This window comes from Bufo bufo, chromosome 9 (assembly GCF_905171765.1).
Source record: "Bufo bufo chromosome 9, aBufBuf1.1, whole genome shotgun sequence".
NCBI classification, from domain to species: Eukaryota; Metazoa; Chordata; class Amphibia; order Anura; family Bufonidae; genus Bufo; species Bufo bufo.
Genome location: NC_053397.1, coordinates 44639053 through 44700000, shown reverse-complemented (window position 1 = coordinate 44700000; position 60948 = coordinate 44639053). Strand labels below are relative to the sequence as shown.

Genomic DNA, 60948 nt, shown 5'->3' with positions numbered 1-60948 from the left:
TCTGGCAAGGTATAGAAATCTGGCAGAACACCGGCTTCTCTTCTTTCTTCTTCTTTGAGGAAAAGGACCTGTGGTGACATCACTGCGCTCATCACATAGTCCATCACAAGGTCTATCACCATGGTGATGGATCATGTGATGAGAGCAGTGACGTCACCAAAGGTCCTTTTCCTCAAAGAAGAAGAAAGAAGAGAAGTCGGGCTGCGCAAACAAGTGGATTAAGGTGAGTTTAATTTTTTTTAACCCCTCCATCCCTATTTTACTAAGCGTTCTGTATTAAGAATGCTATTATTTTCCCTTATAACATGAAAATAATAAAATCTACACAACACCTAACCCAAACCCGAACTTCTGTGAAGAAGTCCAGGTTCGGGTCTGGGTACCAAACATGCCTATTTTTCTCACACGCGTGCAAAACGCATTAAAACGCTTTGCATTTACGGGGAAAAATCACGCATTTTCCCCGCAACGCCCGTGTGAACCCAGCCTTACTCTCTGGCTCTGCTGTGCTGACAGGCTGGCTATAGAACTCAGCTTTAGCTCTAGGCGGCAACTTCCTTCTGTAGTCTGTCTCTAAACTGGTCCAGGGAACTTTACTCCTGGCTTCAGAGGCTCGAAGCTTTGGAGCTGAAGATGCTCCAGCTGGTCTAGACAGGGCTCGTCGCCTGTGCCTTCCCCTAGCAGGGGGTAAAACGAGACTCACTCTAACTAAACTCCACCCTCCCTGCAGCAAATAGGACACGTCCACCACAGAGGGGGGTGTTAGAATGGAAAAGAAGGTTCCACTCTATGTAACTGTAGCTCTGCCGTGTTTGCTGCCACCTGCTGGTGAACCAGGCATATTACAATTGAACAGTTACATAATAAGATGATGAATGCACATGGTACAGGACCGGGAAATAAATGCACAGGGTGACATGTGGTTAACCATAGAAGATAGTGGTGGGGTGCAACGGTGGTAATGCACCTCTGGGGCGTTACAGATTCACTTCAATGGGGAGAAGAAAATCTGCATGCAAATCTGCACCAATTGATGCGGAATGTCCGAGTGGATTTCCCTGCGGATTTCAATCCTGAACATGTGCGTTTGCCCCTATATTATGTGCCTCTGCTTGACCTTACATCTACACGATCACACTGACATGAAGCTGTCACTATGATTCTGTAGAAGGTCATGCAGAGACACACAGCATTATAAGTCAGTATAATGCCGTGCGCTCCTGCAGGTCCAGAACGGGGGATCATGCTCACACACGGAGCGCGATTCCCACAATGGACTTGTTTGTGTGAAACGGCCCTAAAGGGGTTATCCTGGAATTTATATTGATGGCTAGTCCATCCATATCAGATCTGTGGAACACCTGGGACCCCCGTCGATCGGCTGTGCGAGTGCCGCGGCCAGTGACGTCACCGTTCGTCAGTCTCATGGCCTAGTTGCAGCTCAGCCCCAAAGAATTGAATGCGGCTCAGCGCAGTAGCTCCCTGAAACAGCTGATCAGCAGGGTACCGAGACCCCAGCCGTGTGATAATGGTGACTTATCCTGAGGATAGCTCATCATTATCAATTCCTGGACAACCCCATTAATTAAACCACTCCTAGTCTTGCCTCACAATCACTGATCAAACACTGATCAAACACTGACTGTGTGAAAGCTGCCTTAGGCTCGGGCTGGTTTCACGTTTCTGAAATTGAGGCAAAAGCAGCAACTTGTGAACCCGGTGTCATCCTCTCTCCTCCTCTCCAGCATAACTGGAGATGACTGGGCTGTAACTGGGATCTTTTCATATCTTGGGACCCAGGCCCTTGGTGGAGCCCTCATGGCACCATGTGTAATGATGCCAGGCTGTGGAGCCATACAGGTACAGCGCTTCCTATAGTCACCTGTCGTCTGCCAGTGTGACCCATTAGCAGCCCCCTCTGCTGGCAGGACGTAAGCACTGATGTACCCTTCCGTCCACATGTAGGACCACTGCCTGATGGCTTCCCAATACTAATACACAGCTGATCGATGCCGCGCGCGCACAAGACACGTGCAGCTACAAATAGGCGCGTGTACGCCTTTAACACGGGGCGGTGCGTTAGCGTGACGTCATGGGCTACCAGCCAATCAGTACGGCCAAGCGTCTCCATGGCAGGACGCTAATCTCCTGACGTCAGCAATGCGGAAGGGCTGTGCGTTCCAGGGCGGCCTGGTTGTCACAGGGCGCTGGGGCTGATGGAGTGGCTGCTGCCGGCGGGGATCGGCTGTCTGCTCACTGTCCTGGTGCTGCGGGTAGCGCTGGTGCTGCGGGGGTCGGGGGAGCACAAACCCGGCAAGAAAGGCCATGTCAGCCTGCTGGTGGTGGCCGGCTCTGGTGAGTGCCCAGACGGAGGAAGGCCCAGCACAGCAGCGAGGGGACTGGTGGCGTCACATTACTCATATCTATATGTCCAGGTGGGGGCTCCTCAAGGGCCAGGACAGAGAGCCACCTTGTAAGTGTGGGGGCCCCGACCCATCTAGGTAATCAGCTGAAGGGCCCCCATTAAAGGGGATTTGTCCCTATGACACTGGCTGACCTGTTACATGTGCGCTTGGCAGCTGAAGGCATCTGTGTTGGTCCCGCATTGCTGAGAAAAATGAAGTTTTAATATATGCAAATGAGCCTCTAGGAGCGATGGGGGCGTTACCATTACACCTAGAGGCTGTGCAATATCCCATCTGACGCCATGTGCACCACTGCAGCCATTCACTGGCCTCAGCAGTGACCTGTCCCCAGGGAGATTGACTGCTGAGGCCAGTGAATGGCTGCATTGGGTCGTGTGAGGACAAATGGCATATCGCAATTCCAGGCCGCGAGGGACCAGAAGCAGCGCGGTCGGAGCGCTTGGCTTCTTCTTTTTTTTATGCTAAGCTCTTTTGAGAGGCCCAAGTAAAGTTGCTTCGAGGGTTGAAACAATCCCATTAATTTATGAGGCTTCACCAAGCTGCCTTAAAGGGTATATCTCCTCAAGACCCCCCCATATACTGTATCATACAGGGGGGGCTCTCTATGGTCAATGCTGAATCACCGTGTAGCATAGACAATAGTCATGTGCCACTTCGCTGGGTGATATCTGGGGTTCGAGAGTTGGCTACGATAGCGTACGGTCTAGGCCACAGATTCTCTTACCCCAAGGGGTACACGCCGCCGTGTGAGGGGGTGCGCGGGAATGGCCAAGCATTTGGCGATACGTTAAAATGCTGTGGAGGAGTAATATCTGATGGAGCCTGTGATCCTCATCTCTCTGGACGCAGAGGACGTCCCCTTCTCACGGTCATATGCGCATCTTTTACACCAGGCATGCTCCAGCTGTTGTAAAACTACAACTCCCACGATGCCCTTCTGTAGGCTGTCAGGGAATGATGGGAGTTGTAGTTTTGCAACAGCTGGAGGGCCGCAGGTTGATAAACCCGTCGTCGTACTGAAAGCTCTTCAGTAATCTCCTGTTTTCGCTGCTTCTCAGGGGGACACACCACTGAAGTCCTGCGGCTGCTCAGCGGCCTGTCCAAGTCCTACTACCCGACTCACTATGTCTTGGCCGAGACGGATAAGATGAGTGAAGAGAAAATTCATTCATTTGAAACCTCTAAGAATGAGACCTCAGAAGATCCACTGGTAAGTCGTGTGCTCCAGATGATAAGCTGGCCCTTTACATAGGGGTATTCTGGTTGTAAACAGTTAGCCCCCGTCCACAGGATAGGTCAGTGGGGGACTGACTAGTGGGAACCTGACCGATCACAAGAACGGAGGCCCATACTCGCACCTCGGCGCTCCACATGACTGCCGAAGATGGCCAAGTACAGAGCTCGGCGACAGTATTTCCGGCACCTACAGGTGAAGGCGAGCACAATGAGTGCGAAAACCGGAGAAGAGTCCAGCATTCATGAGCCGTAATATTAAAGGGGTCGTCTCATCGCAGACAATGGAGTCATATCGCTAGGAAATGCCCCCATTGTCTCATAGGTGCAGGTAAGGTGGTGGCTGGAGGGCCACTATTTCGGCGACCCCATAGAAAATGAATGAATGGAGGGCGGCTGCGCGCATGCTCAGTGAGCCTTCCAACACTTTCAGGGCTCCGTTCTCGATATAGGTCCCGGTGGTGGGACCCGCACTTATAAGACAGTGGAGGCATATCTTAGCGATATATGACCCCATTGTCTGTGATGAGACGACCCCTTTAAATATATATATATATATATATACACACAATATTACATGCCAAGAAAATCCAACGTGGCACAGGACAGCTGAAGCCTATACGTTGCAGGCTGGCCCTTAGTCCAGGGGCGACCCGGCCTTGGAATACGTAAACATCAGTTGTCGTGTGTCATAATGGATTTAATGGGAGCATAAATAAAGTTGTCGTTTTGCTGTTCACTATTAGGGCTCATACACACGAGCAGTATACAGGCACCGGCCGCTGGCACTCTGGACCCGTTGATTTGAATCTGCCCGATACGGAGTGGTGCGGAATCTGATTTTGGTCCGTTCCTCCGCACTGCAGTAAAATAGAGCAAGTTCTATATATATATATATATATTTTTGCTGTGTGGAACGTATCTTGCAGATCGTGGACCCATTCAAGTCAATGGGTCCGAATCTGCAAATGGCGTGCACGTGGATGGTGCCCGTGCATTGCCAACCGCTATTTGCAGGGCACACACCCTGGTGTGCATGAGCCCTTAGGTGCGGATCTTTACATTCTTATTGTTTCCCAGGGGTCTTCAGAGATTCTGATATTGATGACCTATCGGAATCCGACTCCTGCAACGGAGCACTGAGGCCTCTTCTTAAGCCAGTGACGTCACATTCGTGGGTCATGTGGCCCTAGGCGCAGCTCAGTCCCTTTCAAGTGAATAAGGGTGAGCTGCAATTCCAAGCGCAGCCACTGTCCAATGGATGTCGCTATGCTTGGCGAGCTACGAGGAGGCCATGATGCTCCACGGATCGGAGGGGTCCCAGGTTCTGGGAAGTGAATGTGCAGCGAAATATGCATTTGGCCTCATCTGCAGCTACCCTAAGGCTATGTTCACATGGCAAAATCTGACGCCGATTCAGCCGCGGAAAGTGGGTGTTTTTTCAATATAACAATTGGGGACATCAATGTGACAATATTGACCATGTGATGATGTGACAATAGATTATATATTTTTTTTTCCGGCAGTAGATTTGCAAAACGCTTATGTGGCACGTTACTCGTATCTGGAGTGTTTTTGCGGCGCTGTTTCCACCACCAAACGATCCTGTTTATTGCTGATGTTTCCGCTATTCAACTGCCATTGATTTTTCGGCACCAGATTTCACGTGTGAACCCAGCCTCACGGTCTCGCAGATGTCATTGTAGCTGGGTGACGAGGAGAGTATATAGGAAAGTTGCATGTTTACATGGACTAAAGCCTGTATTACGCAGCCTGATGTGGCAGACGATTTCCGTTCCCTCCTGACAATCGCCTGCTCGCTGGTGGAGGAGACCGCTGCTATTACATGCAGCGATCACTATGCCATTGCTCGTCCCCATGCCGTCTAGGGGTCTGCCGGCGGCAGGTCGTTATTAGACACCCTGATCTGCTGCCTGCAAAAGATCTTTTTTTTTTTTTTATATGTCAAAATATTTGGATCGCCCGATGATTCATCAGGCAGTCGGCGGCAGTATTACACCGCCAGATGAAAAATCGTCAGGTGTAATACAGGCTTTAGGGAGAATCTACACTAAAGACCAATTTGCAGAGTGATTAATATTGCTTGGCCCTGGGGATGCGCTTCTTGTGCTGCAAGAGATTTTTCCACTTGCAGTCTAATTGCAACCTATGATGTAGATTTCTCTTTTCTTAGAGGTGATGCTATGATTGATGTAAATCGGACATCATACAGTACATGGGGTCTCTTTCTAACAAAGCTAAAACCGGCCCTGGACCTCACATGGATCTGCTCATTCATTGCTACAATTGCTAGATTCTCTTCAGGCTGGCAGCTTAAGGGATGTGTCCTTTCTCAAGGGGTCTGTCCTTTCTGCTGCAGCTCTCTCCCTGTAACATCTCAGGGGGCATGTCCTTTCTGCAGAAGCTCCTTCCCTGTAACAGCTCAGGGGGCATGTCCTTTCTGCAGAAGCTCCTTCCCTGTAACAGCTCAGGGGGCATGTCCTTTCTGCTGCAGCTCTCTCCCTGTAACAGCTCAGGGGGCATGTCCTTTCTGCTGCAGCTCTCTCCCTGTAACAGCTCAGGGGGCATGTCCTTTCTGCTGCAGCTCTCTCCCTGTAACAGCTCAGGGGGCATGTCCTTTCTGCTGCAGCTCTCTCCCTGTAACAGCTCAGGGGGCATGTCCTTTCTGCTGCAGCTCTCTCCCTGTAACAGCTCAGGGGGCATGTCCTTTCTGCTGCAGCTCTCTCCCTGTAACAGCTCAGGGGGCATGTCCTTTCTGCTGCAGCTCTCTCCCTGTAACTGCCACAGCTTCTATGGCTACTTTCACATATGCGCTTTCCTTTCTGGTTTTAATATCCGGCAGAGGATCTCAAAACTGGAGGACAACGATTCAGTTTGATTTAATACAACCAGCTGCATCCGTTCTGTTTGGGTGCGGTTGTATTAAATCGAAAGAACAAACTGGATCTATCACTAACACTATTGTAAGTCAATGGAAAACCGATCCGGCACCATTGACTTACAATAGTGTTAGTGCCGGTGTAACGTTATATATTTCCCTACCTCGTGAGATTACCCTACCCTCGTCACTTCCGGTCGCATTGGACATGACGGGAGGAGGTGTGCCGTGCCGCGCAGGCGCACAACGACGGGGTAGGGAAATTTCATGGCAGAGTGCGCATGCGCCGGGGGCCTCGCCAGCAGTTAGGGTAGGGAAAAATTACGGGCCAGTGCTTTTTGCCTACCCTAACCACTGGTGAGGCTCCCAGCGCATGCGCAGTGTCGGCCGGTGTCCAGCTGAGAACATCCATCCGATCACCGCTCCTGCGCACTGGCCCGTAATTTTTCCCTACCCTAACCGCTGGCGAGGCTCCCGGCTCATGCGCACTCTGCCGTGAAATTTCCCTACCCCGTCGTTGTGCGCCTGCGCGGCACACCACCTCACGTCATGTTCGGTGCGACCGGAAGTGACGAGGGTAGGGACATCTCACGAGGTAGGGAAATATAACGTTACACTGGATCTGGCTTGTTCCGTTTCACAAACCGGACACAAAACTGCAGTTTGCTGTGGTTGTGTCCTGGAGCACTTCGTTCCGAGTTGTTCAGTTTTCTCCCCATTGACAATGAATGGGAACAAAACTGAAGCGTTTTCCTCCGGTTTTGAGATCCTGTGCCGGATCGCAAAACCGGAAAGGACATTGCATATGTAAAAGTAACCTAACAGTAGATGTGGCAGGTGGCAGTTGAAGGCTTAAAGGGGATGTCTCACTTCAGTAAGTAGTATTTATCATGTAGAGAAAGTTAATGCAAGCCACTTACTAATATACTGTTATTATCCATATTGTGTCCTCTGCTGGCTGGATTCATTTTTCCATCACATTATACACTGCTCGTTTCCATGGTTACAGACCACCCTTCAATCCATCATTGGTGGTCGTGCCTACACACTATAGGAAAAAGCGTCAGCCTCTCTGGTGGCCGGGACTGTGGTAGTGCACATAGGTTGGTGCTTTTTCCTATATTGTGCAAGCACGACCACCACTGATGGATTGCAGGGTTGTCTGTAACCATGGAAACGAGCAGTGTATAATGTGATAGAAAAATGAATCCAGCCAGCAAAGGAAGCAATATGGATAATCACAATACACTAGTAAGTGCCTTGTAATAACTTTTTCTCTACATGATAAATGCCCCTTACTGAAGTGAGAGAACCCCTTTAAACTGAACATGTGCGACCACCTCAGTGAGGTGGACAAGAAATAAACAAATAGCAGGTGGTGGCACTGAACCAATACCTTTTATTGAATAGCTCAGTGGCTATAATACATTTTTAATTATAAAAGTATTCAGATCCAGGTGCAGGTTTGAAAAATTTAGAATATGTTTTGTGGTAAAACCCCTTAAAAAATGGCTAATGCTAAATATTTTTATGTCTTGGATCTACGGCAATCTTGTAATTACACTCTTACCATATTCATGTAGGGTGCACAGAATCTTCACAAAAACTTTTGCTTCCCAAACCAATTCCCGCATTACTACTTCAATAGCCGTGATCTGAAATGACTCTGATCTTCAGCATTTAACCCTTTAGAATCTACCATGGCCTGTGGTTAGACGGTGGAATGAGGCTCCCTTGCACGCCTCATCAACGCCCCCTGTGAATGTGAAGGTTCAGATTTAGGCATTTCTGAGAAGTCCAAATGGTAATCGGTGGAGGACTCTCAGCTGCACCATCCCTCCCCCCCCATCACACACTGACTTCTAGGACTGACTATGCCCTTCTGTACTCATAGACGGCATCCAGTGGCATCCTTGGACGTCTTAATGACCCTCACTTCAGCATTCCGACACACAGTGCCCCCCAAATGTTGTACTATTTATTATTCTGATGTCACTGGTTTGCATGGTGCAGTTCATACACTGGGATGTGTCTCCTTTTTATGCCACTAGGTGGCGCAACATTCTAATGTAAACTGCAGAGCTTCTGCCAATCACTGGGTGGGAAAAATCCCTTTTAACTCATTTAAACCCGTTTGCTGTACTTGCTGCAGTCAAAAATATTCTTCAAAGATCTGGTTGATCTGTTACCCACAGTTCTGCCCCCTCTTATATCTCCTCCTGTCTGTTTACAGCCCGTCCGTGCCCTCTGCTTTGCTAATGCCCGACACTTACTGCCATCACTTCTGAAAACTTTCCAGGTTCTCTCCTCTGCAATCTCTGCACACTAGAATGCGGACTACTGCTTTGTCTGTTTTTCTGTCTTTCCCTCTTACTTAAATGATTGATCATCAGATGAGAATATTATTTTAAAATTTTCTTATTTTTGGCTGACGTTACTTATAATTTAAGTGTGGAGGACATCCAGCACAGACTGTCAGCACATTGTCCCTTTCCTCCTTGTTCTTTGCAGTATACCATCCATCGCATCCCCAGGAGCAGAGAAGTCCAACAGTCCTGGAGCTCGTCCTTTCTGACCACCCTCCAGTCCTTGGTTTATTCCTTTCCATTAACTTTTCGCTTGAAGCCTGATGTGGTATGTATCGTGTATTTCTTTGTAATAATAAATACATTTTTTATATATATATATATATATATATATATATATATACACACACATTTTTTGCCCTATAAGACGCACAAAGGTTTGAGGGGGGACAATAAGAGAAAAATAAAATTTCATTAGACCTCAGGTCAGACCCCCCCCAATGTTAATCAGACCTCAGCTGACAGCCCCACCTCTCCTCCTGCTCTTTTTACCGCCGGCTGTACTGTGACCCGACGTGCACAACGTGAGGTCACAGGGCATCCTCCAGTGTTCAGCCACAGCACAGCCGAGGACCAGGAAGCCTTCACCGCTTCCCGGTCCTCCGTTACTAATAAGTGCTCATTAGTATTCACCCCATAAGACGCTGGGGCATTTTTCTCCCACTGGGGGGTAAGTCTTATGGGGCGAAAAATATTGTATATATTGCAGGCAATGTATGAAATCAGGCATTGTTTAAAATTCCAGGATGTTCTATAGAATGCCTAAAGTATTCAGGCAAAGTATGAATTGTACACCTTTGGGGGCATTTTTTTATTATTGCATTGTACTTATTTTGAGCTAGAAATAATTTTTTAATTGGTCTTTATTACAAATATGGAGCACTTTTTTCTGTACAGAGCTGAGATAACAGAGGGATCTGAATTTTTTTTCTCTGCTCCGTCAGGCAGGAATCTGACAGGCTCCTTATCTCTGCTCTCTGACATCATAAACACTCATTATAGCATACACCTTTGTGACCAATTAAAAAATATATTTTTAGCCCAAAATGAGTAAAATGCAGTCATGAGACATATTTGCCTCCAAAGGTTTACATAGCCTTAAAGGGAACCTGTCACCAGTTTTATGGTGTCCTAACTAAGGGCAACATAAATAAGTGACTTCTCTTAGCACAATGCTGGGTCACTTTCTTTGATTGACCCAGTCAATCTGCCTACATCTTGTAATGAAAAGCTCCAGCTGATAATGATGAGTCCTGAATATTCATGAGCTCCTGACTCTCCCCGCCCACCTGCTGCTGAATGACAGTTTGTTTCCATATGAATCAGCAGCAGGTGGGCAGGGGAGTGGCTATAGCTCTGAATTAAAAAAACACTGGACTCACTGACATCACGCTGGACTCAAATCAGCTCATTAGCATGTGGCATCTTTGTGTGTATAGTATGAGATAACCATCTGTCACACCAGTAAGTGAATTCATCTAAGGCACTTTTTAGTAGTTGATGATTGTATATAATTAGTTAGATTATAATCAAATATCCACATGACAGGTTCCATTTAAATATGTCACACATTTCCTAGGCATTCTACATAATGCTAAAGGTAAACCGGCAAAGTATAAAATACTCCTTTCCAGAGGTCGTCGTCGCCATTCTTAGCCTTCCTTGTTGCAATAAGTGAGAACAATACTGGTCTCTTTCTCTTGTTTTTCAGTAAGAAAGTTCTGTTTTTCCGCTATTTTATAAGAATAAGTGTAGTTTATTTTGCATTTTGTTTATTGCAATTCAAAATGCCATATATTGTTGCGACAAGGGAGAACATTTGCAAGAACAAGTGCCAAATTATGAAGTGCTCGTGTGTGAGAAAGACATTTAAGCGCAATTCAGAATGCCATTCTAGCCTTCCTTTGTTGCCACAAGCGAGGACAATACTGGTCTTTTTCTCAGTTCACCATCCTTTTTGCTGACAAAAAAGAAACCAGCTCTCGTAGGTACCACAGAAGACTGAATATGACCCTTCTGTAGACTTTCCTGGATACAATCTCGAATGGCTTGGCGTTCAGGGCCCCAGAGAGTATAAATCCTCCCTTTAGGATACTTGACCTCAGGTAACTAATCAATAGCACAATGTCACAGTGTAGGGGGAGGGGAGGAGCACCAGAAGGAAAATGACCAGGAACTAGGCCTCGAGGCTAGGGAAAGGGAAATGGTGACCACCTAAGGAAACCCTAAACCTAGCCCTGACTCCTGTCAGCATGAATAGCCCCTGAAGATTGGAATATTCATACACCAGAAACCTAGGCCCTAGTAACCCTGGAAATCCCTAGGATTAGTGACAGGGTCTGAGACTACTGGTTCCTTCCCAGATGAACAAACCAGCGTTTCCCTGAGGCCTAGTAAACAACAAGCAACAAAATACCAAGAGAAGTACACTTATCTTCAATAGAAAATGTATGAGCAGGATCTCTGAGGACCACACACCAGCTCTTCAAACACCAGGCAGATAATATCAACCGCATAGTATGAAGTGTGAGTCCAGACTAAATAGAGGAGCAGCAATGACCACAAGCTACACCTGAGACGAGAGGTGTGGTCATTACCTGCAACAAGTGAAAGCAGGCTGTCAGATAACCTAATGTGCAGCCAGTCTCTCAGATCTTCTAACCTCGGTCACTGGAGGGACCATGACACACAATCATATGACCTACACTATATATTCAAAGATACAAGATGAGGCAGCACTCTGTTGATATTGAAAGGATGTGGTGGACCACTTTTAATTCACCCAAATCTGTAGATGGATAGATACAGAGATATGAGACCGATATCTAGATATTCGATATCATCACTATTCCAGCTGCATTTAAATATAATGAGAAGTGCCTCCTCCAGCTGAGTGCTGTCGTCCATCATGTCCACCATCTGCTGGGTACAATGAATGCCAGTCCAGCCTTGAGCGTGCCGTACAGTCATGGTCACATAATGTATTGTCCTGTCACAGGTTGTAAAAGCAAATCATACTCCTGGCATAACGAAGAGTGCAAGGCAGCAAATTAAAGCAAACATGTTCTCTAAAATTGTGACCGTGACCAGTGGGCCTCATCTGTCTATCGCAGAAAAATGTTCCAAATACAGTGTCATAGAAAATACGGTGCATAAAATATACATGAAATATCCGTCAGCAGGCTGTACTAGCTTCCCCCCCCTCTATATACTGACCGCTCCAACAGGTAGTTATTCCTGAATAAAGGGAGTCTGTCATCAAAGTTTCACCTTTTTAACCCTTCCCATAGCTTTCTAGCAGCCTTACAGTTAATAAAAACGTTACCTTTATGAGCAATCCTGGACTTATAAAACCGGCAAAAAACATCTTAGTAGCATATGCAAATGAGGGCTCGCAAGTGCCCAGGGGCGGCGTTACCCTCGTAGGTGCCCAGCTAGCTCAGCCTTATAGTCTCTTCCCCCCACACCCATTCTTTCCCTCTGACCGCCCATCTACTTACTTCTTGTTTCGCCGAGATCCCGCGCCTGCGCACTCAGGCCGGCGCATGCGCACTGCGATGCCCATTCCTTGTACGGCATCACAGTAATTAATGCGCATGCGCTGGCTAACGGCGTGAAAACGCCACAAAGGAGGCGGTCCATCGGCGCATGCGCATTAATTACTGTGATGCCGTACAAGGAATGGGCATCGCAGTGCGCATGTGCCGGCTGACGGACTGAGTGCGCGGGATCTCGGCGAAACAAGAAGTAAGTAGATGGGCGGGCAGAGGGAAAGAATGGGCGGGGGGAAGTGACGATAAGGCTGAGCTAGCTGGGCACCTACGAGGGTAACGCCGCCCCTGGGCACTTGCGAGCCCTCATTTGCATATGCTACTAAGATGTTTTTTGCCGGTTTTATAAGTCCAGGATTGCTCATAAAGGTAACGTTTTTATTAACTGTAAGGCTGCTAGAAAGCTATGGGAAGGGTTAAAAAGGTGAAACTTTGATGACAGACTCCCTTTAAACGCAAACTGCGATCCCCGATGCACAGAACGGCCGCGTGCATGAGCCATAAGACCAACTAACCAACAATTAGGGGAGAAGGGATGTAAATGGGGGAGCTGAATGCAAAGGAAAAGTGAGCCCTCCAGCTGGACAACCTCCATAACTGTTCTGTGAAAGATGGTGGAGGTGCGTGTGTTTTGTGTGTGTTATTCCACCCATTAGCTTTCGATTACGTCACGTAACTGCAGGATGGGGGTTCTGATCACTGCAAGAACGTTATGTACTTCTCTGGAGGACAGCTGTTGTATATTCTACAGCACTCCGTTACCCAGTGGTCACACAAGGACAGTAAAGCGGATGACCATGGTATTAGATGTCTCCATAGTTCTCTCCAGTTTGTGCTCGGACAAGAAGCGTGCATAGTTTATTTTTCTGTGTAGCTTTTTCTATTCCTTTGTTTGATAGTTCACATTGTAAAATCGCCAGTCTCAGGATCTCTGTATCACTTGTAGACCATGTCGGAGCGGTATAAACCAATGGTATTTTCAGTCCGTGTTATTGAGAAGAATTAGAAGAAGACAATGCTGGTCGGAGCGCTGAAATGCTGCCGTTCCTGTTCTTGTACAAGGTATAATGCTTTCGGCAAACACAGAATATATGAATAGATTTAGGTAAGAACATAGTCTGACCTCCTCTCGGTAAGCCTTCTGCAGGTAGTAGATATTGTTAACTCTCTTAAAGGGATTTTCTAAGACTTTCATTTACCCGTATCACGTTCATTGGTCACGTGGCCTAGGTGCAGCTGTGCAGCTCAGTAGTATTCAAGTGAATGGAGCCGAGCTGCGATACCAACCACAGCCGCTATACAATGTACAGCACTGTGATTGCTGGCGCTCACTAGGGATGAGGGATAGTGTCCGGCTGTGTAGGGGGACACCCTCAACTGGTAACGCCCAGTTCAGGATTCATAAATGTGCCTTCAGGACATCCACCATACATGTAAGGTGGATGTCCGGTCTTTAAATATGGCACTCGCTCCAGAGTGCAGTAAGCGCTATAGTGGCTGGGTTTCTGCTGTTTTACACAGCATAAGGCCCGGAGCTAATGTGTGCGAATAACGATAACCATAAAAGTGGCCACGGCATCTGAGCAGTGAAAATTCAGGAGCTCCATGCTCCCGCGCCGGTAACAGCTTTTCCCAGCTGAGATAGGAGAAGCGATTACATTGCAGTGATAGGATGGAGCCTGCTTGAGGCTACGAAGCCTATCACTGGTATATTCCAATACAGGCCTGCAGGTGGCAGCACTGCATTAGAATATACTGAATGCTGGATAAAAATTCATTACAGCATACAAATGGCTTGTTGGCTTGTCATCTAATGTTTGTTATAAACGTTCCAATCGCCCCCTCTCCTTCCTCAAAATTAAAATAAGTAAACAATAAAAAAAACATCATAGGCATTTCCACACCTGAAAACGTATGTACTATTAAAATATAAAAATATTTACCCCCTATGGCAAACATCACAACAGGAAAAAAAAATTAAAAATGGCCAATTTGCCATTTTTTTTTCGTCACTTCACCTCCCCAAAAAAAAATGAATAAAAAGTAATCAAAAAGTTAGACTCCCCAAAATGTTACCACAAAAGTACTGATCACCCTGCAAAAAATGAGCACTAACACAGCTCCATGGACATAAATATAAAAAGGTTACCAGGGTCATAATATAGCAATTAAAAAGTTTTTATAGCAGGCGCAATTTAGCATTTACATTTATTATTATTATTATTATTATTATTAATTATTTTATTTTTTATTATTTTACACACTGTGGGGATGTGCACAGTATAAGTGCTGGAAGGTGCGTATATCCCACCCAGATACCTCGGCTGGGTGAGATAAATAAAATCCAGAAAGCTGCAGGGGTTTCAGCAAAACATAGTTTGCAGAGACAGTTTTGTTTACGTTTTATTCTGGGCTGGATTTTATTGGGACTGGTAAATAGGTTTGGTAGTGGGATCTGCCAGTCCACACCCTTCCAGTACGGGTGTTGTCTTTTGCCGGAGGTGTTCGCAGGTGAGGCCTGCTGAAATCGAGGAGGGATAAATCCAGCCCTCTGTGTGTCAGTCGGTGGAGAGAGAAGTCTTAGAAACAGAGGCCTACAAGGGCTCTGGGTGGTCTCGGCCAGGAGGGCTGAAGGGCTACGAGGCTACGTGTAGCCCGATCTCTTCCCTGTATTGACTTGTGTTCTGTGAGCGAACCTGCTAAGGCCTGGACCTTGAGACCCTGTGTATAAGCTGTGCTTAGAGGTGAGTCAGGGAAAAGTACTGTGTATTAGTTAGAGCCCAGACGGGAAGGTGTTTATTTTGATTACACAATAAAGCACCAGTTTGGACATTAAATCCTGTTGTCTGCAAAGAAGTCTGTGATTGCGACCCCCCCCCCCCCTGAGAGAGCAATCCCTTACAACGCTAATATAGCGCTGACATATTCCGCAGCACTTTACAGACATTAGCATCACACTGTCTCCAATGAGGCTCATAATCCAAGTTCCCTATCAGTATGTGCAGTGTCCCACTATGTGTTATATGTGGGCACTTTAAACTTTTGATATCTTTATTTCATGTATTGTGGTATCAAGCTGTCATTTCTGTTACCAGGCTGTAAGAGTGTCTTCACATCAATTTGCCACTAGGTGGTGCTGGCATCACTTATATGTATATACGGGGGTTTGCTAATAAAGGGAGCTGAGTTGAGTGGTAGTTGTAGTGGAGTTGAGGAAGTTAATGGAGGAGCAGAACAGGCCTAATCCACCATGTAGCTGCTATTTTAACCTCTTGGCCCTGATCAAGCCAAGGGAGCATTCAGAACAGTATTACAGCAGCACAGACCAGTGAGTCTATGTCTGATATAGAGAAAGCCTAGTGAAAATTAGAGCTGAGTCTAGCCAACGGACTTCACAAGCACCAGTGACCAGGAGGAACCTAAAAGTACCTGGACACAGCCGGATGATTAGTGCGCAGAATTATCCTTTACCATATGCCTCTATGGACATAGTGGACCGTAATTCTTCAGTGAGCATCCTTTCCAAAGAATGGAGCAGAAGACTGATGCCCGCTGTTAGGGAGCTGCCCTGTGGATTACTACCGACCAGTAAGAGATATTATATCCAGTACCTGAGTTCTAGAGTGTGGACAAAGTATGGACAGATAGAGAGAGAAGGAAAACTCCTCAAGTTTCAATTGCCAAGCCTATTACAAGGGATTACAACTGAACCCATATTTGGATTATTGCTTTGCCATATACGTGAACTGTACTGACTACCTGAAGACAAGTGATCTAGTAAAAGTTCTGTTTACTACAATTGACTCCATCTTTTCCACCACCAACCTTTGCACCTAACGGTGCTGGCGTCACGAACAACTGGGGTCCCAGGCTCCAAAGCACCCTAAACACCTATACCATCAAGGGCACCTTGACTACCATCTGGCTGGTGATCTGGAGTGCCCCACAGGATTTAGTGCTGTCTTCCCCATCACTGCACGCCGGCCCAGGGAGGCTCTGCTAACCGTGAGTACAAACAACTACTACCCCTATCACGTGTTGCCCCTGCGGTCCAGTTCGCTGCATATGTCTTTGGAGTGTGGGAGGAAACCCACGGGAAGAACATACAAACTCCATGCAGATGTTGTCCTTGGTCAGATTTGAATCTAGAACCCCCTTCGCTAAACACTGAGTCGTGCCATTCAAATAATCGGTTGCCCGTGTAATACGTGGATGTGACAGCCTGTCTCTCACAGCACGTGGTCTTCAGATCTTTGTGTCACTTTTCCTTTCAGGTTTTGGAAACCTCAGTGGGACCACCATATACCCCATTAAGTCATGTTTACTTCCTTTTGCCTGAGCATTTTTTTTTTCTGAGGTGTCTTTCACCTGATGTGACCTTTTATAGAACCACTAATATGTATATGGATCAGGTCCAGAGATCCCTGAACGCACTTGTATTATAGAACCACTAATATGTATATGGATCAGGTCAGGAGATCCCTGGACGCACTTGTATTAAAGCCTTTAGTACGGAGAGAGGTCATTCCTGCATTACACCATCCCTGAAGATATGTTGGGGTGCAGGATCTCTATATAATCTTTGTGGGAAGAGCTCTTCTATGAAGGCAGCCTCTGTGGTAGGTCTGGTTGCCCTTTAAGGGAAGGAAATTGTAAAGCATGACCTGCTGCTGGCATTTCGGTGCTCGGTCTGCGAAACACTGGTCTATTCATGGTGCTTCCTTGTGGCCCTCGCTAATGTTTAGCCGTACGTGCAGAAGCTTCCACTGTAAGGAATAACTGGACGGTGAAAATGTTATTACAGAAATGCCATTCATCAGACGGGTGTACCTGACGTGCCGTTCTGTGTCACGCACCGATATATTGTATTGAACTGCGTGAGTCTGAGGGTGAAATTAGATTGTGGGCCCCACCGAGGACAGGGACTTTATAGAAGCAAGTACAATCTGTGTAGACTGCCATAAAATATGTGATGTACAGTATAGGTAAGTTACAGCTTTCAAAGGCTTTCCAGGAGTAGAATATTTGATGACCGATCCTCAGGATAGGTGATCAGTGGGGGTCTGACACCCGGGGCCCCTGCAGGTCATATGTTTGAAGAGGCCGCTATGTTCCAATGAGCGCTGTAGCCTTCCCACAGCATTCCAAGCATAGTGCAGGAGTAGGCAACCTCCGCTACTCCAGCTGTCGTGAAACTACAACTCCCAGCATGCATACATGCTCTGCTTTTCACAGAACTCCCATAAAAATCAATGGAGCATGCTGGGAGTTGTAGTTTCTAAAGTGCCAAAAGGTTCAATTGAATGACCTGCTCAAACAGGCCTCGTTCCTCTCCGCAAATTAATAACCATAAACCAAGTGAGGGCATAGAGAGCAAGAGGTGGACCTAAAAATCCCAGCACACCACTGTTAGTATACATCTAAAAAATGTCTCTACATTGGTAGTAATGGTCAGCAGTGCAGTCAATGTCAGAACACCTGCAGGCGCAGTCCCCTTAGTGGTCTCCTTGTAGTGTCCTCGTCAACGTTTCCTCCTGTAGACTTGTATGGATCGTCACAAGTTGTTGTTTGTCAGCTGGAGCTACGTGTATTGGATCACGATCCTCCAACAGTCCCAGGAATATGGAGAGACAAAGAGACACAGCCTCGTGCAGGATCATTTAAAGTAAAACAGCCTGCTGTATTTATTCAGCATACCCACTCACAAGATGAATATCCATCTTGTATAAAACATGTAGTAAAATTGTAGGAATCTTCTCGGGATGGAACTTCTAAGCGTGATCCAAGATATACAGCTCCACATGGCAAACGCCAGTTTAAAAGGGGTTGCAGTGTGGCCATCCACAGCAACTTGCGGTGATCCATACAAGTCTACAGGAAGGAACGTTGACGAGGACACTACAAGGAGACCATTAAGGGGACAGTGCCTGCATTGTTGGTGGAGAAGATCACTCCTTCGGAGTAAAGCTGGTGTTCTGACATTGCATGCACTCCTGACCATTACTACCAACATGGAGACCTTTTTAATTTATACTGGCAGTGGTGTGCTGGGATAGTTGGGTTCACCCGTTGCGCTCTCGGTCCTAACGCCTAATTTAGGTTTTGCTGTTTTGTTCGCGGTACTGTGTGATTTGGGACGTTTTCATATCCATTTATTTTGACTTCATGTGCATTTTCTTGACTTATGTCATTTTAGGTTGACCAGCAGTTACCATATACAAAACGTCAGCCAGTCTTTGTGCACTGTCCTCACTGCCCGGGCAGTGTTAGTCTATAGGGTATAACAGATGGACAACGAAACGTAAAATTCTAAAGATGCCCCACAATGGTTATTTCAGGGAGAATACAATTATGTAAGAAATCTGAGATGTCAGGAGAGTCCTGAAAAATGGAATTTCAAGGGTTGCAGCATAAGCATCATTTTAGTGACTTGGATAATGATGATGAATCAAGGCCCGCCTGGCAGATTTGGCGGTCCGGCATATGTGGTCTCTGTGTGTGAGGCCATTGTCTCGCAGAGCGCACTGGAAAACATTGCTGCAACTGAACTGATAAGAACATCTTGTTCTGGGTGCTGACATTTGGAAAATCTTATACCCCGGTGTTGTGGATGATAAGCTTGTACCATATTCTTCCCAGAATAGTGATCTTCTGAGGGGGGTATTGTTACTTCTTTACAGCCTGTTCATTTCGGCAGTTTTTATCTACATAAATTGACCCTTTTTTTTCCCCCCCCAGTGCCTTGTGTCTCCATAGATGTTTTGTCAGAACGTAGAGTTACTTAAAATAAAGTCCGTATGTGAACATTCCCTGGACCGGATGGATTTCCATCAGTTGTCAGATACAAACGTATGATATTCTGCAATGAAGGAAGGGCTGGCCAAGTGTTCTGGAGTTCCTGCTCCTTATCAGTATCAAGCAGAGTTGGTCTGGTGAGATGGTTGACATAGCTTTTCAGGGGTACTGGTTCTTCTTGAAATGATCCAGCTGGTAGACAAGAGTGTTACAAGTAGGGATGAGAGAACTTGTGTTTTTTAAGTTTGGTGTACAAGGTTCAGGTTTATCTAAGAATTCTATTATGGATTCCGCTACCACGGACCATTAGTTATGTTCTGTGGAAGCAGAATCCATAACGGAATTCCTACATAACCAGAACCCTGTACGCTGAACTTGAAAACACAAATTCGCTCAACACTAGTTACAAGCAATGCTTCCTGGGAACAAAGTGTGCAAATTGCTCCTCCAGAAGGAAGAAGGCTGTTTCTCTAGTGCCACCTCTAGGTAGTTTCCCGTTTATATCCAGCCCATTAAAGAACTGGGTCAGCCTTCTCTGAATGAGTGTCTCTTCCTTTTGGTGGAAAAGAGGATTACAGCAGCATGTCCGGGGTGTCTTTTTATTGAAGCCTTGAGTGCGTACAAAAGCAAATCCTCTTCTTTTCTGCTGTTCTGTGGACTGCTATGGATCTGCGGTCTTGTTGCGGCTGATGCATTCTGGAATTGGTCGATGAGGTCCGTTCGTGCTGCTCTACATTTCTTTGTGTACACTCTTCCTTTCGGTGATGACTGTTTTGGCTGATGTCCCTAGTCATGTTTTAAGGTCAGACATTGACTTACAGAGTAGCTGCCTAGAGAGACTGTTTTCTTCCTCACGGAGGAGAGCTAATTTGTCTACTTTTTCCCAGAGGTCATTGCCCACATGATGGATCTCGGCAAATAGAAAGAGTCCCCACCCACCCCCAATGATCTATAGAATCATGAGGAAAATCATAATTTTAGTTCCTTTTGTAAGAAATCACTTAAACAAAGCCCAGGATGCAAATACAAAGAAGATGAAACATGGCCAATAATCCACTGGACAGTAGTTGACATGTTTTGTATATACCGGCATTAAGGCGGTGTATGGGTAATGGCTGAAAACACAAGCCAACAACAGGATGCTGGACCAGCTTGGAAAATAATAGGTAGGTAGTCTTTTGTTGTAGGTCAGAGATAATGCAGACACATAATTAGAGTCTAGAACATTTTGATGGAACAATCTGAAGTTCTTGAACCCAACTTGGGTTGTGATATCACAGTTCAAGGATACATCAACCAAGTCTTGGTTCAAGAAGACCCCAGGCTCAACCTAGACTGTGATCTCACAGTCCAATCACTTCCAATTGTATGACTAGTCTGGAAAACCTGAGAAAATGACTCACGGGTTTTGGCATCTTCAGAAGATATTTTAATGACCAGCTGTTGTGTATGGAGACACAGTTACTCTGCTCCTATGCTCAGCCTGATTGACGTTGACCAGCGTTCCTTAAACCTGTCCGTTACCAGCTGGTTTCTGGAATCTATAAATTTTATGAAGGTTTCTGCTAACCCTGTAATGTCCTGTGCATCAGTCAGAGGAGATCTCTGAGCTGGGTGCAGTACCATAAATTGTAACTGGGGCTTTAATAGCAGCTGCTTGACACCACTTAGTCTTTAGGGGTTACGTTCAAAATTACTACAGGGACAGAAAGCTAAGAGGAGGCTGCCGGTGATGGTTCAGCTGCAGAATTGTTTGGGAGGCTAGGTAATCAATAAGTAAGTTCTTGAAACCCTTTTAAGATGGGGGCTACACAGCGACATTAAATAATTTTCAGTGGTGTTGCAGTGCGACACTCCGCAACGCGACAATATCAGACTGTTGGATTTTTGGGTGCAAGTCACACAAGGCTTTCTGATCATAGACAACAATGCAAGTTGTGCGATTTACCTGTGATCTGGTGGTAAAGTTTCTGTGACTTGCTGGCATGTGACTGTGTAGCCCCAGCCTTAGGCTCCATTCACACGTCCGCATTTTGCGGAACAGAATTGCGGACCCATTCATTTCTATGGGGTGATGTTTTATGCATTTTTTTTTTTTTTTCTTGAAAAAAAAATGCAAGGAAAATCGTGTGTGTGTGTGTGTGTGTGTGTGGTTTTTTTTTTTTTTTTTTCTACAGTTATTTTTTTTTTTTTAGCCACATGTTTTTCTTGACATTCTTTTCAGCAGTCGTCCGTCCCCCCCCCCCCCCCGCTATAAAGGAGTGTATGAGAAAACTCCTGAAAAAAAGCCCAGCCAGAGCACGTTGGGGGAAAAAAAACACAATTACAAAAAAAGCTTACTTGTCCTGAATTTAAATAGCACCTGTCAGTAGGATCCACCTTATTAAAAAAGACACACTGCCTAGCAAGGCTGATAAAGCTGATTAAAATGATACAGGTCATGTGAAAATCAGCTGTGGCATTCTCGAGAAAAGAAAACTTTCATTCTTTGTGCAAATAAAGGCTTCAGTGTACCGAGGGCCGTGGCCAGCACTGGGAAGCTGGCCACGGGTGCACTGAGGGGCTCGGCTCCACCTCCCGGTGCACTCAAGCCCTCATTTGCATAAGAAATAAAAGTCGTTTTTATTTTTAAGTTGTGATATTATCTATTGTGAATGGTGGATCCTGTCTTATCTGTTGTTCTAATTATGCCTGTAATGATATCACCTCTGTGTATAGATAAGCAGATAACTGCAGTAAAGTGATCTGTCCAGACTAAAGCCTATATTACACTGCCCGTTTTTTGTTAGTTTTTTTGGCAGATAATCGCTAACGAGCATTTGCATGAACGCTTGTTAGCGATCATCTGGCAGTGTAATACTGCCGTCGATTGCCTGATAAACGAGCAAATGCTCAATCATCAGGCAATCCAAATGTTTTGATATATTAAAAAATTATCATTTGCAGATGGTGGTGTCTAATAACGACCTGCCGCCGGCAAACCACAATACAGCATAGGGATGAGCGATGGCATTGCGATCACTCCTCCCCATACTGCGGAGGGGATCGCTGCATGTAATAGTAGCGGTCTCCTCCGTTAGTGAGCAGGCGACTGCCTAGAAGGAACGCTTCATCTGGAGGAATACAGCCTTAGGCCTCATGCACACGACCGTGCTGTGTTTTGCGGTCCGCAAACTGCATATCTGCAAAACGCAGATGGCGCCCGTGTGCGTTCTGCAATTTGCAGAACGGAACGGGGGCGCCCATAACAGAAATGCCGATTCTTGTCCGTAAAACAAACAAGAATAGGACATGCTTTATTTCTTTTTTTGAGGGGCCGAGGAACGAAGCCACAGATGTGGACGGCACCGAGTGCTGTCTGCATCTTTGGTGGCCCCATTGAAGCGGATGCGGACCAAAACAACGGTCGTGTGCATGAGGCCTTAAGAAGTGGTGTCAGTGCAAAAAACTGCAGGATTTTATGGTTTTTGTTTAAATATAGATATTGACATGGAAAATTAAAAATAACCATGAAAATTCTTTCAAAATATGTTAAACCTAAAAACATGATTTAAAGAATAGGTCATTTTCTGATGACACATTCCCTTTAAGAAATCTCAGCCATATGCTGTGTAAAAATTCCACAGAGTAAATTGGCCTAGAATTTATGCTTCAGATTTCCAGCGTGGATTTCACCTTTGACCACGGGGAGGGTGAAGTCCACTGCCATCTCCGCAGCAAAAAACCCATGATGTAACCACAGTTTTTGTTGTTGTGGTAACAGTATGTTCAAGCACGTGTGGATGTACCCTAAAGGGGGCAATTAATTTCCAACCAAATCAGTGCTTCTGTAGCATATACAGTAGCCGATACAGATTCGGGTCAGCAATTTCCGACCTTACAGTAAACATTAGACCTCTGTCCACTGCCGAGATGCTTTCAACAGCGAACCCTCTTCCCTTACCTAATGGACATATTTTATTCATTTCTTTTTAGTTCCTTCTCATCAACGAACCTTCTGACTGCTACCATTAGGCAGACGTTTCATTATGTGACAAAGTATTGACTCATGAGTGATAGGATTGCTGTATTCAGCCATTGATTTCACCATTAAGAGCCTGAACGTTCAGTACAGAAGAAATGGTCTTCTCTCTCTATACATTTTACTTTTTGTATATAAAATCTATTTAAAGGGATTCTCCAAGAATTGTTAAAATTGGTCTGGGCAGTGGCATAACTAAAACTGATTGGGCCCCACAGCACAATTTTGAGCGTCCCCCAATAACCATGTCCTCCTGTGCAACCCTCACTACTGCGGCTACCCAAGATGGCTCTCTCAGACCAGGCCCGGCAGCCGCTCCACTCATTTCCTACACTTATATCATGTATGTCATGTCATTGTATAATACTGTTGAGAGGGCCCTGACAATAAAATCTTTCAGTCCTCCTCCCAGGGCCCTTCTGAGCTCAGGCCCGCCGGTAGCAGCTGCTTCCGCTGCTTGCACTATAGCTACGCCCCTGGGGTCTGGGTAATATAAAAAAATAAACATTTTTAAAATGTTCCTGCTGCTGGTCCTGTAGTCATGTTCTTACCATTTGTTCCCATGACTGCTGCAACCAGTCACTGGCCTCAGCATTCAGGTGGCGGTCTTGGTCATAGGAATGATTAACATGACATCATCACTACAGGCCCAGCGAGGATCGGTATAATGGAGACCAGAGTGACTGCAAGGTAGAGGCAGAACCTTTTAAAGGTAATTTTATATATTTTTTTTATTTAAACAGCTTCCTACCAAATATAAAAAAATCCTGGAGAACCCCTTTAATGTGAAACTCGAAGTTCATACTTTCCTAAGGTGTAGAGATCTCGGGTGTTGAGTATGGTTTGGTCAACAGCCATTAGCCCCAGTGGTTGCATCAGCTGGAAGGACGCCTCATGTCAATGGAGAGAGGAGATAACCACCCCCTACTGCTAGGGCAGGTAAAAACCCAACCAGTCAACTGTCCCCTGACAGCCCACTGTGCCGCACTTTAGGATTGTTTGGCGTACTTATGTTGCAGATTCAGTCGCAAAGGGGATTTGCGGGTAATTCTGCGACTTTCCCTCACTCACGCCACTTTCTGAGGTGGCGGTCGGCTGGCCCATCTCATTTATCATCTTCTACGCCTGTTTTTGGCGTACACAATGACTTAAATCTATGCCAGCAAGGGATGTGGCGTAGATTTGAGCAAGTCACATGGCCAGCGCCGCTACATTGCTTAAGCGCATCAAGCGCCAGTGCAGGGTTATTAAGACCGCCGTCTAAAACCTTTGCGTCTCAATCTGCGCCAGAAATACGCGCATTTCTGTTTTAATAACTGACACCCTATATCCTGAAAACCAGCAACCTGTTTTTTTGTTTAAAAAAATAAAAAATAAAGAGTATTCTCTATAGGCTGTTAATATGTGATTTAAAAACTTACCGGCAGTGTGCCTCAGGTTGCTATTAGATTTCTACATTCTCCTGACTTCTATAAGGCAGAGGTTTGCTGAGCTCTGTGACTACACTATATAGCGGTCACACATACCTGAACTCACCAGTATCATCCTCTCTATAGAAAGCGTCGGGGTTCCTGTTCATTCAGACACAGACTCCTTATGTCCTGGCCGACTGTATATAGAACTGACATATGGTCCCGATTACTGAGAAATGCTAAAAATGTACCAATTCTTACCTTCTATTAATATTCTCCACCCAAAGTGTAAATGTCACATTTTTTAAAATAAAAATATATTATTTAGTGGTTACAGTAGCGTGTGTCCTATTCTATGAAACATTCCAGAAATGCCCTTTAGAAATGAGAAATTCCACATAAAATCCTCTTTCCACCATCCAGTTCTTGGGTCTGAAATCTGCCTCTCATTTTCTCTTGACCTACCATCCCATGTGTGTCCAAATTGTGCCTAAAAACTGGTATTTGTGCTGTGCACCAAATTTGATATGTGTTGAGGTATCTTTACACGAGCCGATTATGGTGTAAATTATTGTTAAATTGTGTGAAACTGCATGATTATCGAGCAGTTGAACGGTAGAGCGACAATCGGTAGATTTCTCGTTGGTTCGGTCGTTTGGGCACAAAAATCATCGTTGGATGTTAAGAATTTCATACGTGTAAACAAGAATCGTTCACTGCACGCCACTCAAATTTCACTTTAAAAACAGTCTGCTTTACAAACTATAGAATATGCAGTAGAAATTACAATTTTGTGAACGATAATCGGCAGGCTGATATGGAGGTCTGATAGGGGTCCGACATGGAGGACTCATAGGGGTCTCACATGAAGGTTTGATGGGGGTCTCACATGGAGATCTGATGGGGATCTGATGTAAGGTCCCGATATGGAGGTCTGAACTGAATTCCTGATATGAGGTCTGATGAAGAATATTTATTTTATTTTCCTCCTCTAAAACTTGGGGTGCGTCTTATCAGGTGTGTCTTATAAAGCGAAAAATATGATACATGTATTTAGTCTTGAGAAGAGACATCTAATGAGGGGCATGATTAACCTATACAAATATATAAATGGGCCATACAAAAAATATGGTGAAAAGCTGTTCCATCTAAAATCCCCTCAGAAGACAAGAGGCACTGCCTCCATCTGGAGAAGAAAAAGTTCAGGTATCAACGATTCTTCAGAGATGAGTGAATTTCTAAACAATTCCATTTGATCGGTTCGCCGAATTTTACGAAAAGATTTGATTCAATCCGAATTTATTCGCGGTGAATCGCATTAAAAAAACTATTTCCTGGCTGCAGAGAGACTGTACAGTGGTGTAGAACACTGTGCCTTGCAGAAGCACGCATAGGGAGTGTGCTGTGGTAGTGAAACAATAGTGTGAGTCAGTTTGACACGCAGATGATAGGCGGCACTCTTAGAATTACTGCACACTTCACTTATTTGGGCAGTTATGGGGCCGAAACTGACCAAATAGCTGTGAACTCAGCCTTACAGGTCGATGTTAGCGCCAAGAAGAAGCGCACTCCTTTTACACCGTCGTCAGCTAATTCCACATAGATGTCTACAGAACCTGTTCTATTAAACGGTCAAATAAATTGATGTCAACCAGGCCAAAAAGTCAAAATAGTGGCCCAGTCATGGAGTGGGGAGGGTGGGAACAGCATGTGAAGTCCACAGAGTGGCCCAGTGACATAGTGGTGAGCTGACAGCATCATATGGAGACCACATAGTGGTCGGGTGGCAGCAGCATGAGGAGACCACAGAGTGCTGAGGTGGCAGCAGCATGAGGAGACCACAGAGTGGCCCAGTGACATAGTGGTGAGGTGGCAGCAGCATGAGAAGACCACAGAGTGGTGATGTAGCAGCAGCAGCATGAGGAGACCACAGAGTGGGGATGTAGCAGCAGCAGCATGAGGAGACCACAGAGTGGGAATGTAGCAGCAGCAGCATGAGGAGACCACAGAGTGGGGATGTAGCAGCAGCAGCATGAGGAGACCACAGAGTGGTGATGTAGCAGCAGCATGAGGAGACCACAGAGTGGTGATGTAGCAACAGCAGCATGAGGAGACCACAGAGTGATGATGTAGCAGCAGCATGAGGAGACCACAGAGTGATGATGTAGCAGCAGCAGCATGAGGAGACCACAGAGTGATGATGTAGCAGCAGCAGCATGAGGAGACCACAGAGTGATGATGTAGCAGCAGCAGCATGAAGAGACCACAGAGTGGTGATGTAGCAGCAGCATGAGGAGACTACCGAGTGGTGATGTGGAAGCAGCATGAGGAGACCACAGAGTGGCCCAGTGACATAGTGGGGAGGTGGGGGACAGTACCAGATGAAGTTGGTGGGTGGCTGTAGGAGCACCTGGCAGCATGTGTGGCAATATGTGGGTGGCAGCATCAGAATAGTAGCTGAAGCAGGTAGCCAGAAGAAACTGGTCTCTTTTGTCAAAGTGTAGGTGTGGCACCATGGATGATCTAGTGTGATGCATCAGGCATTGGTGTTTTGGAAATCCTGGCCGATCCACGCCTGATTTATCTTCACAAAGGTCAGTTTCTCCACATTTTCGGTGGACAGGCTAGCTCTCATTGGGGTAATATGGCCCCTGCCACACTAAACACACACTCTGATGCCACACTGCTGGTCGGACAGGAAAGCTTGTCCAGGGCAAACTCGGCCAGTTACAGCCACAAATCGAGTTTGGCTGCCCAGTAGTCCAGGGGATCTTCAATGTGGGGTGGCAAGGTGCACTCCAAGTATGCCAAAACCTGCTGGTTCAGGTTCTTCTCTATGTCTAGCTGCTGCTGCTGGTGAGTAGTTTCTTCATTAGGCGGGTGAAGAAAACTGCTCATCAGCGACTCTAGACTTAAGTTGCTGCTGATGGAGCTGGTACTGCTCCAGCCCCCCCCCCAGCAGCAGTGGAACATGAGCGCAGACCTGCGTGAGGATGGGCGATGGCGCACATAGGCAGCGGCCAACTGACTACATAGGATGTCTCGATAGTAGTTCAGTTTGTCCTCCCTCTCAGCGGGTGTAAAAAAATAAAAAAAATACCATTTTCGACCGGTAGCAAGTGTCTAACATGGTGGAGAGCCAGTAGTTATCCCTCTGTGGAATGGTGGCAATTTGGCTGCCACTACGCAAGAAATTGAGCATGCATCAGGCCATTTGCGCAAGTGACTCAGAGGGACTCCCTGCCTCTATTTCCACTGCATACTTCCACGGTGTGTCTGGGTCCTCTGCCTCATCTTCCTCATCGCCCGGTAGCTCCTCTGGATGGTCCTGGTCCTCCTGCTTTTCCTCTCCTGTCACCTGTCTAAACCACCTATTTCTCTACACATTGCTTGTGTTCAAATGTCCTCCCCCACAAGGGTGCATGTGGCCGTGAGATAGTCGCCACGTCTCCTGTCCCCTGGCCAGCCAGATTTAGCAGCATCTGTTCCAGGACACGAATCAGTGGAATGACGTTGTTCATCCCATAGTCCTGGCGACTGACAAATAAAGTGGCCTCCTCAAAGGGCCCTAGCAAACCTCTGGTGTCACGCAGGAGCTGCCACTGGGTAACATCGAAGTTACCCAGGGGAGTACCTCTGTCTGCCTGTATCGTCAAGAAATCGTTTATGGCCTTTCTCTGTTCATATAATCGGTCCAACATATGGAGACTGGAATTCCAATGGGTAGAAGCGTTGCATATCGGCCTATGTTGGGGGACGCCCTTCTGTCGCTGCAGCTCAAGCAGAATGTGCTTTGCGGTGTACGAGTGGCTGAAGTGCATGCAAAGTTTCCTGGCCATTTTCAGGATGTCTTGCAGATGGGGTGAAGACTTCAGGAACCACTTTACAACTATATTGCACATGTGCGCCATGCAGAGCGCATGGCTCAGCTCTCCTTGACGCAGCGCCGACACCATGTTCTTCCCATTGTCGGACACCATGGCTCCGATTTTGAGCCAGGATTTCTTGATGAAGGACGCGGAGCAGTTCCACTCCTGTATGACTCAGTTCGCCCAGGCAAACTAGGTGCAGAACAGCGTGACACCGCGTGCCCTGCACATGTGGTATGCTGGAGGGGCACTTTGAAATGTCCCTGCAGTGGAGGCTGAGGACACTGTGGAGGATGAGGCAGAGGCAGACATTGTTGCAGGACGAACAGCGTGATAACTTGGAGGTGGAAGCAGGGGCATATAATACTTCTCGCGCTGAGGGAACTGAAAATGACAGAGGAAGGTTCAGAACAGGTGGAGGCACAGGGCCTGCTCCCGGGCCATGCCAACTAAGCGGTGTGTCAGAGGAACCCACCGACTCTTGGCTGGGGGTTTCTGATGTCACTTGCGACGAAGTCTAAGACCGAGTCAACCATTCAAGCACCACTGGGGGTTGCTGGTCAAGACACGACCGCTAGATGATACCGGGAGCTCAGGCCTCTCACTGCGACTCCTGCCACCGCCCCCCCCCCCCCCCCCCCCCCTTTCTTCTGCTGCCTGAGCTGGTAAGCTCAAAAGTCACCTGCAAAGTTTGTGCTGGGAGTGAAACACCCGATGCAGCCTGTAGAGTAAGTAATGACGCTGGTGCTGCCAGGCTTCACCCTCCAGACACAACGTGCGTGGTTGGGGAACCAGAGAAGAAGAGGGTGCGGGATCAGCAGCGGCGCTATCAGGTAAGAGCAGATGCATTGTATCTTTTGAATATATGTTTGTTAAAGTTATTCCTTTACAGGTTGTGTAAAGGTTACAGGTTATTCTGTAAAGAAATAACTTCAATAAAGATATTCAAAAGATACAACGCATCTGTGCTGCTTCTGATCTTGCACCCTCCTCTTCTCTAAAGCGCCCATACATGTTCAGTTACACCAGGCAGGTAACGGCCAATGTAGCGCGGGAAAAGAAGTTAGGACGAATGATCTTTCATGGAATAATTGCTCTTATATCGGCCAAATGCACCAAATCAGGTGGCTGCGACAAAAACATTTTGCCCACTGTCCGTTCCCTTTGAAGGGCCTGTCACCTGTCTGTCTGACATACGGTATAATAAAAGAATTAAATTAAAATAATACCCCCAAAAAAGGCTGTAGTACAATGTTACTTCACCGCTGAACGGCAATTAAGACATATTTTTTTTCTGATTAATAAAGCCCCCTCCCCCCCCAAAAAAATATAACAATTCACCGCAGAAGGTCAATTAAGACGTATTCTTTTCCCTATAACTACACCCCAAAAAAAGAAATATAACAATCACAATTCACTGCAGAATGGCTAATGGGACATAAGTATCTTTCCTATTAATACACCCCGTAAATGGCTGTAGTACAATGTAACTTCACCGCCGAATGGCACTTATGACATGTATATTTTTTTAGATTTTTTATTTTTTTTCCTATTAATACACCCCCCAACAATGTAAAATCAACGGCGAACGGCTAATAGGACGTAAGTATCTTTCCTATTAATACACCCCGTCAATGGCTGTATCACACAGAACTTGCACCCCAATCACAAGCAAGGTTTGCGGGAATTAGTGATATATCATATAGTGCAAACAACCTAAAAGCTATTTGGATCCCCAGTCAGCGCAGCAAGGTGTAATAGAATTGCTCCTATTACCCAGGCTGTACACTCTCTCTCCTATTGCACCCTGTTCTCCTTTTATAGTGTGGAATAATTCCTCCCTATCCTTCCCCTACACCTTGACTAATCTTTCCCTGAACTTTTGTAAATCGTTTTTTCAGCACAATCAAGTCTTTCCTAGCACTGTCCCTAGCGCCTGCTGACGTCTCTCCCTGCACTAAGCACACTTGAAACTGGCAGAATCCAAGATGGCTGAGGCTAATTATAGGGCTGTGACATCACAGGGGCTGATTGGCTGCATGCATGGCATTGTGGGTGATCCCTCATTCCCAGAGTTCTTTTGTTCCGTGTCCTCACATGTGCAGCAGCCATTTTAGGAAAAAATGCGATTTGTTATAACGAAGCATCAGAAAATTCAGATTCGGTGCAAATTGAATTTTTCCTGACGTGGTCACAGCAGGAACAGTGGACAGTTTTAAAAAGGGCTTAGATAAATTCTTAAAAGTAAATGGCATTAATTAAGTCTCACTTCCTTTTGTAAAGTTCATATCCCTTGGTTGCACTTGATGGATTTATGTCTTTTTTCAACCATATTAACTATGTAACACAGCAGGCTGCTAGAAATGACAAGCTGCCTGACCTGTATATTCAAAAAGGCACTTCACGTGACTTTTTTTACCAAAAATTTTAGGATTTTTAGGTTGGGAATGGCCCTTTAAATTGTGGCAATATATAATTGTGGCCCTTTTATATTGTGGCATACTACAGTCCACAGATTGTAGTCACCTTATTCCATGCCCCCAGTGGATACCACAATCTAATCTCCCTATTCCAGACACATATAAGGACCCATTTATGGTGGATCTAGTCTACCAATAATCCTACATAGGACATTAATAAATACGTCTAAAACCTAATCCACTTTCTTCACCGGAAGTCCTTCGTTAGGGGCAGTGCCATGTTGCTTTCCTTATTTCTAACTTAGTATAGTGACTTAGGCCATTCTAAGGATGACGTTTTGTCTGATTTCGAAGACGGGCCGATAACTCTCCCATGCTTTCTGCATTCCTGGAAGTTCTGCATGTAATCACTGGCTCTCGGTGACCTGACATCATTCTGCGTATCTGATCTGGTTTCATAGATCTGGCAGTGCTTCTGAGAAACTGGTCACATATGCCAGATCCTTCACAAAAAGACAATGTAGAAATATCTTTTAGCCCATTTAGCTCTTGTCTCCTGTCCGTGTACTTTTTATGCATTGCAAAATTTGTGAGATATGTTATCTTTTATTTTATTTTTTTAACGAATGTCTAGATGTTTCTGAATAGACCTTTTGTTATCCTTTTGGTTAATATTTGGTTACTGATCATAAGATATAGCAGGTTATATGTGATTATTCATTAACCTAGGGTTAAGATCATTGAGGAGCCGTCCCCTCTCCTGACATGTCTGTGTTAGTAACTACTTGCATTCCCCATGTAATACCAGTTCTGGAGCATCTATTCCTATGACTCTCTCTGTTGTACCATTCCTTTATTATTCCTGCTAGAAGTTATGATTGAAGTCTATCGTTAGGTCCAGCCGGGCGTTACCAGTTGTGGGTGTGTCACTGCACATTCTGGCAGCAAGCACTGATTGTAGTGTCAGACGGTGCAGGGACACCACCCAACTGGTAACACCCAGCTGGACCTTCATCTCAAACTTGCTAGCCATTTATTCATAACTTCTAGCAGGAATAATAAAGGAATGGCACAGTATACAGTCGTGGCCAAAAGTTTTGAGAATTAGATAAATATTGGAAAAGTTGCTGCTTAAGTTTTTATAATGGTAATTTGCATATACTCCAGAATGTTATGAAGAGTGATCAGATGAATTGCATAGTCCTTCTTTGCCATGAAAATTAACTTAATCCCAAAAAAACCTTTCCACTGCATTTCATTGCTGTCATTAAAGGACCTGCTGAGATCATTTCAGTAATCGTCTTGTTAACTCAGGTGAGAATGTTGACGAGCACAAGGCTGGAGATCATTATGTCAGGCTGATTGGGTTAAAATGGCAGAATTCACATGTTAAAAGGAGGGTGATGCTTGAAATCATTGTTCTTCCATTGTTAACTATGGTGACCTGCAAAGAAATGCGTGCAGCCATCATTGCGTGGCATAAAAATGGCTTCACAGCCAAGGATATTGTGGCTACTAAGATTGCACCTCAATCAACAATTTATAGGATCATCAAGAACTTCAAGGAAAGAGGTTCAATTCTTGTTAAGAAGGCTTCAGAGCGTCCAAGAAAGTCCAGCAAGCACCAGGATCGTCTCCTAAAGAGGATTCAGCTGCGGGATCGGAGTGCCACCAGTGCAGAGCTTGCTCAGGAATGGCAGCAGGCAGGTGTGAGCGCATCTGCACGCACAGTGAGGCGAAGACTTTTGGAAGATGGCCTGGTGTCAAGAAGGCCAGCAAAGAAGCCACTTCTCTCCAAAAAAACATCAGGGACAGATTGATCTTCTGCAGAAAGTATGGTGAATGGACTGCTGAGGACTGGGGCAAAGTCATATTCTCCGATGAAGCCTCTTTCAGATTGTTTGGGGCATCTGGAAAAAGGCTTGTCCGGAGAAGAAAAGGTGAGCGCTACCATCAGTCCTGTGTCATGCCAACAGTAAAGCATCCTGTCCTCCAGTAAAGCATTTTTGCCCAAAAACACAGCCATGAATAAAGAATGGTACCAAAACACCCTCCAACAGCAACTTCTTCCAACAATCCAACAACAGTTTGGTGAAGAACAATGCATTTTCCAGCACGATGGAGCACCGTGCCATAAGGCAAAAGTGGTAACTAAGTGACTCGGGGACCAAAACGTTGACATTTTGGGTCCATGGCCTGGAAACTCCCCAGATCTTAATCCCATTGAGAACTTGTGGTCAATCCTCAAGAGGCGGGTGGACAAACAAAAACCCACTAATTCTGACAAACTCCAAGAAGTGATTATGAAAGAATGGGTTGCTATCAGTCAGGAATTGGCCCAGAAGTTGATTGAGAGCATGCCCAGTCGAATTGCAGAGGTCCTGAAAAAGAAGGGCCAACACTGCAAATACTGACTCTTTGCATAAATGTCATGTAATTGTCGATAAAAGCCTTTGAAACGTATGAAGTGCGTGTAATTATATTTCACTACATCACAGAAACAACTGAAACAAAGATCTAAAAGCAGTTTAGCAGCAAACTTTGTGAAAACTAATATTTGTGTCATTCTCAAAACTTTTGGCCACGACTGTAGTCCTAACAATAGATGCTCTAGAATTTGTTTGGAAAGGGAAATGCAAGTAGTTACTAAAACAGACCTGTCAGGAGAGGGGACGGGTCATTTTCAAATAGTAGCTTTACCTGGGTTGATAGTAACAAACCATTATCCTTCTTTTAGCGTTAATTGGGCATTTTTTCCATCAAAAGTGCAATGTATATGGCACCAACTTATTCCACACTGATGTACACCGAATGCATTCCCTTATGCTAGGGTCACATTTGCGTTAAGAAATTCAGTAGCCGATTCCGGTGCAGCTGAAAGCCGGCATTTATGCCCGAGACCGGTTGGATCCCATTATAGTCTTCGAGGATCCAACGGTGCACAGCTGTGTCCGGCAATACCGTATATAAGTAAAGTTTTGTAAAATTCGATTCGACTTTGTCACAACGCGCATTTCTTTGTAAGTAGTGGGTGCAATGACAGGGGGGGGGCGGCGATTGCTCCGCTATCCGTCATTTTACCCCCTCAGATGCCACGTTGATGGCTGATCGCGGCATCTGATAGGAATAATACAGTGTAAAATAAAAACTTACCTGATCCATTTGATCGCGACAGGGCCGGCCGCTGCCATCTTGCTTGCAGGTCTGGCACGAAATCTCGCGCAGGCTGAGATGACATCACGATGGCTGGCACGGTGATGTCATACGTCACCATGCACGGGATTTCGGTCGAGATCTTCAAGCAAGATAGCGGCGGCCGGCCAGTCGAGAGCAAATGGATCAGATAATTTAAAAAAAATGTATTTTTTTTTTTTTTAACACTATTTCAGGTTAAATTGCTTCACTACCGCGAAGCATGAGGAAATTCGGCTTCGTGGCTAAACAAATTCATCCTGAAATTCGGAAGCACTCTGTGGACTTCGATTCGCTCATCAATAAACGTAGCCTTGCGGCCCTGCCTCATATCGGAAGTTCAGAACAGTTTCATAGGAAGAAACAGAAGTTTCCGTTTGTTCTCCTGCTGTGGCTTTCCTACATTCCTTGCAGACATTGCCCTGATTCCTTGACATTCCTTGAATCTGCGAGGCCATTGCTCCCCCCCCCCCCCCCCAAAAAAAAATAAAACGCTGCCCTTCTCCCACTGCTTCTTTTTCTTTAAAGGTTATATAAAAAATAAATGTCTCCTTTCCTCCAGAAACAGCACCATTGCTGACCATGATCTGGTGTCTCAGCTCAGACCTATTCACATGGCTGGTGAGATGTTTTTGTCCCCTGAACTCCCAAAGTGCGGCCCGCACCCCAGAAGTGTCCGTCTGATTTTTATACCATGTCAGCAGTTCTGCTGGCGGAGCTTGTGCGTATGTTAATGGCCGTAAATTACTTCTTGCTGGGGTGTAATTATTTTGTTATGGGACCCATGTCAATCAAGCAGAGGAAGAATGGGGTCAATTATTCTTATAATTACATAGTAACATAGTACATAAGGCCGAAAAAAGACATTTGTCCATCCAGTTCGGCCTGTTATCCTGCAAGTTGATCCAGAGGAAGGCAAAAAAAAAACTGAGGTAGAAGCCAATTTTCCCCACTTAAGGGGGAATAAAAATTCCTTCCCGACTCCAATCAGGCATCAGAATAACTCCCTGGATCAACGACCCCTCTCTAGTAGCTATAGCCTGTAATATTATTACACTCCAGAAATACATCCAGGCCCCTCTTGAATTCCTTTATTGTACTCACCATCACCACCTCCTCAGGCAGAGAGTTCCATAGTCTCACTGCTCTTACCGTAAAGAATCCTCTTCTATGTTTGTGTACAAACCTTCTTTCCTCCAAACGCAGAGGATGTCCCCTCGTCACAGTCACAGTCCTGGCGATAAATAGATGATGGGATAGATCTCTGTACTGCCCCTGATATATTTATACATAGTAATTAGATCTCCCCTCAGTCGTCTTTTTTCTAAAGTGAATAACCCTAATTTTGATAATCTTTCAGGGTACTGTAGTCCCCCCCCATTCCAGTTATTACTTTAGTTGCCCTCCTCTGGACCCTCTCCAGCTCTGCTATGTCTGCCTTGTTTACAGGAGCCCAGAACTGTACACAGTACTCCATGTGTGGTCTGACTAATGATCTGTAAAGTGGTAGGACTATGTTCTCATCACGGGCATCTATGCCTCTTCTGATGCAACCCATTATCTTATTGGCCTTGGCAGCAGCTGCCTGACACTGTTTTTTGCAGCTTAGTTTGCTGTTTATTAAAATTCCTAGATCCTTTTCCATGTCAGTGTTACCGAGTGTTTTACCATTTAGTATGTATGGGTGACTTGCATTATTCCTTCCCATGTGCATAACCTTACATTTGTCAGTGTTAAACCTCATCTGCCACTTATCTGCCCAAGCCTCCAATCTATCCAGATCCCTCTGTAATTATAGATGTAAGAGAGGCTGTGCATGCTGATCAGTTTGTCGGGGAGGTTAATGCACTAATCCAGGGCAGCAGAACGTTCAGCAGTCAGCAATGGTGTTTAAAGGGCTTCTGTCACTCCACTAAACTCATTATTTTTTTTTTGTCTCCTTAAAGTCCTTATGCTGCGATTTCTCAATATATATAGGGCTATTACTCAGTTTGGTTCAATAGTTATATAAAAAAACGGACTTTTATAATATGCAAATTACCTCTCTAGCAGCAGGTAGGGCGGCTACCTGCTGCTAGCAGCCGCATCCTCCATTCTCCTCCATAATGACGCCCCCTCCTCATGTTGATTGACAGGGCCAGTGAACGCGCTCGTCCTCTGACTGGCCCTGTCTGCGTTTTTAAATCTCGCGCCGGTCTTCAGTTGGCGCAGGCGCACTGAGTGGAGGACGCTCGCTCGGCCGCTCCATCCTCAGTGCGCCTGCGCCGATGACGTCACATGTACACCCGGCGCAGGCGCACTGAGGATGGAGCGGCCGAGCGAGCGTCCTCCACTCAGTGCGCCTGCGCCAACTGAAGACCGGCGCAAGATTTAAAACGCAGACAGGGCCAGTCAGAGGACGAGCGCGTTCACTGGCCCTGTCAATCAACATGAGGAGGGGGCGTCATTATTATCAATGGAGGATGCGGCTGCTAGCAGCAGGTAGCCGCCCTACTTGCTGCTAGAGAGGTAATTTGCATATTATAAAAGTCAGTTTTTTAATATAACGACTGAACCAAACTGAGTAATAGCCCTATATATTGAGAAATCGCAGCATAAGGATTTTAAGGAGACAAAAAAAAATGAGTTTAGTGGAGTGACAGAAGCCCTTTAAGCCTATGTACATATAGGTCAAGGTATGACATGGCTGTATGTAAAATAATGCTGCGCAGCAGCTGGAACGAGGCCAGCTATACTAATAAACTATGGGAAATATATTCAGTGCAGAACTCTAAGGCTATGTTCACACAGCGGGTTTTGACACTCAAATTCTGTCTCATATTCCGCGTCGGAGATCGCCGCATTGAGTGGCGCTAAACCAAGAACTGACACCCGCTATGGCTTTCAGCCATCCGGACACCACATCAAGAGAGGATATGGTTGTAGTTGTGTCTTTACATTGCCGGCTGCAGGAATGGCAACATGGCCTTCCTTTAAAAACAATGGGGAACACAGCGCCAGGTCTTTGGCGTGGAATCCGCACAAAATTTCAGCATAAAATAGTGCGACTTGAACATTTATAAGTAACATTATCATGCCGTTTGTTATGTGTGCTTTTCTCAGACTAAGGGCTCATTCACACGACCATGGTTTGGTTCCGCATCCGAGACACACTTTTTGTGGCTCGGGTGCGGACCCATTCACTTCAATGGGGCCACAAAAGATGCGGATAGCATCCGTTGCTCCGTTCCGTGGCCCCGCAAAAATTATAAATCAAGTCTTATTCTTGTCCGTTTTGCGGACGAGAATAGGCATTTCTATAAATTGCCGTCCGTTCCGTTCCACAAATTGCGGAAGGCACACAGGCGGCATCCGTGTTTTGCGGGTCTGCAATTTGCGGACCGCAAAACATGGCACGGTCTTGTCAACAAGCCCTAAGGGTGGGTGGGGATCAGAGTTGATGGTCATACGTAACATGGGGCTCCAAGGTGGCTAGATAGAAGTTGGTTGCCGGTTCATGTGGTGAACGCTCTACCAACGCGGTCATACACCCTTTACTTGATACTGCCTGTTGAACTGCCCAATTGTTCAAAGAGGGATACTAGAAGAGAAGACGAGAGTAGCACTTCATCATCGGATGAACCGTTTAAGAAGCTGGTAAGCTCAAAAGTCACCTGCAAAGTTTGTGCTGGGAGTGAAACACCCGATGCAGCCTGTAGAGTAAGTAATGACGCTGGTGCTGCCAGGCTTCACCCTCCAGACACAACGTGCGCGGTTGGGGAATCCGAGAAGAGGGTGCGGGATCAGCAGCGGCTCAATCAGGTAAGTCCAGATGAATTGTATCTTTTGAATATATGTTTGTTGAAGTTAATTCTTTACAGGTTGTGTAAAGGTTACAGGTTCTTCTGTAAAGAAATAACTTCAATAAAGATATGCGCTGCTGCTGATCCCGCACCCTCCTCTTCTCTAAAGCGCCCATACATGTTCAGTTACACCAAGCAGGTAACCGCCAATGTAGTGCCAGAAATGACGTTAGAAGGACGAATGATCTTTCATGGAACAAGCGTTCTTGTATCAGCCAAATGCACCAAATCAGGTGGCTGGCTTCTTTTGTGTCATTAGTCAGCTGAAATGAATGTTTATTACAGTTATCATCCATTTTCATGGGCACCTTAAAGGGGTTGGTTGTCCAGGATTTTAATATTGATGGCCTATCCTGAACATAGGCCATCAATATCAGATATGCGGGGGTCCAACACTCTAGAACTCCCACCAATCAGCTCTTTCAGAAGTCCTCTTGCGCCAGAACTACCCAGCTCCATCCTCATAGATTGTAAGCCCTCACGGGCAGGGCCCTCTCTCCCTTTGTACCAGTCTGTAACTCGTCTTGTTCATGCTTAGTGCAATTGTCTGTATTATGTATGTGCACCCCTTTTTATACATATAGCGCCATGGAATGAATAGCGCTGGTTACTGCAGCGCTGCTGCCATTCACTTCAGCCACCAGCTCTGCCCACTACACAATGGACTAAGCTGAATAGTTCTGGAGCCGGAGATCCTGCAGAACGGCTGATCCTGAGGATAGGACATCAATATGACTATCTTGGCATCTTTTGTTCAGGATCCTCATCTCTTGGCCTGAGCGGGCAGTGGTTAGAAAGAGCGTTGCTCACTCTGGAGGACCTGTCCTGTCCTACATTTCATAGTTATGTATGTACTGTATTGTAGTACAGGGCAGTTCATCCAGAGTGAGCAACACTTTCTAACCACTTTCCACTCTAGCCAAGAGATTAATTATCCTGGAAAAAAAAGATGCTTGTCTATTAAAGGGGTTGTTCAGGATTCTACAAGCGATGGTCTATCCCTAGGCCAGGCCAACTATCTGATTGATTTGAATGAATGTTGTGTAATACTTAATTTCCCCTGATGTGGCGCTGCAGGGAATATGGACAACAGCCGATCACTGTAGTCCCAGTAGAGGAACTTCTTTGATCTGCTTACTTTCAGTAGACCTTTCTAACAAGTATGGATTGTCCAAAGTGGACAACTGCTTCAAGAGGGATTTTATTTGGTTGGTGGCCCCATGATCATAATTAATTGAGGAGGGTCCTTATTGGGGATGTATGTGCCTAATAGGTGAAATATCAAGTCAAACCCTTCAGATATATTGATGTAAAGGATTTACTGGTGAAGTGCTGGCATCTCCAGAGACGGCAAATTCTCTCTTCCCTCTGTTCATTGTATAAGTTCCTCAACGGGGATCACGCAGATTTGGGTTTGTCTTTCTGCTCTTAATATAATCATAGAGCCACTTAGCATAAGCACGATCACACTGGTATTGACGCTGGACTTGTGCACACCAATGGGTGGCACATTACTAATTATATCAGTGGCATCATGCCAGGAACGTCAATCGGCTAAATGCAATAATTGGTGTGACTGATGGGTAAATGACTTGTTCCTTGTCACTCCTTATCACGTGTTTGATTTCTACTTTTCTTCTAACTTTCTAGATCTTATGCAATGGACCTGGAACATGTATCCCTGTGTGTTTCTCTGCACTTCTCCTTGGAGTTTTGGGCATAAAGAAAATCATTATTGTCTACGTGGAGAGTTTATGTCGAGTAGAAACTCTGTCGCTGTCTGGAAAAATCCTCTACCATGTTGCAGACCATTTCATCATCCAGTGGCCTCTACTCAAGGACAAGTATCCAAACGCCATATACATGGGAAGAATCGTTTGATCGACCTCCCCAAAATACACTGTGTGGAGACCCGACATGTTCACTGCTTGTTACCTTCACTTTATAAGGATGTTCCAGTTTGTATTATATTTTGTAATAAATTGTCTCTTTGTAGACTAGATTTCAGATCTAATATTTGTCTAGCTTTACTTCCAATGATGGTATATACCTTTTCATTTAAAGGGGCTGTATTAGTCTTTTCCAATAAACATAGTGAGACGCCTGCCAAGAATTGGGCTAGTGGTGGTCCCAAGAGTTGTAATCCCGCTATAGCTCTATGGCAAATCTGATTAGAGGTTTTCTGCGATTATTATTTTTTAAAACTAATGACCTATCCTCTGGGTAGTAGACAAAAGTGTTTGTAGAGCAGCACCCATGGACATAAATGGCCACACTGGTAATGCAACAGCCGAGCCACGACCGCAGATCCTCAGCAGTCGACCGTATTGCAAATGAACCTCTCTTCATTTGCTATCCTCTGGTTAGGTCATCAGTATCTGACTGATGGGCGTCCAACACCCGAGAACCCCGCTGATCGGATGTTTGAGAAGGTTCCAGCACTTGCAGTAGCCCCAGGAGTCTTCTCGCGGCTTCGCCTAGGCCATGTGACGTTACGTTCATCGGTCACATGGCCTAGGTGCAGCTCGGCCCCATTGAAGTGAGCTGCGGTACCAAGCACAGCCGCTATACAATGTATGGAGCTGTGCTTGGTGAGCTGAGAGAAGGCCACAGCGCTACTGCGTGTGCCGTGCCTTCTCAAACAACTGCTTGGCGGTCATCCCGGGTGTTGGACCACCACCAATCAGATACTGGTGACCTCTTGAGAGGACAGTTCATCGGTTCAGAAAACTCCTTTAACCATTAGCGCTTTTAAATGGGTTGTCCCATTCCAGCAATGTATCCCCTATCCACATCGTCGTAGTGTCTGATCTGAGAGGGTCTGACCACTGGGCCCCCTGTCGATCACGAGAACAGGGCCAATGTCCCCTTCCCCCCCATTAGAATGAAGAAGCAGACATGCATGCCTGTCCCCCACTCTGTTTAACTAACTATTCAAATGGGGTAACACAGGCCCCTGTTCAAGTGATCATTAGGGGCCCCCGCCAATCAAGCATTTATTCCTTATCCTGTGAATACAAAAGTTTCATTACAACTTCAGTAGACATATTGGACTATATTTCCTGGTTTTCCATGTGTCCACAGTAGATTGTAATGTATTTAAATTGAAGACAATTATACAGTCAGTCATCATGCAAAATAATCCACCGTTTCCCTGTAGGTTATGGATGCAAGGAACCGGTGTGAGAGGTTTTTTTCTTCTTGTCAGACATGCTAGTCTGGTTGACTTCCCTGGTCTTCTCATGGCAATGTATGTACGCCTTGTGCCACCTGGAAAAACACACAGGGAAGCAATTCTCCTTGCATACAGCATTCTCTGATTAACTTGCAATCCTGCCTCATAAATAATAGAAAAAAAAATCCTCCTTCTTCTAAAATTTTTTTTTTTTTTTAGAGTCTGTATTAGAGTTGGGGGTCCGACAGCCCACCGATCAGCTGTTTAAGAAGGCACTAGTATTCCTGTGAGTGCAGCAGCCAGGGGCGGACAGGCCATAGGCTCTACAGGGATTGGGGCGTCCGAGCCCTCCTTAGTGCCGCTGGCCAGGTACATAACGATCTGATGGTCTCCGTATTAATTAATGCTAGCAACATTAGGTACTTATGCACCTGGCCAGCATCTGCAGGTGCCCTCCTGACTTCAACTGTATTGCTATCCTCAGGATGGTGATAAAGTTGAATACTGGTTGAGTACTGTGGCATGGGTGGCAGTATCATGTGCTGCACTCTGATGTTTGATTCTGCTAAGGCGGCATTTTTTTTGCTGAACTGTGGTATTTGGTTCTGCAGGGGTGGTACTTTGTGCCTCACTATGGTACCTTTGCCCCGCCTACTTCTGTTGTGCTTCCTTATGTTGGGCCACCTTCTGTCAATTTGAACCCACCTACCGCATGGGGCCACTTTCAATTAGTTTTTTTTTCCAGGGCCACTTTAAGTTTCCAGTCTGCCTCTGGCAGCAACTAGGCCGCAGCACTCACAGGAGCGCCAGGCCTTCTCTAACTGCTGATTAGCGGGGGTCCAGAATGTTAGATCCCCACCGATCAGATGCTGAAATAGTTGGATAATCCCTTTAAAACGCTGTATATTACAAAATAAGACAGGCATTTTCACATGATATTCCATAAATGTCTGGCTGATGCAGGTCCACCTCTGGGACCCATACCTGTGTCCAGAGTTGGGGATCTCTGACCTTCATCTTGCTAGAGAAGGAAGAGAGAGGTGGCCATTCATATTCAATGAAGTGACTGGAGATAGCAGTGGACATAGGCAGCCAGGTCTCCAATTATTCTCCCCGGTTTAAAGGGGCATTCCAGAATCTTACTATTGATGGCCTATCCTCACAATAGAACATCAATATCTGATCAGTGAGGGGTCCAACATTCTGCACCCTCCACGATCAGCTGTTCTGCAGTAGCTCCGGCTCCCAAAGTCAGCACTGGAACTACATAGCGCCATCCGTTGTGTAGTGGATGGAGCTGGTTACTGCAGCACTGCTCCCATAGAAGTGAATTACAGGCTCTGTCCAACACAAAATGGATGGCGCTGTGTAGTTTCACCTCCAGCTTCCAGTGCCAGAACTACAAGGAAACAGCTGATCTGCAGGGGTGCAGGACGTCGGACCCCCAGCGATCAGATATTGACAACCTATTGTGAGGATAGGCCAATGGTAAAATCCTGGAATACCCCCTTTAAGGTGGGAATACCCTTTTAAACAGCATCCTGCCCCTCATCATGTATAGCAGGGGTGCTCAACCTGTGGCCCTCCAGCTGTTGCAAAACTACAATTCCCAGCATGCCCTAAAAGCTGTAGGCTGTCCAGGCATGCTGGAGTTGTAGTTTTGCAATAGCTGGAGGGCCGCAAGTTGGGCATCCCTGATGTATAGGATATATTGTTTTTTGCAGGAGGACTCTATAGTTAAAAATAATAATAATAATAATAATCTGTATGAAGCTGTAACTGGTCCCATCATTCCCGTTATGGTTTAGACCAGGGATGCTCAACCTGCGGCCCTCCAGCTGTTGCAAAACTACACTGCTCAAAAAAATAAAGGGAACACTTAAACAACACAATGTAACTCCAAGTCAATCCCACTTCTGTGAAATCAAACTGTCCACTTAGGAAGCAACACTGAGTGACAATCAATTTCACATGCTGTTGTGCAAATGGGATAGACAACAGGTGGAAATTATAGGCAATTAGCAAAACACCCCCAATAAAGGAGTGGTTCTGCAGGTGGTGACCTCACCACTTCTCAGTTCCTATGCTTCCTGGCTGATGTTTTGGTCACTTTTGAATGCTGGCGGTGCTTTCACTCTAGTGGTAGCATGAGACGGAGTCTACAACCCACACAAGTGGCTCAGGTAGTGCAGCTTATCCAGGATGGCACATCAATGCGAGCTGTGGCAAGAAGGTTTGCTGTGTCTGTCAGCGTAGTGTCCAGAACATGGAGGCGCTACCAGGAGACAGGCCAGTACATCAGGAGACGTGGAGGAGGCCGTAGGAGGGCAACAACCCAGCAGCAGGACCGCTCTGCAACTGGAGGCAACCAGTCCTGCTCACATTCTAGGACAGGTCGCTGCCGGCTGTTTTAAATCAGACTGAACCTCTTTAAGAGATATGCTGCACCCATCTCAGTGCCAGATACCCCATGGCACCTTCTTGTAGAGGTAATGCCTTGATGGGTCAGAGCTGCATAAGAAGAGCCTACACAGTATGAACCAGGTGGTTTTTATGTTGGGATTGGTGTGCTGTACATGTCCTGCCTAAAAACATTAGACTTTTGAGGAATGCTGCATATTTGTTTTGCTGTAACTGGACCAGCAAGAAGGTAAATAATCTCAGCGGGTCCATATAAACCCCGCCGAAACGGACAAGGATGTTTATTATAATAACGGACTGTGTGCTTTGCTAATCTGTGACGTGGATCTGGTAAGAAATATCCTGGGGTAAGTGCTTAGCCATAGACATCTAGAAAAGTATTAAAGGAACGCACAAAACCAGCATTTCCAATAGCCTTCTATTCTTTGTAATGTAATGACAGAACAGGAGCAATCAAAACTGCGAGAAACATATAAAGAACGCTTCCCTGTGTCTGACGAAATTAAGAGTTTATCACCCGCCTTTTTAGAAAAAAACATGCAGTAGGTCGGCCTCTGTCTGTAAGGCAACGGCGTGCATCAGGAGCTCTTCCCCCCAATATTCTATCTGGAAACTAGGCTGGGAAGTCTTAGGCCTCTTGCACGCGAACGTGTGCGCCCCGTGGTCCATGGGGCAGCCGCAGCGGATCGCGGACCCATTCACTTTAATGGGTCCGCGATCCGGCCGTTCCGCAAAAAGATAGGATCTATTCTATCTTTTTGAGGAACGGAAGTACGGGACAAAACCCCACGGAAGCACTCCGTAGGGTTCCGTTCCGTGCTTCCGTTCCACACCATTCCGCATCTCCGGATTTGTGGACCCATTCAAGTCAGGGGGCCTTAGAAAGGATTTTCCCCCTCAGCATATCTAGAAGAGATCAAGAAGAAATTTAAGGGGTTCTCTAAACCTGGGAACCCCTTTTGATATTGTCAGGCAGGGTGCAGGGATCCACAGGTGCTCCCCTTTTACAGTGCCGGCTCCCTTCTTCTCAGTTTCTGGTCCCTCAAGTTTCATTAATAGAGAGGCAGACAGAAGCATGAACACTTTGTCGCCAATTTCAGTAGGAAAAGTGGGCACTGTGCATTTGCAAAGTGGGATGGGAACCCAATTCTCCCAATAGGGTTCAACCCTTGAGACTTCACCTATCACACAAATACACTGCGTGCAGAATTATTAGGCAAATGAGTATTTTGACCACATCATCCTCTTTATGCATGTTGTCTTACTCCAAGCTGTATAGGCTCGAAAGCCTACTACCAATTAAGCATATTAGATGATGTGCATCTCTGTAATGAGAAGGGGTGTGGTCTAATGACATCAACGCCCTATATTAGGTGTGCATAATTATTAGGCAACTTCCTTTCCTTTGGCAAAATGGGTCAAAAGAAGGACTTGACAGGCTCAGAAAAGTCAAAAATAGTGAGATATCTTGCAGAGGGATGCAGCACTCTTAAAATTGCAAAGCTTCTGAAGCGTGATCATCGAACCATCAAGCGTTTCATTCAAAATAGTCAACAGGGTCGCAAGAAGCGTGTGGAAAAACCAAGGCGCAAAATAACTGCCCATGAACTGAGAAAAGTCAAGCGTGCAGCTGCCAAGATGCCACTTGCCACCAGTTTGGCCATATTTCAGAGCTGCAACATCACTGGAGTGCCCAAAAGCACAAGGTGTGCAATACTCAGAGACATGGCCAAGGTAAGAAAGGCTGAAAGACGACCACCACTGAACAAGACACACAAGCTGAAACGTCAAGACTGGGCCAAGAAATATCTCAAGACTGATTTTTCTAAGGTTTTATGGACTGATGAAATGAGAGTGAGTCTTGATGGGCCAGATGGATGGGCCCGTGGCTGGATTGGTAAAGGGCAGAGAGCTCCAGTCCGACTCAGACGCCAGCAAGGTGGAGGTGGAGTACTGGTTTGGGCTGGTATCATCAAAGATGAGCTTGTGGGGCCTTTTCGGGTTGAGGATGGAGTCAAGCTCAACTCCCAGTCCTACTGCCAGTTTCTGGAAGACACCTTCTTCAAGCAGTGGTACAGGAAGAAGTCTGCATACTTCAAGAAAAACATGATTTTCATGCAGGACAATGCTCCATCACAAGCGTCCAAGTACTCCACAGCGTGGCTGGCAAGAAAGGGTATAAAAGAAGAAAATCTAATGACATGGCCTCCTTGTTCACCTGATCTGAACCCCATTGAGAACCTGTGGTCCATCATCAAATGTGAGATTTACAAGGAGCCTCTGGGAGGCTGTGGTTGCTGCTGCACGCAATGTTGATGGTGAACAGATCAAAACACTGACAGAATCCATGGATAGCAGGCTTTTGAGTGTCCTTGCAAAGAAAGGTGGCTATATTGGTCACTGATTTGTTTTTGTTTTGTTTTTGAATGTCAGAAATGTATATTTGTGAATGTTGAGATGTTATATTGGTTTCACTGGTAAAAATAAATAATTGAAATGGGTATATATTTGTTTTTTGTTAAGTTGCCTAATAATTATGCACAGTAATAGTCACCTGCACACACAGATATCCCCCTAAAATAGCTAAAACTAAAAACAAACTAAAAACTACTTCCAAAAATATTCAGCTTTGATATTAATGAGTTTTTTGGGTTCATTGAGAACATGGTTGTTGTTCAATAATGAAATTAACCCTCAAAAATACAACTTGCCTAATAATTCTGCACTCCCTGTATAGCGTATCCTTCAGCTATGTAATATGGGAATACCCCTTTCTTGTTTCTTGTATATTACTCCGTTTCTATCCCACTGGTACACTATATCAAGTTTCACAATTTAAGGCCTTCTGCAGTCCGCAAAATACGGATACTGGCCATGAGCATCCCGCACTTTTCGCAGCCCCCATTGTAGAAATGCCTATTCTTGTCCACACAATGGACACGTTCTATAATTTTCAGCATGGCCGCACGGATGACATCCGTGTGCTGTTCGCATTTTTTGCAGCCCCTCGGAAATGAATGGGTCCATGTGAGGAAAGACAATACGCTCATGTGCATGAGGCCTAAGGGAACATAATCTATCAGTGTGTTTTTGGAGTGTTGCAGTAAACCAATAACACACGGGGAGACCATAGAATTTCCATCCAGATGTGTTACCCTTGGTCAGATTTGAAACTGGGACCCTATACTTGGCATGTTCGCCCAAGCCTATCCCAGTCATCCTCCTACTATTGTACCAAGGACTACCTTGCAGATAACCCATTTCCCATACAATGTGGTCCTATTGAGAATCTTTAAATCTTGGTGCTACAGAGGGATAACATTTTGTATTTCATTGTAAGGCCTCATGCACACGGACGTATTTTTTTTCCATGTCCATTCCGTTTTTTTTGCGGACAGTATACGGAACCATTCATTTCAATGGGTCCGCAAAAAAACTGAAGGTACTCCGTGTGCATTGCGTTTCCGTATGTCCGTATTTCCGTTCCGCAAAAAAATAGAACATGTCCTATTATTGTCCGCATTACGGACAAGGATAGTAGTGTTCTATTAGGGGCCAGATGTTCCGTTCTTCAATATACGGAATGCACACGGATGTCATCTGTATTTTTTGCGGAACGCAAAATACATATGGTTGTGTGCATGAGGCCTAAATGGCATAGTACTGCCGAGTGAAAAAAGAAAAATAGGCCTCACCCACTGGTCTTAGTGCAAGATGACAAGGGTTGTGTTGGTTTAGATCAAATGAATGCATCAGACGATCCAGAGATGTTTTGGTCTAGTTTGACTTGTTCAGAGCCGGGTGTTTTGTCCTGGATCTCACGTGAAGGCAGAGAAGGGGCCAAGAACAATTCAGAACCTCACTGGTCAGTAATGGAGCAGAAGAATTGGAGTCAGGCCTCCTGCACACGAACATGTGCGCCCCGTGGTCGTGCTGCGGCCCGCAAATTGCAGGCCGCAATGCACGAACACCCACCGTGGGGCAGTCGCGGCGGATCGCAAAAAGATAGGACATGTTCTATCTTTTTGCGGAACGGAAGTACGGGACGAAACCCCACAGAAGCACTCCGTAGTGCTCCCGTAGGGTTCCGTTCCATGCTTCTGTCCCGCACCATTCCGCATCTCCGGATTTGCGGATCCATTGAAGTGAATGGGTCCGCATCCGTGATGCGGAATGCCCACGGAACGGCACTCGTGTATTGCGGATCCGCAAATGCGATTCCGCAATACGGCAACGTATGCAGGAGGCCTCAGGGTAAGTAAGGACATTTAGGATGCTTGACCTCTGCTTGGTCAGGCATGCAACCAGAACCAAGTTTTGCAGCCCCCGTCTTGCTGCCGCACAACGATGGATGACAGCTCCTGCACTGATAGCGCTTCTACCTTCTCCTCAGATAGATGAGCGGCTGGGGCAGAGGAGGGCAGAGCTGCAGGGTCAGGAAACCCCGATCAGCTCTGTCTTCTATAAACTCCCACTATAAATTCCCACTCCTTTGGATGCCCCAGTTACAGTGGAAATAGTACAAAAAAAAAGTCTCTTATTGTCTCCCAAAGGTCTTTCAGTGACCTCTTGGGAACAAATTATGTGGAAAAAAATATATAAAAAAATAAGTTAAAATTTTTTTTCTTTTTTTTTTAAACTAAATAAAAAATATAATAAAATACAAATAAAATAAAAAATAAATAAAATATTATGTGGCAAAAAATAGAATATTAAAAAAATACCATAAAAAAGAAATAGTGCAAAATAAAAGGGTGTTCACTGTTCCCCAACAGTCTTTTTATGACCATTTGGGGAACATATTATGTGGCAAAAATATATATAAAAAAAATAAAATAAAAAATGTAAAGGAATTAAAAAAAAAAAAAAAATTTTAAAAAATAAAAAAAAAAAAGGAAAAAGTGCTAAATAATAGAGTGTTCATTGTCCCCCAACAGACTTTTTGTGACCTCTTGGGGGACATGTTATGTGGCAAAAATATATTTAAAAAAATAAGTAGTAAACCAATTATTAAAAAGAAAATACTATAAAATATTAATAAAATACTAATAAAATTAAAAGAGAAAAGGTGCAAATAAAAAATAAATAAGGGTCAGTGTCCCCCAAAGGTCTTTTTATGACCTTTTGGGGGACATATCATGTAGCAGAAATATATTAAAAATGAAGTTAAAAAAAATTCATAAAAGAAAAAACACCCAAACCAACTAAAACCGTCAGCATTACCACCTCATTTACGTGAAACTATACATATTATATAACAAAACGGCCTGCACAAAATAGGGAACTAATTATAATAATTTATTTTGGTGTCAGTTTGCATATTTACAGAATAAGGAGCTATAGTTTGAAAAAAAATACTTTAAAAAAATGTTTTGTACAGTTTCCCCCAAATAAAACTACTAAAAAATAAATTATAAAGCCCTATGTGTCATGTAAAAAATTGTTGCAAAAATTATTTTGGTAGTTCAACAAATAAGATAGTTACAGCCGTTTGAACCACTTGTGCTAAACCACAAAAAAAGTGTCTGGTCATTAAGGCCTTTTCAAGCTTTGTCATTAAAGGGTTAACCACTGAGCTCCTTCCCCACTAGTAAGTTTAAGTGCTTACTGGTTATTGCAGGGTCCCTATAACTGGGGGCAGGAGGCGGTAATAACCAGTGAGCGCCAGTCTCCGCAGTGAAAGGAAGTGCTTACTGGTTATTGTAGGACCCCTATAACTGGGGGCAGGAGGAGGTAATAACCAGTGATGGCCAGTTTGCCGTGTTCGCCCGCGAACACATGCGAGCTGCCATCTTAACTCACAAGTCCGGCGATGCACAGGTAAGTCCTTACCTGTGCCTGTGCGCGAGCCGGTCTAAAATGAAATGTGGTCATCGGGAGCAGGCAGTTCCGAGAACAGCCTCCGGGGGCCTTCATCGGGCTGTTCTCGGAACTGCCTGCACCCGGAGACCGCATTTAATTTCAGACCGGCTCGCGCACAGGCACAGGAAAGGACTTACCTGTGCATCGCCGGACTTGTGAGTTAAGATGGCAGCTCGCATGTGTTCGCGGGCGAACACGGCAAACTGGCCATCACTGATAATAACCAGTGAGCGCCAGTCTCCGCAGTGAAGGAAAGTGCTTACTGGTTATTGCAGGGTCCCTATAACTGGGGGCAGGAGGCGGTAATCACCAGTGAGCGCCAGTCACTGAAGCCAGTGATTGGCTGGAGAGGTGCATGTGACCATGGCCATGTACTGACAGGTGTAAACAGCGCGGGGGCCGTAAGATGGGGGCAGTGCAGAGGACCGGAGCGGCAGGGAGCAGGTAAGTACAACTCTTCGGTTTCAGGGGCCATGCTGCAGGACGATATTCAGGACAATTACTGGGAACAAGTGCTCATAGAGGCGCTCATATCTGATATCTGGCCGGTATAATCGCGCCGCTGATCAGTCGATAAACAAGGAATCGCTCGTTTGTCGGCTGATTTGCATATTTTATCAGGATGAAAGGCTTACAATTATCAGGAATGTGCTACCGATAACCAATAGAACTAAATGAAGGCAGAATGACCGTGATGGCGATCATTCCTCCCCAATCACTTTGCATTGGTCTGTGTAATAGGCTAATGCAAATGAGCGCCGATCGACATCGAAATAGAGCGATGTGACAATGCGGCCCTCAGACCAAAAAAAGATGTGCACCCCTGCCTTATCTAGTCCTCTCACCATATATGTAGACCCCTATAAACTACCTGATGGGGGACATTTATCAAAAGTTGGTGTAAAGGAAAATTGGCTTGGTCTCTATGGGCAAGCAATCAGATTCCACATTTCATTTCAGTTTTCACTCTTCCTTTAGAAAATGAAAGGTGGAATCTGATTGGTTGCTTTGGGCATCTGAGCTCTTTACACCAGTTTTGATAAATCCCCCAATGAGCTCGGCCATCATCAGTGTCTATTTCTACTATGGACCGTGTTTGAATCTATAGATTCCCATATTCTGCAGGATGAAATATGTCTGCCGACGGTTTGCCTGTATAGGGGGAGTGAGACATTCTCTGCAGCCTTTTATCTGTACATTGGGAACTTTCCAGGAGTTCGAGAAAATTATTCCAATAATTACAACTCGATTTTAGCAACTCCCTAGTACAGTAGTAAAGTACCCAGAGCATAAATTCAGGGCCTGACAGATGTCTGCAGTATACATTTGATTACTGTCCATCCCATGCCATTCCCCGTTCCACCATTTCTCTCCTTACTGCCATGTATGATGCTGACCTGCCCATACTACCAATCAACCATCATGTGAAAACCCCTTTAAGGAGGAGCCGTCCCCTCTCCCGACATGTCTGTTGTAGTAACTATTTGCATCACCCATGTAATAACATCTATTCTTATGACTCTATGTTGTGCCATTCCTTTATTATCCCTGCTAAAAGTTAATGATTTGCTAGAAGGTTGCAGTTCAGGTCCAGCTGGGCATTAGTAGTTGGAGGTGGGTCCCTGCAAAGTCTGACATTGGCAGCACTCAGTTAGACTGTGCAGGGACACGCCCTCAACTGGTAACACCCATCTGGATCTTCACCGCAAACTGCTAGTAATTCATTCATAACTTTTAGCAGGGATAATAAATACATGGCACAACATGGAGTCATAAGAATAGATGTTATTACATGGGTGATGCAAATAGTTACTACAACAGACATGTCGGGAGAGGGGACGGCTCCTCCTTAAAGGGGTTTTCACATCATGGTTGATTGGTAGTATGGGCAGGTCAGCATCATACATGGCAGTAAGGAGAGGACTGGTGGAATGGGGAATGTGTGTCCCTGCTCAGTCTAACACCGTGATGGCTAACCTTGGAACTCCAGCTGTGGTAAAACTACAACTCCCAAGATGCCCCACTTGCTTGGCTGCTCTCAGAACTGTATAGAAATAAATCGAGCATGCTGGGAGTCGTAGTTTCACCACAGCTGGAGTGCCAAGTTTAGCCATCACTGGTCTAACACTATCAAATGAGTGCTGCCAATGTCAGACTGTGCAGGGACCCACCTCCAACTAGTAATGCCCAGCTGGGCCTGAACTGCAACCTTCTAGCAAATCATTAACTTCTAGAAGGAATAATAGAGCAATGGCACATCATAGAGTCATTACAAGGGAAATGCAAGTAGTTACTAAAACCGACATGTCAGGGGAGGGGACAGGTCCTTTTTAAATGGCAAGTAACTGAGGTCCAAAGGACATAAGGAAAAGAAAGAGGAGAGTAGAATGTGAAGGATTGCACGGATGGAGTGACAGAAGGAAGAATGGAGAGCCACTCACCTGGTAGCATAGTAAAAGGGAGAATCTTCGCTGCTGCTCGCCTTCCCTTTGTTCTCAAGGATCCCGGAGTATGTAGATAGCTGGACAGGAAAAAACAAGGGAATCTCTGGCGGCGCTGGAAAGAAGGACCATGCGGCATCCACATACATGGAAGAACCAGCTTGATGGATGACAATGCATCGCATTTCGGTGTATTTACCTGACAAAGGGATCCGTCCGATAGTGAAATGCGTTGATTTGTCATCAGTAAAGCTCGTTCTTCCATGCATGTGGATACGGCATGATCCTTCTTTGCAGCACCGCCAGAGATTCCCTTGTTTTTCCTGTCCAGCTATCCAAGCTATGTCAAGGATTTTCTATAGTTCTCAAATGTGAAGGGCTGTGTAGAGAAAGCCAACAGGCGGTCATATTTGTGACATTTGTATGGATCTGTTCTATTTGGAGTCAGCATTGTACCTTTCATCCCTTAACTATTTATGAAGAGGAAAGCAGATGTCACAAAGGCTCAGGAAGGAAGATCGCTGAGTAAAATAAGAGCGATTCCCGTAGGACACAGGAGGAGGCCTTGCCGGTCTGCGCTGTGTTCCTGTGCCTCTAATTATACATTGGAGTCAAGGTCTGAGAGTTTTCACACTTGTCAGACACCTTGTATCAACACTGTGCAACATTTCACAAGTATGGATTGTCTCATTTATAACGTGCAGTCTTGCAGACACCCTGCAGAGAACACGGGGTTAATTTTCTCCTGATCCTTTCCATTTTTATTTTTATTTTATTGATTTTATACAAACTCGGAACCAGGTACATACACAAATACCCCTCTGCATACTATATCCCCCTATCCCTCTAAACCCCTTGCTCCCCTCCAATACCCTTGTGGGGTTATGCACGAGCTCTGGGCATCTACACCAAGCATTGTATATTTTCTTTATACAAGAAATGTAATCAGTCCATATTCCACACCGTCCTTATAGGACAGCATTTAAAGACTATGTAAACCTTGTGGGGGCATTTTTTTTTATTGCATTGTATTCATTTTGAGCTAAAAATCATTTTTTTCAATTGCTCTTTATTAAAAATGTGGAGCCCTTTCTTCTGTACAGAGTGGAGATGCTGTAGTAGCAACCTGTGGATTTTCTGTCTTTTCCGTCAGACCAGGAGCTGACGGACTCCTTATTTCTGCTCTCTGACATTATAAACTCTTCATTATAGCTCAATTCTTATCTTACTGATAAGTATGTGGCTTAAATAAGTGTTTATGACCTCTTAGTAGTTTAGAGATAAGGTTTATTTGGCACAAAGTGAAAGTACCAGTCACACAGTTAGAAAAACTGTTAACCCTTTGTTATAAGGTTATAATATGATTTTTAGCCAAAAAATGAGTAAAATGCAATTTTAAACAAAAATTGCCTCCGAAGGTGTACATAGCTTTTAAATTAGTCCATCAATTTCCCTTTTTTTTGTGTATATGTAGCCTGCAGGAAATTCCTCTAAAGTCCCTGTTTCTGTCTGACAGTGAGCTGAAAGGGCTGGGCTTAAAACAGACCAAGAGTTGACATTTCTGGTTTCCAACTGAAGACACAGCACTGGGGGAGGCTTCTTCTGTAGCCAGTTGCCTTACAGCCAGGCACATGTTTGTGAGAGAGTACGGCACTTACAGAGAAAGCTGAGCCTCTAGGTGTAACGGTGACGCCCCCTTTGCTCCTAAAGGCTCATTTGCATAAATTAAACCTTCAATTTTCTCAGCAATGCGGGCACATATGAACATGGGACCAACACAGATGCCTTCAGCGCCCACGCTCACATGTAACAGGTTAGCCAGTGTCATAGGTACAAATCTGCTGACAGATACCCTTTAAATAATTCCTGGAAAACCCCTTTAAGTGACATATAGTTCCTATATATAAATATAGAGTCCACATAACAATAGGTTTCGGTACATACTGTAACACTGTGCCCCCACCGATCAGATACGTATCCGCTATCCTGCAGACAGGAAATACGTTCTTATGGCGGGACAACCACGTTAAAACCATTTTGTTACAGATTTCTACATTTTACATTACTTTTGTTCACGAGAGATATTTATATGCTCACTATCATGACTCTACAGTCTAAGATTAGCGATATACCAGCCCATTCAATGCTTTTACTAATAATGGCTTCTTCTGCTTAATTAATAATGCATGTGTCCCTTTTAAGGACCCACAAGTCCTGTGCACATTACTGGTTGATTGTCAGTAAACCTAGCCTTGCACTTAAAAGGGTCGATAGGGTTGTATACTACAGAAGAATAAGAGTCCCATAGTATTGTCATAGGTAAAATGCCTGTGTTATTGGACAATGTCATGCAATGTTCTTTGGTAATCCTGAAAGGGGTATTCCAGCCAGAAGCCTGGAATCCTGGATCGGTGGTGGATTTCCAGGTTCTCTTCTCCCCCAGCTGCAAGACTATGGATAGGAGGAGATGAATGGAGCCGCAGTTGAGTGTACCCCTTCTACTCCATTCCATTGATAGCACTGATGGTAACAGCCAAGCACTGACTACACCTCTTTTTTTTTAAGATAAAACCCCACCACACCACAGAACAAAAACAAGGAGATCACATTCTCCAACTCCAATAAGAAGGAACACGAGGATCCACACACACAGGCACGAATACAATCTGAGACAACATTATCACAATCAAATAGACAACACAATGAGGAACACTTCACTGAGACATAATCACAATTACCATCAACAAAGGGACAAATACAGCAGGAGGACACCAATCAGAACATGGACATACAACAACATAACATCACTATTAGGCCTGCAGATAAGGGGGGGCAATAGTAATTCTCAATACTGAAAATTATGAACAAGAATGCTTAAGACAACTCAGTAACTCAGTCACTTGCAATAAACTAAAATCTAATCCCACTAATAAATATCATAAAAAATTAACAAAATACTGTAATAAGGGTGTGGATAAAGGCATCCTTTTAGAACGTGAATCCAAATACATACTGGAAACACAAAAAAGAACACCTATATTTTATTGCATCTCCAAAATACATAAAAATGACAATAATCCACCAGGTAGACCAATGATATCCGGCATCGGTTCCCTAACATCCAATTTATCCCAGCACATTGATAGACTGCTACAGCCAGTTGTCAGACAAATTCCATCATATACCAAAGATACCACTGACATCATTACCACATTGGAACAACGACATTTTGAAGAACATTGGATTATTGGCACCATAGACGTCAATTGGATGCCCTAAATAAACAGTTGACTTCCAATAGCATGCTACATGAGGATCACATTTCCTTTTTAGTGGAGGGAGTCAAATTTATACTTATCCATAATAATTTTTTATTTGACTCACAATTTTATATACAGAAAAAAGGGTCAGCCATGGGTACCAGATTTGCCCCCAGCTACGCTAATCTATTTATGGCCCAATTGGAGCAAGATTTTATTCAATCTAAGCTGGGGACAAGTCTGGTACTATGGCGACGTTATATAGATGATTGATTTAAAAAAATGGCTGCGCAACATTTCCCATACAAACAATAGAGCTGAGAAATGGGGATCATTCTAAATTAAAGTGGTATTATACCTACTATTAATGGAAAAATAGAAGCTCTTTGCACACATTTTTGATCAAACGTGTGTCTGGCCCATCAACCAGACGTCAAGGTGATCCCCATTTCTCAGCTCTATTGTTTGTATGTTAAATGTTGTGCAGCCATTTTTTTTATCTACCATGTTTGCTTGATGGATATGCACCTGTGACTATGTATATGAATGTGCTAGTCTAAATTTTCTTGTGGTAGTAGTTATATAGATGATATCATCCTTATCTGGCAAGATACAGAGAAGCATCTTAAACGTTTTTGGGAAGATATCAACATAAATGAAATGAAAGAAACCTTAGTTTTACATCTATTACGAGCAAGACTCTTATTGAGTTCTTGGGCTTAAAGATTGAAATAAATAAACAAAAACTAATATGCAGTACTTACCACAAACCTGTGATGCGTGATAGTTTTATCCTGTATTCCAGTTGCCATCTTCCCAGATGGCTCATTAACATACCTACAAGTCAATATAAGAGAATTAAGCGCAATTGCACCAGTAGGGAACAATTTGAATGTGAAGCGTTAGAATTGACACAACAATATCCAAGTCATATACTTGAAAATTCCCTGAAAAAAGTGAGATCGATGAATAGGAAGGATTTCTCTACATCCACAAAAGAACACAAGCAAGAAGAGATCTTCCGAATTATTTTACCTTTTCATTCTCAATATAAATCAGTTGAGAAAATCATTACCAAACATTGCCATCATTTATTAGGTCACAAAATTATAGGATCAACATTGACCAAGACTCCTCAAATTACATACACCGAGGCAGCTAATCTAGGTTTGAAAGTAGCCCCTTCAGTAAAAGAGAAACCAAATGGGACCTCATCCACCTGGTTGTCAGTAAAAGTTTTTTTTTAGATGTGGACGTTGTCAGAATTGCAGAATTACTTCCTTTTCCAAAAAAAAAACACAATAGTACAGTCTACGCAAGGTTCATTTCAGTTTAAAATAAAACAGAGCCTTACCTGTGATTCAATGGATGTAATTTATATCTCACAGTGCCCGTGTCATAAAAAGTATGTTGGCAGAACTAAAAGATCGCTCAAAAAGAGGGTGGCAGAACATATTGCCAATGTCAAAAAGGGCTACGAGTTACACTTAGTCTGTAAACCCCATAAGGATCATCACAATTGCGACCCCTCAACATTGAAATATGTAGCTTTTGAAAAAATTATAAACTCATGGAGAGGGGGCAACCATATCGCAAACATGTCAAGAGCAGAATCCAAGAACTTTTTTGAGTTCAAGGCCTTGATCCCAGCAGGCTTCAACACCAAAATGGGAATTTTTGGGCTCCCTCTAGACAATGGGATGGGTGCCAATCCGGGACAGGACATCGCCGTTCTCTTCAGCACTCCGATCTCCTCTCCCTTTCTGCCCCCACCCCCTTCTCCCCTCGTCCCATTTAGATGATTAGAACAGCGCTTATTTTCATTATCAAGCAATGGCTCGTTAACATAAATTATAGTTAAAAATTAGAACAAACATCAATAAATATATAAAATACATAATCCATATGTTACCTCATTTAAATTAAAAATGCAAGACAAACGCACAAGAACCGCAACTTAAAATATTTATGTGTTTTATTATTATTTTTCATTTATTTATTATTTATTATTCATCATCTATGGTTCCTTTTCACAATTTTCCTTGTTTAGGTTTGACTCAATCTTTGCTACAGACAATTTTCTTTTTTGGACATCTCCATCTTTTCTATATAAGTTTGGTTGTGTATTGTTTTATACAATTTAGGAGGTTTATATGATCTAAACGTGAATAGGATCAAAGTATGTATGAATGAATTATATTCACATGAATCCAGTCCACCTCTTTAAATCAACCATTCTTAATGTTCACCACCATATAAAAGGAGGTTCTCAACAAATCACTGCTGACCACTGAGGAAGGGGAATTAACCCCGAAACGCGTCTGGTGAACAGCAGTGAAAACATCTAGAGACTTTGACATAATAATAAGAATATTTTTTATGCCCCGCTAACTCTGATTGTCCCGGATATCTTGGTGCCATACATAGGAGGCGGTTCTCCTGTCTCCAGCCAGATGCTTCTGATCTGGTAGCGGTGGATCACCTGGAGCACCTGGGAACGCCGAGAAACTAACAGGCGAGTAAACCCACCAGCGAAGCGCTGTAGCCAGCAACCGCATAACATCAAGACGGGCACTGAGACCACGTGGGACGCCGCGCGGTCTTACCGAGCAACAAGCCGACACAGAGATCAGCAGGTGGCAAAGTACAGCCACATCCAAATGAGAGACACTAAAGCTGCTGGAGTGGTGACGTACACCTAAACATATATTATCAAGTGGTGACAAGTTTGGAGAAAATAGTTACTATATGGTGGATGAGAGTTTAACCACTAGGATTGCCATCAACACATGGCAGAAGGAGCGCTACTATTTATTTGAGCATATAGATACTGTGGTGACATTACTAAATACCAAATACTGCACAATTATTTTAACTTAATATATGGACATTTTGCTACAATTGTTAGTCTATAAGCTCATTAATACAACAGAAAAAGGAATCTGTTTCACCAAACTACCGGTAATTTTGGGGATACATGAAATATAGATAACCCTCATTACCTCATTGAACATAAAAGGACATTTCTATATTATTTTTATTTTTTATTTTTCATTCCTATTTTAAATGTTTTGTTTTATTTTCTAGAGTACTAGGTCGACCTGGTTTTGTATAATAACTGCAATTTGGAGTATTTATATGTATAACGTTCTTTACTAAAAATGTAGCATTTTAACACGTCTGGTATTCTGTCTGGCCCCCTGATCCTTATTTCAAGTATAAAAGTGTCTGTACACAGGAACATGTCATCTATACGTGCTTGCTGGACAATGTATTCCAAACCCATGGGAACTCATTTGGAGTTAGTCACCAAAACAACCTTGACTCGCCCGGGAAGGTTCTTATCACGGTCGGCGTGACTATCACATACGTGACGCAGAGGGAGGGAACAAGGAAGGCCCTGCCCAAGTGAGAGGGAAGGTGGTGACCCCTGACTCACCTAGCGGCTGGCACCTGGCTGCCCTGACATCCCTAGACGGGTTCCTCATCCGTACGCCGATCACGTGCCTAAAGCCCTGGCTTTCCCTAAGCTGAGCCCTAGATAGTGAACAGGGCGGTGGGAACACTAGTCCGCACCACTAGCTCTAAAGGAAAACACCAAGGGAAGGACAGACAATACAAACTCAACATATAATCCCAGGTGGGCGACAACAGGAGACAACAAGAAGCCCAACAGGGATCCGGAGGGTAGCAATCTGGAACGACAACCAGGATTCACAACTCCAGTGGGTCAGTATAGATGTCCAGGCAGGAAGCTCTATAACTGGCAACTAGAGAAGTGTAAGGGGAGAATATAAGGAGGTTGGGAGTGGCAGACAAGAAACAGCTGAGGAGGAGAAGCTACGGATCCCTGATTGAGACAAAAAGGATAGCAAGGCAAACACAGAAAACAATCACTAAGAAACAACGTGATCTTTAGATATAGAGCGCGCAGCCACCCGCTGCGACCTCCTGACCCCGGGTATAACGGAGTCAGACGTGGCTCTTGATACCCTCGTGACAGTACCCCCCCTTTCACGAGGGGCCTCCGGACACTCAGGACCAGGTCTCTCCGGATGAGAGGTATGGAAAGCCTGAATTAACCTGTTGGCGTTTACCTCTGACGCTGGAACCCACATTCTTTCCTCGGGACCGTAACCCCTCCAATGCACAAGATACTGGAGAGAGCGGCGGACCCGACGAGAATCAACAATTCTGGCTATTTGAAACTCCAGATTACCATCCACAATAACAGGAGGAGGTGGCAGTGGTGATGGTTCTAGAGGTGGAACATACTTCTTGAGTAACGATTTATGGAAGACGTTATGGATCTTAAAAGTCTGAGGTAGCTCCAGGCGAAAAGCCACAGGGTTAATGACGGCTACTATTTTATAAGGACCAATGAACCTAGGGCCCAGTTTCCAAGAGGGAACCTTCAACTTAATATTCCTAGTAGACAACCACACATAGTCATTCACTCCTAGGTCCGGACCTGGCGACCGTTTCTTATCGGCCATGCATTTATATTTACCACTCATCTTTTTCAAGTTAACTTGCACCTTCTGCCATACCGATGAAAGAGATGAAGAAAACCTTTCCTCTTCGGGAACCCCAGAAGACCCCCCCTCTTTGAAAGTACAAAATTGGGGATGAAAACCGTATGCACCAAGAAATGGTGACTTGCCAGTGGACTCCTGATAATGATTATTTATGGCAAACTCAGCTAACGGTAAATATGATGACCACAACTCTTGGTTTTCAGACACAAAACACCTTAAATATGTTTCTAGGTTTTGGTTGGTACGCTCAGTCTGTCCATTCGACTGAGGATGGAAAGCTAAGGAAAAGGACAAGTGTACCCCCAAACGGGAACAAAAAGCTTTCCAAAACTTAGAAATAAACTGGGTTCCCCGATCCGAAACCACATCGGAAGGGACCCCGTGAAGCTTCACGATTTCACTGATAAACACCTGAGCAAGAGTTTTAGCATTAGGAAGTGCGGGTAGCGCAATAAAGTGTACCATTTTGCTAAACCTGTCTACTACTACCAAAATAACTGTTTTACCCGCAGACAACGGTAAGTCAGTGATGAAATCCATTGACAGATGTGTCCATGGCCTATTGGGGATAAAAAGTGGCAATAAAGACCCTGCTGGACGTGTATGAGAGACTTTCGCGCGTGCACAAGTAGAGCAAGTAGACACGAAATCCACTACATCCTGACGCAACCTTGGCCACCAAAAACGACGAGATAATAGCTCCAAGGTTGCTTTACTACCCGGGTGCCCAGCAAGTGCCGAATTATGATGTTCTTTTAATAATTCAAGACGCAGGTTTAACGGTACAAACAATTTCTCTGAGGGGCAAGAGGCCGGGGCGTCCCCCTGGGCCTCTAACACCTTTCCCTCTAGAACAGAGTGTACAGCAGAGACAACCACTCCTCTTTGTAAAATAGGTACCGGATCACTAACATTACCCCCTCCAGGGAAACTACGAGATAACGCGTCTGCCTTGGTATTTTTTGCCCCAGGACGATAGGTGATTACAAAGTTAAATCTGGTAAAGAATAGCGACCACCTAGCTTGTCTAGGGGTGAGACGCTTAGCCGATTCTAGGTACAGAAGGTTTTTGTGATCCGTAATCACCGTGACGGGGTGGATTGCTCCCTCTAAGAAGTGACGCCACTCTTCAAGCGCCAGTTTAATCGCCAACAGTTCCCTATTTCCAATATCATAGTTCTTCTCTGCAGAAGATAATTTTTTGGAAAAGAAAGCGCAAGGGCGC

The 60948-nt window shown here is 44.9% G+C and overlaps 1 protein-coding gene across 2 annotated transcripts; it reads left to right on the top strand.

The window, feature by feature from the left end:
• The first annotated feature begins 2145 nt into the window (after nucleotides 1-2145).
• ALG14 (ALG14 UDP-N-acetylglucosaminyltransferase subunit) lies at nucleotides 2146-40033 on the top strand. Of its 2 annotated transcripts, XM_040406609.1 has the most exons (4): nucleotides 2148-2355; nucleotides 3485-3636; nucleotides 9070-9192; nucleotides 39677-40033. In XM_040406609.1, exons 1-4 carry the CDS (start codon nucleotides 2217-2219, stop codon nucleotides 39905-39907), a joined length of 645 nt encoding a protein of 214 aa, XP_040262543.1. In that variant the 5' UTR covers nucleotides 2148-2216; the 3' UTR covers nucleotides 39908-40033. The 2 variants fall into 2 exon arrangements, with proteins under 2 accessions (XP_040262544.1, XP_040262543.1); XM_040406610.1 differs by lacking the exon at nucleotides 9070-9192 and having other exon boundaries at nucleotides 2146-2355.
• Nucleotides 40034-60948: the final 20915 nt, after the last annotated feature.

Excerpts from the sequence above, each read along its gene's own strand:
- ALG14 (XM_040406609.1), top strand. The coding sequence starts at position 2,217 with ATGGAGTGGCTGCTGCCGGCGGGGATCGGCTGTCTGCTCACTGTCCTG. Across the intron at positions 2,356-3,484 it reads GCTGGTGGTGGCCGGCTCTG|GGGGACACACCACTGAAGTC; the intron begins GTGAGTGCCCAG and ends GCTGCTTCTCAG. Across the intron at positions 9,193-39,676 it reads TTCGCTTGAAGCCTGATGTG|ATCTTATGCAATGGACCTGG; the intron begins GTATGTATCGTG and ends CTAACTTTCTAG.